Genomic DNA, 70900 nt, shown 5'->3' with positions numbered 1-70900 from the left:
ATAACGTGCTTATTTCTGATAGGTGGCACATCATTTGGTCTGCAAATTTTGTTCAAAATTTTAGTCTCTTTAGCATTACCATTTACCTTTTAAATTAAAAACCGGATTTCTTTTCTGATATAGATATATAACCGCTCGCTTCCCTATATATGTGTGAAATGACCAACTCGTAAACGTACATTATTCATTTGACCAAATCTAAATGGGTGTCTTTTATTTACGGGCAGTTAACACACGTATACGAAAGCGGATGCACAAACATACATAAATGTATACATTTGAACATTTGAGTAGAAGCGGATGTATAAACAAACCAATCCATAGTTTCCCTCTTCAAATAACAAAATCTACAGAAACCCACCATTCAAAATTCATGGACATTCAAAAACCGTAAACAAAACCGAAAAACCCAAATCTCCCTGAAGAAAAAGGAAAGATTCCAGGATTACACAAAACCCAAAATAACAGAAACAAATTGCAAAGTATTTCTCAAAAAGACATATTACAATCAAAGAAAGTGAAAACCCTAATAAATTACGTCAGAGAGAAGCCGATTTTTTGGGAGCAGTTTAGCCACGTACTGAGGAACAACACATGCCTGTACCAACATTGAAAATAAACAAAAAGTTTATCAAAATGCAAAAAGAACTTGAAAAATGAAGAAAAATCAAAAGAAAACGAAGAAGAAAGGGGCGCACCTGTACTCATAGATATCATCGTAGTACTTCTCAGAGTACTGGATCTGACCTTGCTATTTTACCCCAAACCATGATTTCAAGCAAAATCTCGAACAGGGTTTTTCAAATTTCTCAGTTCAATCTGCAAAATAAGGACGATTTTCAAGAAATACAAAGAGATTGAAGTTCTAGAGAGAGTAGAATTCAAATTGAAGAGAGAGAGTAAAATTCAAATTGAAAAGAGAGTGAGAGAAGAAGAAGGTGCTTTTACCTCAGAGAGCGTCGGACGACGAATCGAACAGCACAGAAATCCAACCTTTTCAATCAGTTTTATTAGGCATGGGATTTTGAATTGGAGAGATGGCACAAACGTAAATAATACAAAATTGAGGGCCTATTGCACAACAAAATTAAGGGATGGCACAAACGTAAGTAATTATTTGACCTGTTGTAAAATCATCAGAGTGTGTGCAATGGAATAAATAAAACAAGACACAATATTTACGAGGTTCCTCTATAGTTAATGTGACTGGAGTACGTTCTCAGGGCAGCAGTGGTTTTTTCATTCATTATGTGAAAAAATAAGAGTGCAAAGATAACTCTCTCTATTCTCTCTTATCTTATTCCTCTCTTTTCTTTCTTCCATCCGTATGTTGAGTGTGTGTGTACACTCTCTTTCTTCTCATCCATTTTATAGGCAAAGCTTTAGACAAAGTTGTAGTAGGATGAGTTGTAGAGTGGTAGTGGGATGAGTTGTAATGGATAAGTGGGATGAGTTGTAATAAATAAGTGGCCATCCATATTTTTATGAATCACAACACTCCCCCTTGGATAGCCATAAGTCTTCGATTGACTCGTTAAAATCTTGATCTATTTTGGATGCTCCCCCTGATTTCAAAATTGTTTAGGCTGATGTGTATCAACGCCATACTTGAACTTTTGTGGGCTCATCATTGATCCTTCTGCTTCAATCTCTTGCATAGCAGAAGTGATGCGCAACCTTTGCAATTGACTAATCCTTCAAAACACTGTTTTTCAGTGACTCATCTATGTTTGGCATCTTGAGTGTAAAGAGCCCACATCATATCAACCGTTCTGAGGTATTTGTTGAGGAAATCCGAGACATATCAACAATTGAAGATGACTACTCGAGAGTAATGCTAGGTCAGCAATCAAGGAAAGGTCCCAGGCAATCAGTTCCTGACTGGAATTTTGATTTCAAGTTTCAACTGATTGCTTTCTTTCTCATTGTCTTGCAAGTAAGAGCAAAGGCAAAGGAAAAGACAGGGAAAAAGCATGATACGATATACTTTTGCTCTTGAAGAAAACAGTATAAAATTTTGATACTGATGCAAAACTTCTGGATCAAAACTATTTTCTTGTTGAGGAAATTAGTTGACCATTTTGAGTGACTTGGTTGAAGAGGTATTCTTGGAGAGGCTTCGTTGAAAATGCATTCTCGGATAGGAGGAAGAGTCAGGCATTCTTGCAGATTTGTCTTCCCATGAAGGACGAAGGTTAACATATATAGGGATTTAAGCAAGTAGTGGTGTTGTTCCTTTACGCTTGTCAACAACAGTGATGTAATTGGAACTGCAAAATTCACTCGTTTCAACTTTGTCAGAGATCTTTGACAAAGTTGCCTGTGATATCCGAAAAGTTAAGATTGTGTCTGAAAAGTGTCAACGAACTTTATTTAAGAAAATCTGGCTTTTGAAATTTAGAGAGTGGTGCCTCTTCGATTTTTGAACAAGTGACCCTATTGCCTCTTCTTTTATAGAAACATCAACTGTGTTCAAAAGCACACTCAGAAAGTTGTTGCATGTAGAAATTTCCTTTTTATTGTATTTATGAGATTTCAATATATCTGACCTCTTTTTTCCTTCATCATTTCTGAAAATGGCTTGCCCTTCTGATTGTTGTTTCAATTTGAATGTTGTGGAAGATGCAAACATGTCTCCTCAAGACAATATATGACACCCATCATTCTTATCCTATAATGGTCCTCTTACGGTTGGGGACTCTGTGATGAAGAATGACATAACCGCTACAATGGTAGTTAGGAATCTTCTCACTCCTAAGGATAACAAGATACTTTCAAAACGGTCCGATGAATTGGTTGTTCAAGACTCTCTAGCTTTCAGTGTTCAGTGTGTGAGCTTTGTATCCAATATGGGCCAACGTTTACTTGCTCAAACTTACCAAGTCGAATCATTAATGGCTGAGTTAGCAAGCCTTAGACAAGAGATCATAGTACTCAAGCACGAGAATAGAGAGTTGCATATGCTTGCAAATAATTACTCAAAGAGCATGAAAATAAAGCTTGACTAGCTACAGGTCTCTGAAAGTCGGATTCAAAGTGATCATTAGATGTTTACGGCTCTATTATAAAGGCAACCATTCCTCCACCGTATAGAGTTCTACCATGTATCGAGGCTCTAAATAATCAACCTTCGGTGCGTCTTCCTTCTGGACTTCCGCCAAGTACTGAGGCTCCACATGATCTGTCTTTAGTGCCTCCTCCTTTTAGGGTTTTGCCAAGTACTTAAGGCTTTAGATGATCTGTCTCCAGTGCCTCCTCCTTCTGGGGTTTTGCCAAGTAATGTATGTATAAAAATTTCCTCCCTTATGCTTGAAAACCTTTATTCCAGCTTGTTAGATGTAGAAATCCATGGAAAATTTTGGTTCCATGATCAATAAATAGATTAGGAAACAATGAAATATTATAGTTCCAAGAATATAAATCAATGAACCTTTGAAATATTCTATCAACTCTTGCAAGAGATTTCAGTATGTTGCAACAATATCATAATGAAAGTACTCACTAAGGCAATTTATACCATTCATTCATATTAAGTACATAATTTATGATTTACCCTTCTAGGGCTTCAAGCAATTTGAATCTTTCATGGATTTTCTACACTTTATGACACATTACCCTTTTAGAACTTATACAAAGCAATTTACTCCCATGTATATAATTCTCCATTCATGTGAAATCATTTACATGAGTATAATTTCAGGTTTCAATTACTAACCTGGTGTCATATCATGTGAGTGTATTTCACTGTATTAGAAATTCCCATATGTAACCTCCTTGATTCAACATCTTTTGACTATTTGTATCATATACATATATATAGGTCCATTTTTCCACATTCTTACAAAATTGTAATGGAATTGCCTTTCTCCATTTTTGGTTGATAACTCTTCCTTTTGTCGATGAAAAAAAATGGGACTCAATATCAACACAGCTCAGTGATGAATTTAGTAGCTACTTGTAAAAATCAAAATTACCATTGGTTATCATCAATCCGTGATCCCACATTCTCATGTGCATGTGCATGCATAAAAGCTTTTCATTTCTTTGGATATCCATTACCTCTTCAAGGGCATTACACTATCTCTTTTAGGATAGTCACAGTTTATAGAATACCGATCATAACCTCTTCTTGAGCGTTATAGAGCTTGGATTTTAATCTTCACTTCCGGGAGTTGAGCCATTGGAACCTATACGTCTATCATGCTTGATGCATGAGACATCAAAATTCCCATGTCTGCGGATTGTCCTTCTGGGACGTGTATCCATGCAGCGACTATCATGTTTTCGGCATGCAACAATTATGCTTCGGGAATGCAATAGTTCAGTAGTGTCATATTCTTCTTATTTCGAAGGACTGAATCTTTTGAGTTTGAGGGTCTGGCATGCTTTTGGCATGCAACAGATAAATCATTTGCTGCCACATTATCTGCCATACTTCAAGCGTGCAACAAATAAATCATTTGCTGCCACATTATTTTGTCCAACAAGGACATCAATTCTTGTAGGCACATCTGCAACTAGTATATGCGATTTTGTCACTTTCGTTGCATCATTAAATACATTTGGTATTTGATTGGCACATTGTTGCATCATTCAATTATTCTCACTTCATTTTCACATTGATTGCTTCATGAATCAAAATAAGACAAAGTGAGTACATCCCACGATAATTCTCATCGTTCTTCTGGAATGGTCTTTTATTCTCGTCATTCTTTTGGAATTGTCTTTTCTCCCCCTAACGGTGGGAAAATTGTCTTATTAAAATGAAAGTTCACAAACCGTGCAATAGGCACATAGATAACATAACCAAAAACTCGTAAATGTGTAATGTTTGGCTGGTACCCAAACACGAGTTGTACTGAGAAGTATTGATGGTTGGCAATAGATCTCAGCCGAACTAATAATGCATCATGTAAAATGGCATGTCTCTATGTAGAAACTGGGAATTTCATTTTCATGAGCAGAGCGTGTGTAAACAATTTCATCCGCTTAATAAATGCTTATGCTAAACCATTTTGAGTATGGACATGAGGAACATTGTGTTCAACATCAATGCCCAGTGACATGCAATAATCATAAAAAACTTCGAGATGTAAACTCTAGCAAATATACATGGATTATAGCTTCACTTACATGAATCAAGAAACTTTTGGTCCTTATTTAATAGTTTGTGGACTGAGACTCTTATGGCCTTTATTGCAATTAAGTTGTGACACTGCGGCACTTCAAACTTGTGGTACTCATCAAGGAACTTCATGCCCGATCTTTTTACATGATGGAACTTCGGGTCCAATCATTTTATATGTTAAGGATCAAGAAACTGCAGGTTCTGATTTGATCAAGAAACTGCAAGTTCTGATCTAATCAAGGAACTTTGGATCCTGTATATACTCATCGTAAAAAAAAGAAGTACAATAAATAAGTTAAAGCAATAGGCGGTAATTTCAGCCATGGTAAATAAATTGCCTTTAAGTGGATAAAGCTTGTGACAAGGGCTTTAATTCAACATCATTCACATAAATAAATCAAAACTTAAAGCAAAAAGCAATAATTCCACTCACTGTAAATAGATTGCATTTAAGTAAATGGAACTTGTGAAAGGGCTTTAAACCAGCACTATTCACATAAATAAAGCAATAATAGAAAAGGGGCGATGATTAAGTTTCCATCATTTTTTTTCTTTTCCTTTTCTTTGTATGCCACTTCCTTTTGTTTCATCCCTTTTATTTTATTTCATTTTTACAACCCTTAAGTATTTATAGTTACGCAAGAAGTGAAGTAACAATAAGTCTCAATTGGTGTTCCTCCTCCAATAAGTTTCAAAAGGGTCAAAACGGTTCCCATAAGTTTTGGAGTCAAGAGTGGAGCCTGCAACTTATGGGAAGATCAAACAGTTAGATTTAGCTCAAATTTTAGTATGATATGGATAAGAGGATACCGAACAATGTTTGTGAAGAAACAATTTCGATCTGAGCTACTGAAAACAGAGTTTTGGTACTCATAAGGTGGCTGTCTAGTTTTCTGCGGAAATTGGAAACTGGGTTGGTGTTTCAGACATCTGCAACAATCTCACCGTAAAAATTTTCTGAAAATTTGATATGTTATAGAAACTGAGCGAACGAACAACTTTCAAGAAGAAAATATTTCAATCCGAGGTCAGTAAGTGAGAGTTCATAAGCTATTTACATGGATGTTAGATTTTCTGCCAATAATAATAATAATAGTTATATAACCAAACGAATATTTACTTTAAGAAAACTAGTCATACAGAGATATGAAATTGAAATGAAAAGATTTTCTTATCTGTGAGATTCCAGCCGATAGAGGTGAGAGGTATGTAGTGCTTTCCACTGACACGAGAGCTTCTCGTGCTAATAACTTGTTGTAAAATCGGCGGTGTGTGTGCAATGGAATAAATGAAACAAGACACAATATTTACAAGGTATCTCTACATTTAGTGTGACTAGAGTACGTCGTCGAATCTGCAGTGTTGCTTTCATTTATTATGTGAAATACTAGGAGTACAAAGATAACTCTCTTTATTCTCTCCTCTCTTCTTCCTCTCTTTTCTTTCCTCTTCCTTCCTATTTTCTTTGTCCCATCCCTATGTTTTGTGTGTGTGTGTGTGTGTGTGCTCTCCTCCTTCTCATCCATTTATAGGCAAAGCTTTAGATAAAGTTGTAGTGGGATGAGTTGTAGAGTGGTAGTGGGATGAGTTGTAATAGATGAGTGGCCATCCATATTTTTATGAAGGGTAAATTACACAAAACTACCTCAACTATGGGTCAAACGACACTATCATACCTCATCTTTTTAAATGACAATGTCATACCTCATCTTACGAATTTGTGACAATATCAGACCTCCGTCAGTTTCTCTGTTTATTTAAATGTTAAGTGCTGACGTGGCTAGAGATGGGGGCCACTCACTAATCCAATTGGATTAAAATATAATTAAATATATTTTTAATAATTAAATATTAAAAAATTAAAAATATATATATTTTTGGGTAAAGTACAAAAAACTACCTCAACTATTGGTGTCACGACACTTTCATACCTCATCTTTAGAATTTGGTTCAATGTTATACCTTTCGTTAATTGGCCGTTTACTTTTCAGTTAAATGCTAACGTGACTTGATTCGGGACCCACTTTCTATTAAAAAATCATTAAAATATTATTAAAAACTAAAAAAAAATTAAAAAAATAATAAAAAGTTAAAAAAAAAAAAAGAAGAAAATAACTCTCAGTTCGTCCCTCCCCTCCCCTCCCCCTCCTCTCTCTCTTTTCCCCATCTTCATCTTCATCTTCATCTTCTTCCCCCCATCTGCAAACCCCAAAAAAAAAACAAATATTTGAAAACCCATCAACCCCCCATACGGAAGAAGGAGAAGGAGAAGGAGAAGAAGAAGAAGAAGAAGAGGAAAAAAAAGGAGAAGGAGGAAGAAATTTTTTTTTTTGAAAACCCATCAACCCCCCTTACGGAAGAAGGAGAAGGAGAATGAGAAGGAGAATGAGGAAGTAGAAGAAGAAGAAGGAAAAAAGGAGAAAGAGGAAGGAAAAAAAAATAATTTTGAAAACCAATCAACCCCTCTACGGAAGACGGAGAAGGAGAAGGAGAAGGAGGAGGAAGAAAAAAAAAATTGAAAACCCATCAACCACCCCACCCGCACCCCCCCCCCACCCCTCGCCATGCGTGCGGAAGAAGAAGAAGGAGAAGGAGGAAGAAGAAGAGGAGGAAGAAAAGGAGAAAGAGGAAGAAAAAAAAATTCTGAAAACCCATCAACCCCCCTGTTGAAGAAGGAGGAAGAAGAAGAAAAAGAAGAAGAAGAAGAAGAAGAAAAGGAAAAAAAGGAGAAAGAGGAAGAAAAAAAAAAATTTGAAAACCATCAAACCCCCTGCAGAAGAAGAAGAATGAGAAGGAGAAGGAGAAGGAGGAAGAAGAAGAAGAGGAAGAAAAGGAGAAGGATGAAAATAAAAAATAAAAAATAAAATCCAACCCAACCTAGTTCCCCTCTCCCAACCCCCTGCAACCCAGAAAGAAGAAGAAGAAGAAGAAAGAAAAAAAACAAAACTCAACCCAACCCAGTTCGTGTACCTTCTACAACCCAGAAATAAGAAAGAGGAGAAAAAGAAAAATAAAATAAAAAATCCAAAGTGTCCCCTACCCCCTAACCCAACCCCCTGTCAACCCCAAATCCACCACTCTCATCCATTCTCCATATCCTCTTCTGCACCATCCTCCACCTTCTCTGCGCACTCATCTTCCTGCCGATGGGATCTGGGGCTTTTTTTTTTTTTTTTTTTTTTTTTTTAATTTCTGGGTTGCAGGAGGGAGAAGAGGGGGTGGGGAAGGGGAAACTGAGTGTGGGTGCGAGGGAAGACAAATTGGATTTTTTTTTTTTTTTTTTTTTTTTTTTTTTTGGGGTTTGCAGGTGGGGAAAAGAAGATGAAGATGGGGAGAAGAGAGAGGAGGGGGAGGGGGAGGGGGAAGGGGAAGGGGAGCAGAGGTACGAACTGAGGGTTAATTTTTTTTTTTTTTTTTTGTACTTTTTATTATTATTTTAATATTTAAAAATATTAAATAATTTTTTTTTAGTTTTTAATAATTTTTTAATAGAAAGTGGGCCCCAAATCAAGCAACGTTAACATTTAACTGAAAAGTAAATGGCCAAGTAACGGAAGGTATAACATTGGACCAAATTCTAAAGATGAGGTATGATATTGTCAATTTTAAAAGATAAGGTATGAAAGTGTCGTGACACCAATAGTTGAGGTAATTTTTTGTACTTTACCCATTATTTTTTTATATAAAATCCTTCCCACCCATCCCCCCCCCACCACCCTTTCCACTCTTTCTCTCTTTCTCTCTCTCTTTCGCCTCTCTCTCTCTTCTCTCTCCCTGCAACCTGCATTCCTAAAATCCTAAAACCTAGAAACCCTTCCCACCCGTCCCCCCCAACCTTCCTCCACCACCCACCCTATATTTCTCCTATCGCTCTCTCACCTCTCTCTTCTCTTTCTCTGGGCGACATGCATCCCCAAAATCCCAAAACCCATTACAAATCTCAAAACCCAAAATCTCATCAAACCTCCCAAATCTGAAGAAGGCAGTCTTGTTCGACTTTGACCTCACCCCAGATGGTGCAGGGATTAGAGAGAGAGATGAAGTGTCTCTAATTTAGGGCTAAGGATCAGAGAGAGAGGAGTTCCTCTGATTTGGGGGTGGGCTCAGGTGGGGAGAAGGGTGTGGGGAGAATGGGTGTGTTTGATTTGGGAGAGGGCTCGGGTGGGGAAGACAAACTTTTTTTTTTTTTTTTGTACATGAAGAAGAGTTACGGGTGAAGATCATTGGCCTTTTTGGGATTGAAGAAGGTAGGGGTGGAGGAAGGTTGGGGGTGGGGGACCGGTGGGAAGGGTTTCTGGGTTTTGGGATGTGGGCTCAGGTGGGTAAGACGAACTGGTTTTTTTATTTTTTTTGGGTACATGAACAGGTACCAGCTCAAGGACCTGCGGGTGAAGCCACCTCCTTGGGATCAAAGAGGGTGGGTGGTGGAGGAAGGTTGGGGGGACCGGGATGTGTGGGAAGGGTTTCTGGATTTTGGGATTTTAAGGATGTAGGTTGCAGGGGGAGAGAGAGAGAGAGAGGGGGGGGAGGGGACCGGTGGGAAGGATTTTATATAAAAAAATAAATTTTTTATAAATTTTTTAATATTTAATTATTAAAAATATATTTAATTATATTTTAATCCAGTTGGATTAGTGAGTGGCCCTTATCTCTAGCCACGTCAGCACTTAACAGATAAATTAACAGAAAAACTGACAGAGGTCTGACATTGTCACAAATTCGTAAGATGAGGTCTGACATTGTCACTTTTAAAAGATGAGATATGAAAGTGTCGTCATATCAATAGTTAAGGTCGTTTTTGTCATTTACCCTTTTATGAATTACAACATGTCCTTCCTTTTACATATTTGATATTTCCCCGTTGAATAGTTGAGGCTCAAAACTAAAATGCGGTATAAACATTATCAAAGAGAATACACTTGGATTATTAGATTCTTAAATATAATCAATTGAGAAACATCGACTGTAGAACAAAATGAAAGAATATATTAATTTATTTCTTTTGTTACATTCTTGCAATATTTGTTCTTAGCAGAACCTACCCATTTCATAATAAAATAATATTAATTGAACTTAAGAAATTTTAATGTGCTTATTTATCTTGAACAAATTTTTGTATACATTACTTGGTACAAAGATCTTTCAAGTTTGTAAATGGGAGCTGTTATTGACACTCCCAAAATCTCAATTCACACTCCTTCTATATTTCTGATTTATTTATTTTAATTCTTTTAACCTGATTTCCAATTTTACCCCTATATTACTTTTAATGTCTACAATCTTGAAAACCTCATCAAGTATGATGACATAAATATGGGTAAATATTTATAGGGAGTTGTAAAGACCTTATGTGCTCTAAAAGCAAGTAATCTTTTACTCTCGAGTCTGAGCATATATGCAAAAGACTCTAGCTCCATACAGAATCGGTGGCTGCTTTATGAAGTCCGCCATTTCTTCATCCTCAAACGTTTTTCCTCTTAGTCTCAGCAAAATTGTTCATTTTTTTTTTTGGGTAATTCATGGCTGAACAACCTTATATGGACCCGATACTACTGCAAAGTTTTGACGAAATTTACAATGGTGAAATGGAAGAAGTGTCAGACTTGAGTAATCTTTCTAACTCTCTTGAATCAAATTTTCATGGTATGTCTTCTCATGACTTTTTTTCCTTTTTATTTACTCATTTAATTATTTTTAGTGTTATAGGCGTTTCATTATGAGTTTGAACACATTTGTATTTCAATCTCAATAACATGAATTAGATATTCAATTTCATGGATTAGAATTGGGGTTTTCCAGTAGACAAATTTATTTATTGGTGCAATGCAATTTCATGAATAAGTTTTTTTGTTGCTGCCCTTTGAATATTTGTTTTTTTTACCCTGATTTACTTTTCATGTAATGAGTTCTACTCCCTTATCAATTGACTTCTCATTCGACCAACTTCTTTTGTTTTATTAACTAGTATGATAGCTTCCATTGTTAGTAAGTTACTGTATATTATGTTGAAATGAATGGTTCACATGCTATAAAACTAAGTTTATTTTTATCTAGGGAGTCAAGTAGAGATCAGTGAACACGACACAATGCTCTCTTTGACTGAAAAGAACTTCCAAAGTCGGGAAGACCTCCTTGGTATTGTTCGTGAAATTGCATTAAAGCAAGGGTATGCAACTGTGATTCGGAGATCGAAGGCTGATAAATATGTTATCATTGGTTGTGATAGAGGTGGTAATTATCAAAATACCAATCTTTCGTTAGAGGATAAGAAAAGGAAAACAGCATCTCGATTGATAAATTGTCCTTTTGAAATTTGGGGAAAGAAGAAACAAGAAGGATTTTGGAAGGTGGACATAAAAAATTTGTCACATAACCATGATTCTTCAGCTGACATGTCTGGGCATCCCTATTATCGTCGGTTTTCAGAAGACGAAATCTTGCACATTAAACAAATGACTATGGCTGGTATACCACCTCGCCAAATTCTTTCTTCTTCGTCAAAGTAATCCTAATCTTCAAGCAATTTCTCAAAGTGTCTATAATGAAAGGTATAAGATTTTGAAGCAGAGTTTAGGAGGACGTACAGTTGTTCAAGCCTTGTTGGATGAACTTGGTCAAGGTGGTTTCACTTATAACATTGAGTATGATCAGAATGGTCATTTGACTCATTTATTCTTTGCCCATTCCATTTCAATTGCATTGACTAAGAGCTACTCAAATGTTTTTGTGATGGATTGCACCTATAAGACTAATAAGTACAAGATGCCATTGTTGGATATCATTGGGGTCTCAAGTTTCAACAAATCATTTTATTCTTGTTTTGCCTTCATGCAAAAGGAGGAGGAAGAGGATTATGTATGGGCGCTGTCAATGTTTAGTAAACTCTTGGGAATTGATAATCATCTAGTGGCGATTATTTCAGATAGGGAATTGGCATTGATGAAAGCTATAGAAAGTGTCTTCCCTAGAACTACAAATATTTTATGTGTCTGGCATATTGAGAAAAAAATTCTTACAAATTGTAAGTCTCATTTTGAAAACAAAGATGATTAGGTTAATTTCATATCCACTTGGACTAGTTTAATACAGTCTCTTGATGAATCATCATTCAACGAAGCTTGGAGTTGTTTTGAAGTAAAATACAAGGACAAGTACAATAATTCTGTTCTTAAATATATTACAGCTACATGGCTACCTTTCAAAGAAAAATTTGTAAGTGCATGGACTGAGCAAGTTATGCACTTTGGTAATCGTGTTAGTTCAAGAGTAGAAGGTGCACATGCAATGTTAAAAAAGTATCTTCAAGTTTCAACTGGAGGCCTTCGTGAGGTGCAAGAAAAGATTTGTCTTGCTATTGAAAATCAATTTCAAGAAATCAAAGTTCGACTTTCAAGTGAGAAGATTTGTGTGTCACATAGAATTCGAATTCCCTTCTTTAAAGAACTTGTTACTCATGTATCTATGTTTGCACTGGATGAGTTAGATAAGCAATATGGATTAGCAAAATCCACTGATGTTTTATCACGGTGTAAAGGCCATTTTTTTAAAACAATGGGCCTTCCTTGTGCACACATGATTAGAGAAATGAGAACTGAATTGCAATTGAAGGACGTACATGAGCAATGGAGGATTGATACAAGATCGTTTAGTGATGTTTGTGATGTTAACTTGGATGGTGATAGAGATGAAATAAGTGATCTTCTGGTAGATTTTAAATCGAAGTACGAAAAAATGCCCATTTCTGAAAAAGAAGGTACCAAAAGGCAGCTATCCCAGTTTCTTTGTGCTTCTCTTCATTTAATTCTTGAGCCTACTATTCAAGCTCATAAAGGTTGTCCATCAAAGTCAAAGAAGAGAAAGGAATCTAACTCTACACAGCGTGAGCCTTCGTCTTTTGAGATAGTTGAGAACTCTCGAAAATGTAGGATTTGTAACATTGTTGGCCACAACCGTCGGACCTGCGAACTCAATGATAGAGCTGCATTACTTTAAATCATGTTCATCTTGGTTGGGACTTGAAATTAATTTGTGTTCCCTCAATTGAAATTTCTCTTGTATGTGGAACAACTAAAGTCTGCAAATAGACTACACCTTTAATCATTAGTATTTTAATGGGAGTTTGAATATATAGGACGTATTTATATATCTTTTCTAATTGTTTTGGTATATTTTATTATGATATACAGGTTTTGCACTTTGCTGGTACATATTTTTGTGCTTGATTGAGATGTGGAGGCAATTGAAGATTAGAGTTTGATTATCAAGGAAATGGAAACAGGCTTCAGACTTGGTTTGAGATGTGGAGGCAATTGCTGATATATATGTTTGGATGCTATGTTTAGAATTATTTAACCTTCCATTGACATGGTTAAAATTCTAGAAAAAGAACATGAGATTATTTCTCGTTATGATATTCAAGATATGAACTGTGATAACCACAACTATTATGTTGTATTTTAGAAGGATTACTTGTTGCCTTTAACAACAATTTTATTTTGTTGAAAAGAAGAAAGATGCTATTTGTAACATTTGCTATGCTATTTGTTTCATAGGAAATCTGGAAAGAAAACAAATCTACCAGAAATCCCTCCAATTTTTTTCGTCAGCAAAATCAATTCCAAATGAAAGATTAATGAGGCTTTCATCCACGAATTAACCAAAAAAGAATGAAGAATTTTGCTAAGACTAAGAGGAAAAAAGTCTAAGGTCGCAGAAATGGCTGACCTGATAAAACAACCACCGATTCTGTATGGAGCTAGACTCGAGAGTAAAAGATTACTTGCTTCTAGAGCACAAAAGGTCTTTACAACTCCCTATAAATATTTACCCATATTTATGTCATCATACTTAATGAGGTTTTCAAGATTGTAGACATTAAAAGTAATAAATAAATCAGAAATATAGAAGGAATGTGAATTGAGATTTTGGAAGTGCTAATAACAGTTCCCTTGTAAATATATATATATATATATATATGCAACTGTGCTCATTTACTTACTAATGTCTTATGTACAACCCACAACAGCAGCTATGTATATATGATTTTTCGCTAGTTTTTCTCAGATTTCTTCTTGTCCCTTCCTATAGTACTTTGAACATTTGGCAGATTCAGGCCTCCATGATTTTGAGAATGGGACGACGAACCGCATCTCGTGCCAGAATGACCTAGAGTACTCTGAACATTTGGCAGATTCAGGCCTCCATCATTTTGAGAATGGGACGACGAACCGCGTCTTGTGCCAGGATGAAGGACCGCTGGTGCATCGAATTGCTTTCTAAAAGACATAGTTATTAATGATCAACTTAATTAAACTTTTACACATAAGAAGGTATAAGAAGGATGAGATCAAGTTATGGCTTGTGCATTCAATGTTGGGTATTTATGTCTATAGGTTTCGTATTTAATACGCACACATTCCTCGAAAAGGAAAGCAAATCTTTGACGGTTGGTCGCATGCATACGTGATTGCTTGGAGCATTTGTCTTCGTGATTAATTAACACACACACATTCCTTGAAAAGGGGAAAACAAATCTTTGACTTGGCCGACATTGTTATACTAAGTTAATATATTAAGTGAGAAATGTTATCACTTAGTATTATGATATAATAGTATATTTTTTTTTATTTTATAAGTGAGAGGATTTAGGTTCAATTTTCGTCAAAGGCGAATTTGAACCACATTATTACTAACCCATTGTGAGGTTAAGCTCACCCCTATCCCTGTTAGTGTAAATAATAAAGTTTGTTCAAAAAACTGTTAGTGTAGATAATATTGTTTGTTAAAAAAAAAGTGAGCAATGTTAAGGAAACTCTCTCAAAAATGAGATTTTTCATGAACTCTTAGTTACTTTATGTTTTTTGCACAACTCCCCTGCCAATATTATAAAATATTGTATAAAAAACATGAGGTAGCAGAAAATCTATTGAAAGTTTCACTTTATGAGAGTCTCCTTAACATTTTTCACATTGATTTAATACATATGTGGAGATTTAAATTTGGGGAATATCTGTTAATATTTTCTCTTAGATTTCACAGAATTGTAATATTGTAATAATTATGTATGCATTATATATATGGTCTTAGATTTCATATAAGAGTAATGCTATTCACACAACGAATGTTCAAGGCCATCGATCCATGCAGAAAATAATCTTCCCCTATACACGCGGTTTAACGAATGTTTGAAGATGAACACCAATGTATATCTTAAGAGGTAGCGTGTAGTCTAATCTTTATATGTTGAATGTAAAATAACAAGGACTTTTGGAATGTGAAAATAAATGTGTCGTGAAATAACAGAGAATTACCATAAGGTGGAATGACCTAGAGAATGGGACGACGAACCGTATCTCGTGCCAGAATGACCTAGAGTACTCTAAACATTTGGCGGATTCAGGCCTCCATCATTTTGAGAATGGGACAACGAACCGCGTCTCGTGCCAGGATGAAGGACCGTTGGTCCATCGAATTGCTTACTAAAAGACATAGTTATTAATGATCAACTTAATTAAACTTTTACACATAAGAAGGTATAAGAAGGATGAGATCAAGTTATGGCTTGTGCATTCAATGTTGGGTATTTATGTCTATAGGTTTCGTATTTGATACACACACATTCCTCGAAAAGGAAAGCAAATCTTTGACGGTTGGTCGCATGCATACGTGATTGCCTGGCGCATTTGTCTTCGTGATTAATTAACACGCACACATTCCTCGAGAAGGGGAATACAAATCTTTGATTTAGGCCGACATTGTTATACTAAGTTAATATATTAAGTGAGAAATGTTGTCACTTAATATTATGATCTAGTAGTATTTTTTTTTTATGAGTTTAACCTCATAATGAGTTAGTAATAATGTCGTTCAAATTCGTCTTTAGATAGAATTGATGCATGAAGTTTCGCTATGCTTTCACTTGGAACTGTTGGGACCCATATATAACTCAGTTTTCAAATTGTAACGCATATTGCTTGAATTCAAATAGTGTTTTCTTAATTAGTAGTTGTTGGTTCATTTTTAATATTAAAATAATTATAATTGTCATTATATGATAAGAAACATAAAATTATTATCATTTTTTTCCATTATAATTGTCAATTTCAACCTAAGAATAAAAATATGAAGAAATGTGGAAAATATTACCAACAAAATAAAGGAAACTCAAGCTATGTGAGTAAGAACCAACAATCTTCTTCATCTTGTTATGTTTGTTGTAACTTGCAAGAGTGGAAATATAGCTCGGTTTTGCAGATATTTGAAACATGAGCTTAATCCTCAAGTTCATGTCACCGAAGAACCATTTGTTGCAATGATTACTGATGTGAACATGTTTACAAGTGATGAAGGATGGTGGGCAAATTCTAGAGCCAATAGACATGTTTGCTTTAACAAAGGTTGGTTCAAAAAATATACTCCTTATAAGGAGCTGCATGCATTTATGCTTGGTTACTCCTCAAGTGCTTAGAAGTGGCAAGATTGATTTCGAATTTACCTCTGCAAGGACTTTGATTTTGAAAAATGTACTTCATACTCCTTCTATGAGGAAAAATCTTATGTCGAGTTATCTTCTTAATAAGGATGGTTTTAAACAAACCATGAAATCTGATCAATATATAATCACCAAAAAGGATGTATTTGTGGGCAAGGGTTATGCTTGTGATAAGATGAATGTTGAGAATGGTAATAAAGCTTCTACTTCAGTTTATATGCTTTTTTCTTTATATTTTTTGCATGCACGTTTATTGTGATTTTGTAAGCAACTCGGCTTTGGGTTTTGGTTGCTTCCTAAGTGTCCCAATTTGGTATGCAAGAGATGGTGAAAGTTAGTCTATTCTCTTTTAGACTTACTCACGTGAAACCAAAAATTATGGGCTTGGTCTTTTAGTGCTCCCAAGCAGTCCAAAGTTTTTTATAACCTTGGCTTCACATAGGCCCAATAAATTTTCGTAACCATCCACACCACGATCCATTTGGCAAGCCTTGATATTTAGTTTGGGCCCACTTTAGCATATAGCATGATTGGCGTGATTTAGTTATAACATTAATGTCGTAACATGGCTTGGCATGATAAATGTCCATGAATTTGCATGGGCTTGGCGTGGTTATACAAACGTCCATTTTATAAATTATTATTTTATTATCATGGCGTTATCATAAAATCACGTACTCCTCGACTTCGTATCTTTGCATGTATTTAAGCTTGACTCATGGCATTTTTACGATGATCGAGCTTCAAGATGTAGTTAGACTTATACGTGAGATTTTTGGGTCCTAAGGCCATCTCCAACCGAGTGTTGCCCAGAGAACTTCGTTTTAACCCTCTGGTCCTCCAAGATATTATTATTTTAATGAACAGTACATGACCATATTTGCCTTCATCTCCAACCAAGGGCCAAAGGGCCACAAGGCCAAACACAATTTATTATTTATATTTTAAAAGTACAACAACTTAAATTTAAAAAGGGTCAAAATTATGTGAGAAATAGTGTAGGAATGACTTAGGTATTTATAGGAAAAAAAAAAGGGGAAAATTTTTAATTCATTAAAAAAAAAATTGGCCCAAAAAAAAAAAAAAAAAAAAAAAAAAAAAAGAATCCAACGGTAACTAGCTGTTGGATTCAAAATTTTCCCTTCTATTTGTGTCGATTATAACTGACACTACTTGATCGACAAGAAATCCGACCAAAAAATAAAAAATAAAAAATATTGGGCCAGCCCTTTGGCCCTTTCAGATTCTGTGGGACTCATGAGCCCTTTGGCCTAATCCTCGGTTAGAAACGATTTTTAGACTATTTTCGACCCTTTGGTCCCCTGGACCCTTCGATTAGAGATGGCCTAACAGACTGCTTGAATCTTCAAATTAGTTTACAGGCTGCGAGCCTCTGGGTAAGTTGCCTATTCCTACCAGTTGTCTTGGAATTCTGGATCATCTACCATTTGTACTAGTGTGTGGGAGCCTTTTTTCTTTTTTGGACATTGTTTTGCCCAATGCCTCTGTTTTTCACATTAGAAATATTTATTGGACTTAGAGAGAGGGCTTATTCTTTTTCTAAAGAACGTGTACATTCTTCTTTCTCCAAGGCTTATCTCTTTTCTTTGAACATCTGCAGGGGTTGCCGTTGTGGAGTTCAAATCATTCCCTCTCTTTCCAATGCATCATTCTTTCTTATTCTTCCTGTATAAATTAAAGTAGTAATATCGCTTATGTTTAGGGAAAAAAAAATAGTTTATAAACGATACGAGAACAAAAAGTTTCATATGGAGAATATAAACTTAGAAGTCCTATTGTGTGTCACCTTCCACATTTTACTAATCTTTCTGATCCATATATCGAAATGATGGATTTGTTGTAAGTTCTATTTTCAGTTAAATATCTTCCATGCACTAGTATACTGTTATCATAACATCTCATACTAATAACACAATCTTAAAAAAAAAAAAAAATCTACAAATTGTTATATTATTAGCATGAAATGATTTATCTAAAAAATTAACCAATACGTTCTACTACAAGTCTACAACTCCATTGTGTACTATTCGGAAGTTCCAATCCTTTTCGTTACACGTTTATTTCTTTAATACTACTTAACATTGAATAATACAAAAATGAAAAGTTAAGATTGAAAATAACAAATCTAAATAACTGTGTAAATTAAATCTAACGACTAAAACTCTTGTAAGTAAATAATACGTAACATTAAAGTCACACTAGCCTTTAAAATTTGATCATGCGGCAAAAAATTTCATGGCATTTTAAAAGGTACAATAGCGTTTGGCCGCATGATCAAAATTTAAAGGCTAGAATTATTTAATCCCTAGGCTCCTGAGACCATCTTCAATCCTTAAGTTAAAACCTAAAATTTTTAACCCGGAAAATTTAGGTTTTAACCTAGAAATAGTTTTTTTTCCTCCAACCTTTCTGGTTAATTTTTAGCCCGAGATTATTAAAGAATGAATTTAAGATAATGTTTATCTTAAAGTAACTTTAAAAAAAAAATTATGTAGACTATCCTAATTTAATTTTAGATACATTTTAACTTAAAAATATTTAGATTTCGATAAATATTGAAAAATCATTAAATCAGCACCATGAAACTTGTGGAACACTACAAAAGAATATGAAACACATAAAACATACTTTTTTTTTTAAATTACTTGAGCCGTTAGATTTGAATTTGGACCGTTAGATTTTTTTTTTTTTTTACTGTTAGATTTGATCAAATTAGATTTTAGCCGTTAAATTCCATAAATATATAAATATAAAACTAAAAAAAATGCACATATATGGTATGCCAACCCCACTAACTCAGGGGAAATTCTGGGCTAAATTTACTTCAAAAATGAGTTTAGGTTTTAACTCATATTTAGCCAAGGGTTGGACTCCAACCGTTGGATCTGAGGTGTAAGGTGTAAGTCCGGAGGATCTGCTTCCATAATATTTTACATCTCCAAATTGGAAACAGAATCCAAAGTTTGGCCACGATTGAGGGTGTCTAGGGTTAAAATTATATTGGCCCTGTATACGAAACCCAACCGACAGAGCCAAACTTCAATTATATTTCCGCGCAGCGCCAAGTTCGGATTCAAAGCTTCCCCAACTTCGCTTTTTACAGTAATCACCACACGCAGATTACTCTGTATCACTTGGTACTTCCCTCTCCAATTCTCTCTCTCTCTCTCTCTCTCTCTCTGCTGCATTTCTCTTTTATGTTTCTTGGCTGGATAATGCGACTTTCTGTTGAAATTCGATGCCTGTTGTGAATGTTGAGTTGGGTTTTGGATATTTCAAGTGGGTATTTGCAAACATTTCAAATTCTTGTTTTTTCTTTCACATTTTCTTAGTGATTGTGCTGAGCTAGATAAAGGAAGATCCGTTTTGTATAGTCAAATCTTAGATTCTGGTCCAGTGGAAGCATTAGTTTATGTTGGCAGAAGAATTAGCTCAGCTATGGTGGGGCATTTATGTGTTAGATGAAAAGGAATCCGAACAGGGGGTTAAATGAAAAGAAATCTGGATATTATATTAAGCTGGAAAAACTGTGTCCAACTTGAAGGTAGAAGATGGATTGCTCGATAAAGAAACTCATCCATTCCAATCCCCCTCAAAATTGTGGGGATTAGAAGAGATAAGTTTCCGTCCCCTCAAAGTAGGAAAATCATTCACTTCTACCTTCAGTGTACTTTTAATATGGTGGGTTATCCATTCAAATCCAATCGTAAAGACCAAACACAGCCTTATAGTATGATTCACTAAAGACATAGAACACACACACACACCCACATACATATATTTTGATTCCATGAGAGATATATATACTTTAATTCGTCTTTGTCAAATAGATTGCATTATATGCATTATTTTTTTTTTCTGACAAAGACGGTAAATTGTTTTGTAAAACCCTGTATTTTCGTTTGCTAAAATGTCATTGGTTCAAGTTCTATTTTTCAGGACCTATTAAGAGGGGTGGAGAGGATGTATTGTTGAATTTCGAATTTTGATTGTAGCTGTAGTCTCCATCCCATCTCTGTCGTTATATGTCATTTTATTGCAGGACGGTACTCACGTTGGTACATTTAGTTTGGTACTGGTATTGCTTTTGTCAAATTGGACTAGTCTCATTCCTTTTTATATCTTAATCATCTAAATAAATTCTTGGTCACTACTTTTTTATTAAGTCATTGTGTGGCCGTCCATACCCATGAATTCATAAAGCATTATAAATGTCTCCTTCCTCCAATTGTCTCTAACTTCCCCCCTTATATAATACTTTTGTTACTATTCTTTTTATTGTAATCTTTAATGTGTCCTCAGATAAGTTTAAACTTGCCAATATTTTTTCTTCTCTCATGGACAGCAATCTCGTTGTGACTTCAAGATTTTCATTTCTCGAATAATTGAACCACCTTCATAATCTTCATGATAATCATTCAAAACTCTCTTTTTCTTGTATCTAATGCTGCTGTTAATGCTATCACTGCTCCTTAATAAACGGTTTTCAAATTGATAACCCTTTGAGTTTGTTCTTATGAGCCCTGTTCATTTGGGAATCATAAGCTGCATCGCCTTTTGCCCATTCATTTATTTTCCTCCTTTCAACATGTGTTTACTTCTTCCCATGAATTCTTCTGGCTTCTGTGTCTTCTTCACAGTTGCCTTGCAAGCTTATTTAATTAGATACATAAGATGCCAAGGTCAAAGGAAAATGCTTCATCAGTTGCTAAACCAGTTGAACCTGAAAAGGCAATAGAATCCAATGAGAAGGTTGATCTTGATGGAGACAATGATCCTGATGAGGCAACAGATGAAGAGGTTGAGTATGAAGAAGTAGAGGAAGAGGTGGAGGAAGAAGAAGAGGTAGAGGAAGAAGATGAAGAGGGGGAGGAGGTGGAAGAAGAGGTGGAGGATGAAGATTCTAATAATCCCACTGGAACTGATATCGAGAAATCTCAGAGTAGGTCTGGAGATGAGGACGAGAAGAAAAAGCATGCTGAATTTCTTGCCCTTCCACCACATGGTTCTGAAGTTTATATTGGTGGCATTCCTCATGATGCTTCTCAAGAGGATTTAAAGGCTTTTTGTGAGGCTGTGGGAAAAGTAATAGAGGTTAGTTCATTTGCTTTTTAAGAAGTACATTTGTTTTTTTCCTTTTACGAAATAAATTTTTATATTGTACTGTTTTGTAATGACAGGTTCGGATTATGAGAGCCAAAGATTCAGATGAGAACAAGGGCTTTGCATTTGTTACATTCAAAAACATGGAAATGGCTTCTGATGCCATCGATGAGTTGAATAACACTGAATTTAAGGTAAAGTAACCTTTTTGTGCATGAGTAGATTAACTAGGACCGCACGTATAATACTCAAAAGCAGGGATTTACAATTTTAAAAAAATGATGATTTTTTCTATTTTCTCATATTAACATCTTTGTTTTGGTACACTTTGGGCTATTTTCTTTTCAATCCAAATATGCGAGTCTTCCGTTGTATTTACTCTCTCTCTCTCTCTCTCTCTCTCTCTCTCAGGGTAGAAGAATTAAATGTTCGACATCTAAAGCAAAGAACCGTTTATTCATTGGTAATGTTCCCAGGAGCTGGGGAGAAGATGATCTAAGGAAGGTTGTGCAGAAGATTGGGCCCGGAGTTAATGTTATAGAGCTGGTCAAGGTTTGTGCGATGATTACACAGTACTTTTGGTTTTGATAGCATGCTTATGTGTGTGTTATTGTATCCTCCGGCTGAACTCTTATCTTTCAAAAAGTCTGGTAATCATTATCAGTTGTTATGCTTATTCACTGGTTTATAGTTTCTTCAATTCACTGATGATTTAAACATTTGTCACAGGATATGAAGAACACAGGCAACAACCGAGGCTTTGCTTTTGTCGACTACTATAACCATGCATGTGCTGACTATTCAAGGCAGAAGATGACGGACCCAAAATTTAAGCTCGAAAATAATGCTCCCACAGTGAGTTGGGCTGACCCTAAAAATGCCGAGTCTTCTACTTCTCAGGTTCTTTCTGAGTAATTATATTCTTTTTATCTTCCTGTTTTCTTCACATGTTATATCTGAGGATCTATGTAGCTGGAATGTTGACGGAACTTTCAGTGTATGAGTTGGTGAAAATCTAAATAAACTATCACATAGTTTTGGTTTCAGAATTTTACTTGTTGAGATAAAGTCATTTACGTATTTATGATGGTGTGCATAGTAATGAAGATGCCATATTCTGAATTCTACTAGGTAAACTGTCGAATTAGTAGGAATTTGAAATGACAATTGCTTTCCAGATGCGCATAGATAGAGGGTGTAAATAAAGATGGCATGTGGTAAGTTGGACTTGACCAGTTTGCATGTCATGCCACTTCTATTTGGGATAGCTCAAACTCCAGATGATCTAATAATTATTTGATTGTGAGGTGCATATTCTTAATTTCACCTTTCTCATACAGGTGAAGGCAGTTTATGTGAAGAATTTACCTAAAAATGTGACCCAAGACCAGTTAAAGGAGCTATTTGAACACCATGGGAAAATCACAAAAGTTGTTCTGCCAGCTGCAAAATCCGGACAGGAAAATAGCAGAATTGGTTTTGTACATTTTGCAGAGAGGTCAAGTGCTATGAAAGCATTGAAGAACACTGAAAACTATGAACTTGATGGTATTCCTTTCTGCATTTGTTTTTTGTTGCTTTTTTCATTCTAAAGATGGTGAAAGTAGTTTGTAATGTTTGACGGGTCTCGCTATTTTCAGGCCAGCTGTTGGAGTGCTCTCTTGCAAGGCCACAGGCAGACCAGAAGTCTGGTGGATCAAATTCACAGAGGTCAGGGTTGCTTCCTAGTTATCCACCTCGTTTTGTTGGTATGGCTGGTGGTGCCTATGGTGGTATTGGTGCAGGGTATGGTGCGGCAGGTTTTCCACAGGTGAGATGTGTGCCAACGAATGGTGATCTCCTAGTTAGTTTACAGTGTCAAGTGAATATTGAATTTAACTTACATTTTTGCTCATGGAATTTGTTATTTATCCCTCAAATAAATTGCTCATGGACCATCATTACTTGGCATTAAACGGATTTCAATTGACTTTTACTATGAATTAGAACTTTTGTTGGGGCTGGTTTTGTGAACGTGATATTAGATTGTTCATCTCTGGTTTTCTTGTCTTCCTTTTGTGCTTTGTTAGCAGTTTGAGTTTCTTTACTTATACAGATTATTTTATTCACGGGGTTTTATCACAAGGGGTCCCTTATGTTTTAGGAATCAATAGTTTTCGTCCTTTATGTTTCAATTCAATCAATTAGGTCCTTCATGTTTGCTCCCACACATGAATTTGGTCCCCAACGTCCAAAACTTTGTTTGTGTTTGGCACACATGTGGGACCTAGAAATTCTCTTATTAATTGCCATGTGGATTAAACAATATTCAACTGTTAAAAAATGATATAAAGTTTTACAATGAAAAAACAATAATAAATAGAACACAATACCTTTAAGGCCATCCCCCCTCATGCCCTCACGGCCTCACCCTACCCCTCCTCCTCCTCCTCCTACTAAAGTCTCATCCATTCTACAGAGCAATAACCCCCATCCCCAAAAAACTGGAACAATGAAATGATTTAAACAATATTCAACTAGTAAAAGATGATTTAAAGTTTTACAAAAAAAAATAAAAAAATAAAAAAAATAATAATAATAATAAATAGAACACAATACCTTCAAGGCCATCCCCCCTCCTCCTCCTCTTCCTAAAGTCTCACTCATTCAACAGATCGGTAACCCCCATCCCCAAAAAACTGGAACAATGAAATGGAACTGGAGATGGAGACGGTGTCTTAACAGCCTCAAAGAGAGGAACAGAAGAGGATTTCATATATTTGTGTCTTCCACATATTCACATGGAAGACTCAAGACTTTTGGGAGGGGGTGTTAGGCAGTGGGGGAAATTTGTGTCTTCCACATATTCACAATGATGTGTGGGAGTAAACAGGAAGGACCAAATTAATTGAATTGAAACATAAAGGACGAAAGCCATTGATTCCTAAAACATAAGGGACCATTTGTGATAAAAACCCTTTCATTTACTCTTGGGTTCAGGCGATAAATAAATGAAACAGTTAGCCTAGGGGTGGTTCAACACCTCATTGAGCTCACCTAAACTACGCATGTGTTCATGTCTGATGAAGAAATCAAATTGTTTTGGGCTTAGACTTGGTAGTTGGTGCGGACAGATTCAGAGCACAGCACTTAAGAAAACAAGTGGTTTTTCAAAATTTCATGGCTGGGGTGAACATATAAGTCGACATTGGGCAAAAACAACTCTTGCTTCTGTGTCACCTTTTATGTTGTCTATGTGGAGAAAGGGAAAATAGCTGAGAGAGAACAGGAAGGGGGAAAAGTTGGCTGGGCATTAAGATTTAGGCATCGAGGTTCTTTTTCCTTTCATGACTCTATATTTTAAAAAGTTAGGGTTACCATGTGAATGCATTTGTTTCGGAATTATGAATCTGAGTTGTGATTTTGGTATATCGTCTTTCCTTCACGCACCAATGCATGTGTTGTAGATCTTCAAAAGTTCTGCATGCTTTGTTCAATGCACATGACATGCAAATAATTTGTTATCTAATGCTATTGGGTCCAACTCTTCTCTGCAATACTTTTTAGGTGCATGATTTCTAATGTTCTGAATTCTGATTGTAGCCTTTGATGTCTGGACCGGGACCAACTCCTGCTGGCATGGCAATGATGCCGATTCTTCTACCTGATGGACGTATTGGATACGTTATGTAAGCACAATACATCTTTTTCCTTGTATAGCTTTAATCCCTTCTACCTAAAATAAAGCTGGAGAGTGTATTTCTGCAGAAAGTCTTCAATTAAGCATGCAATTCAATTTTTCTGCTATAATGGGGTAAAGTTGAAAACTAGAGACTTGGACAAGTCGTATTTAAAAACCCACCTCTCGCGTTCATTCTTCTCGGCTCTAGTTTCCACTTTCCAGTTTTCTATTCAGGCAACCTGGATAGTAATTGGAAACATGTATCTGGTATGACCACAAATTGATCCATATAACTAGTTTAGTGATGGTTAGGATTTGACCTTTGGAAGTTATGTTTACAATGGCCCTAATCGAGGAGTCCTGTTGGGTTTTATGAAATTCCAGTTTATCTGTAAATTGTGTCCACTCTTCCATGGCATAATCAATCGCTTGGAGTGTTACATAGAGGCCATGAAATAACATTTTGACACTTCCTAAATTCATTTTTCCTCATTGCAGGCAACAACCGGGTGTGCAGCCACACCCCTTGCCGTCATATCAAAGTAGTGGCTGGGGTAATGGTGGGAGTGGTAACAGAAGTAGTGGAAGTTCGAATAAGGGTAGGCACGTCAATGATTCTGGGCATGGACGCAGGTATAACCCATATTGATTTGTTCCTGTAATGGTTAGAAGTTGGGATGCGACACGTTCAAGATTGTTACATACAGTTGTAACAGCAAGATTGTATATTGTAGACCCATATGCATACTGATTTCTTCATTCAATCACACCTATGTACCTTACCCTTATTGGTTAAATGAACACATTTTCGGTGTAAATGGATTTGTTAACTGAAGTGAAACCATTTGTATCATCACTCATGCAATGGATATGAAAAATTGTCGATAATCACTAACGTCGGATACAATCCCTCGCATTCTTTACTCGTTTGTTCATTCATCTTTCTAAATGGACAGTGCAAAATCTCACACCAGTTCATCTTTGGCTTGTACGTCAAAGTTTTCTAAAATACTACCACAAAGTTACTTATACAATGCAAGAACTGGAGGCTGTGAAGAGGGTGGTGGCTTTTTCTTTGCCAAGTAGCTTTCACAGAAGCATTTTTCATCTTAATTCGCATTCGAAGAGTAAAAATATGAAGATTCTGAAGGATAACCAAATTGCTGATTGTTCGAAAATAAAATGGGCAGTTATAGATTTTGATGGAGAAGCAAACAAAGAAGAAAACGAATAACACGAAAACTAGCAGAATATGTGTATTCTTTGCCTGCTTACTCATTCATCACCACTGCCATCCTCATCTTGGTTGTCCTCATCCTTTCCGCCTTGCTTCCGCGACGATGATTCTTCCAATTTCCTCTTCTTCTTCACTTCTTTTGTTTTTGACGTTCCCGCATTTTTTCCTGCATTCTTTCCTCCACTTCTTCCTGCATTCTTCGTCGCATTCTTTCCTTCATTCTTTCCTGCACCCTTCCCGGGATTCTTCGGCCTTAGGTCTGCACGCATCCAAATCAACCAAATTGAACGAATTTGCTTTCAAAAAACCAAAGAGCAATCAATCATATGCGCAATTCAGATCCATAGAAAAAACCAGCGAGTTAGGCATTTCATCAAACACCTCACGGGCACAACTTTTGACATATACCAATGAAAACCGAAAAGCGATTGACCTTCAAGAGGCTTGATGAACTCAGGAAACTCGATCTCTTCCAGCGCCTTCAACACGTCGTCGCCGCTGATCGTCTGCCTCTTCTTTTCCCTGCATATGTCATTTGCTCTGCACCCAAATCAAACATTTAACCTAATTAATCAGAATTACTGCGAATAATTAAAAGTAAAAGATATGGCAGAGAGAGACTAGAGAGAGAGAGAGAGGGGGTAGGTGCATACGTGGCGGAAAGGTAGTGGATGAAGATCCGGGAGCTTTCGGAGAATGCTAGGATCGCTTCTTTGTGAACGATTAGGTCGCCGTCGCCCTTGTGGCACTGGGAAAGCTTATCCTTCACCACCCGTCGCACGATAGCCTTCGGCAGCTCCTCCGCTTCCGCCACCACTTTCTCCATTTCTTGTTTCCTTTCCTTCTTTCTCCCTTCTATGATTCTTTCTGTCACACTTTGTCTCCAGTCGTCCAATCGGTGGTATCAAAAGGGGGCCGAGGTTATGATGGTAATTTCGGTGTTCATTCCCGCCATTCCTTAATCCTCACTCTTTTCCCTCCGTTTTTGTTTTTGTTTTCGTTTTTTTGTTTTTTGTTTTAATTTTAAATTGTTGTTAACAAACGAACCATTTATGTATTTGTTTTAGTTTATTGAACCAGAGTCCCTATGGGCGAGGATGTTGAAGGCTCGTTACTTCCCTCATTGTTCATTTTTGGATGCCAAGCAGGGAGGACGGGCTTCATCGGCATGGCCGAGGGCGTTAAGGGTGTAGAGATATTTTGCTTAAGGGGTCCCGCTAGCAGGTGATGAGTGGCCATCAGATTCGTATATGACGGGATCGTTAGTTGCCCTCACTTCCGAATGGTCACCCTATTCCTTCTAGGGAGGTGCAAGTTAACCGTAATACCATGATGGATTCCCTTATTAATCCAGCTACTGGGGATTGGAATATTGAGTTTATTCGATTGTTTATCTCGTTTGAAGAGGTTGCTGCTATTTTGGCAACTCCACTTGGTGATTCCATGATGAGGGATAGATTGGAATGGCCTCTTGTTCATAATGGGGTTTATTCAGTCAAGTTCAGATATCATTAGCATCGCTCTTATGTCACTCATATGCTCCCCCAAAGTTTCTCCTCGGCTATATCTATCGCAGCGTTATTATGGAAGTGGGCGTGGCAACTTAATACTCCCCCCGCCGCCAACACCCCCCCCCCCCCCCCCCAAAAAAAAAAAAAAAAACCTAAGGTGTTTTATGTGGAAGACTTTGCATCGTGCCCTGCCCATGATGGAAGCTCTTTATAACCGAAAATCAACACCTTCACCGCTTTTCCCTTTATGTCATGATCATGAGGAGTCGGTTGAACACTTGTTTCTCCTATGCCCGTGGGTGGAAGCTATTTGGTTTGGGGTTGCTTTAACATATCTGGTTAACAGGCGGGATGTTACATCGTGGGGAATTTGGCTTCAGGCTGTTATGCAGACTAATGCTCCCTCAAAGGCTGATTTGAAGCGGGTTTTGCCTCTCATTGCCTTCTCCCGTTGGCATATTTGGAAAGCAAGGTGTAGTTTCCTCTTCCACCATAAATCTATCAATTTGATCCAGGTACTATCTGCTATTTCCACAAGTGTTGCTACTTTCATTGATGCCATGCAAGCTTCCTCCATCCATACATTGCAGCCGCAATCCCATAGTGCGGGTCAGGTTCGTTGGATGCCGCCGAATATTCTCCTTGTCAAAATAAATGTTGATACAAGTTGGGATGTTGCCACGGGTGATGGATATGCAGGAGCAGTGGTTCAAGGTCCTTTTAACAATTTCCTTGCTGCTTGTAGGAAGAGGATTAGTGCGACTTGTGTTGCTAGTGTTGAAGCGTTGGCTTTGAAGTGTGGCTATGAGTTGGGTCTCTCGTTGGGGCTAACCTATGTTGTTGTTGAATCTGATTCTCATGCAACCATTTCATGTTTGTGGGGAACAATCTCTGATGGAAGATAGGAGGCTTTTCCTATTTTAGCAAAGTGTTTGAAGCTTGGGGAAGCCTTTCAGGACTGTCGCTGGTCTTGGATTCCAAGATCAGCCAATTTGACGATTGACCATTTGGCGTCGTGTAGATGTGTGGAGATGTGTGATGTGTCTTGGGTTGATCGACCCCCATCTTTGCTAGTGCATGTCTTGAATAATGATGGTTTACCTTACCCACCTTAATTTTGTGCTGAGGGTGCAAGGGGGGACACTTTGAGCTTGGCTTCAAGTGTCAGGTTTTCTACCCCCTTGTACTTCATGTATGTTTTTTGATTGTTTGCCCGTTGTTTGGCTTTCGTTGTACTCTTTGGCATCTCTTACCCTGGTTGATACATTTCCAATTTCCATAAAAAATTAAAAAAAAAAAAGAAAAAGAAAAAAGGGCTTAGTTTTAATTGATTTTTAACATAAATGATACTTGCAAAGTGATTATGGATTGGTTCGGGATTGTGGTACTTTAAAAAAAAATGAAAATCAGCTTATTAAAAAATCTAAAACATTAAATATGTTTGGTAAAACCAAAAAAAAAAAAAAATTATTTTTTAAAAAAACTGCTGTCAATGAAAGTATACAAACATAGAAAAGCAAAAATATGGTATACCATACTTCTAAAAAAAAAATGCTTTTTTTTTTTTTTTTTTTTTCAAAGTATAGTAACCAATGCTCATTTAATGAACTTTTCAAATGACAAGTATATCCCTATATGTTTTACAAAATTACAATAGTTGCCCCTACATTATTGTGTTTGATAATTATTATATCACATTAATACTATATCTTTTTTAGTCATTTAACATATGTAAAACAATTTATATAAAAGTATATCAAACACTTAGACACTGCATTTTTTTTTATTAAAAGAAATTTTACAGAAAAAGGTTTACCAAACACTTAACAACTTTATTTTACAATTATTTATTCTCACAGCACATCATAAGCAATTTTTTTTTTTTTTTTTTTGAAAAGCACAATAATACCAAACTAGGCCTATAATGACTGGTTCCGTTCATAAGCACGAAATTTTATGAGTCAAGCTTGAAGAGTTTTGTGTAGTAACTCCTACTCATCATTGAGCTGCAAAATACTATTGAAAACCAAATAAAAGTGACTGTTTAGGCCATTGCACTAGTCCAAACTTTTTTAGTAAATTCTAACTATGGTCTTGAATAAAAGAGCAACTTACATGACACATGTACATCATTACCGTGACGTCATATACTAATGAAAGAAATGCTAGAAACATTCTCATTTCATTCTTCTCATACCACGTGTACTTCACTAGCACTTAAAACTAAACTTTTAATTATACTAAATCCCACTATTTATTTTCTCCTTTATTACTATTAGGGTTGGGAAAAAATCCCGAAATACTCGAATACGGAAAAAGGAAAAAAAAAACCCAAAATCTTAACACCCAAAACCAAATTATACTGAAAACCGAAATATCAAAACAGAAAACTATCGAAATATTCGATATGGTATTTGGTTTCCAATAATCGTTTGTTCGATAAACCCGAAACAAACCGAAAAAGTTTTTAATATAATGTTATATTTAATTAAATTGATATTAGCCGTTGGCTTTGATTGAGATTGAATCTCAACTGTTCGTTTAAACTCAACTCTCTCTCTCGACCTCACCTCAATTACTCACTCCCTCTCTCTTGACTCAGACGCCCCTTCTCTCAATCACTTTTTCACTTTCTTTTCCGACTATCAAAATGCTGGCCACACCAAACCACAATGATGACTAACCACACCACGCCCTTAATCGCACCGCAATCACGAAAAATCTCAAACCCATACCTCCCTCTCCTCTTCACAATCTAATTACAAAATGTGAAATTATAGTTTTTTATTTCAAATTGATAATGAATTTTAGGATTTATGTTTTAATTTGGGATACATTACTAGGGCATGAGATGAAATTCAAGATTTAAGAATTTGTGAATGAGAATTAGAGTTTTGATTTTGATTTGAGGATGAATTTCAGAACTTAGGCTTTTAATTTGGGATAAATTATTTAGAGCATTGTTTGAAGTTTAGGGTTTAAGAATTTGGTGGTTGCAGTTGTTTCTTGTTTAGAGCACTTGGTTGTTGCTAAAATTTGAATCCTCCTGCAATTTCTCCTTCTTTCTTCTTTTTCGATTACTGAACTAACTCGAAATACCGAATTATGTAAAACCAAAAATTACGAACTTGTCGAGTCAAGTTTTCAGTTTGCGTTTTCGGTTCGATTACCAAACTAAAACCATCCCTAATTAGGATAATGAAATTTTAGTTGGTCAACCAAATAATAATTATTTTTTTAGTTTTACGTGCTAGTGGAATACTCATGGCATGAGTAGAAGTGAGAGAATTGCTAGCACTCTCCAATGTCATCTGAAAACAAAATAAAATAAAAATGCATATCTTTGTGTCATTGAGATAAAACGCTACAATTACGATGTAACAGTACCCTATACCTAGCTTCTTTGTCAGGGTTTGGACTAATGTTTCCCTCTCAAGCTTCCCTTATTGGTTTTGGAAAACAGGTTCCCTTCTTGGTTCTCGCAGGTCTTAAGTTGATGGGAAATCGCAGTCATTTAACCAAAACTGACCTTCGACTTACACAGATCCTAACATCAATTAATCATCAACTCTACTCAAATTTACATACATGCTAGTCTTTTGTCAATTGACTCTTTTTTATTGTTTTACCTTTTTGTTTTTCTTAGATATTATTTTTAATTAAGGTAGCATGATGTTGTATTACGCATGTTGGACACATTGTGAATATACATGTACTTGTTTATCGAACAAAGTTCAATGACCACTAACCACCCAAGAAACTTAAACGTATGGATATTTACCACAAGTCAAACATTACAAATCTTCAGGATGATGTATGAAAATAGTTCTCATCATCGGATATCTTATGCTTATAATATGAACTTTGACTTCACCTTAAAGTTATCATTACTTTGCAGGGCTTGATAGTGTGTTTCATGGTTCATGTGTATGAGTACGGAGACATACAAATGTGCAATAAAGAATTTATCGCCCTCTAGTAATCGTTCAATAAAATGAGATATCCCTTGAAGTCACTTGAAGACCCATCTCAAAAATCTCTAGCCAGAGTAACTATTAATCAAGCTGTGTTTGTAAGAACTGCTTCAACATAAGATTCATTACGGTGAACATAGATATCTATATGTGATTTGACATAATTTCATATCACATAAATCTTGATCAGAATATGAATGATAAGAACCGAATTGCATTGTAACTCCAGGTTCGAAAAAATATCACAATTACATCATGTCTACTTCTACTTAATCCGGGTAATCATAATATGCTGATAGGTGTCATTTATGACTTATGATATTTAATTAATTTATTAATTAATTTCACTGCTGGTTTTGGTTATAACCCAAGGGGTCACACACCTACGATAGCATTAATGAAGTTACGTGTACGATAATAATATATAATTAAATGTTAATTATATTGAATTAATTATTTCAACCTACTAGACATGTTTCAATTAAAATAAGCATTGAGCTTATTTAATTGAAAGGAGTCCAATTCACAAAGCCTAAGTGGGCTAGTGGAGTGGACTTAACGCAAAAGAGTGAAGCTCTTGGCATCAAGCCCAATGGTAGGATGTGGCTTGGGTTATTATATTGGGAACTTTAACGAAAGATTTTAGTACTGTTTACTTTAACGAAAAATTATATTTTTACACTAAAAAGTCAATCCTGGTACTATTCATTTTACCCTTTATTTTGTCCTTATTGTTAAAACTCAAAGTTTTCAAGCATTTTTTATTAGTTTTTCATATTATATATAACCCATATTTGTTCTCTCATAACTCCCGCATGATCTTGATTTGTCCCTCAGAGAAAAGAAAGAAAATCCTAGTCGAAAATCTCTACAATGTGTCGCCAAAAATACTATTCGAAGAAGTGAGTCATCTTGCTAGCACAATCGAATCCCTCACTTCATCATCTGTCGTTGGTGTATACTCTTTGAAGCTTAACATTTGAGGGATTTCTTGTAATCAATTACGAAGAGAAAGAACAAAAACACAAGGATGGTAGTACAAAGCGGTGCACACATGGCTAATGATTCATGTAAGTTAAGCTTGTCGCCAAAATTTCCCTGGTTGGTTGGAAGTCAAACACTTGAATTTGTAAACAAACACCGGACGCAAACCGCCCGACCGCAATTCGTCGAAACAAACCCACCACACGCTTGCTTGCGTCGGTTCGCGGCGCTACAACGGTCGCAGGTAAATAACTTGCATTAATTATAAAACGCAGCGTTTCCTCCCTCGCAACCTAAAAAAGAAACCCGCAAAATCTGTGTAATTTCAGCAACCCAGAAACAAATTGCTTCAATGGCTTCCAATGGGAAATACGGCTCTCACCCTTACGCGCCCTCTGCGCCATCCCTGCCCGAGTCCTACGGGCAGCAACACACCCAATACCCCCATGGTTACGGGCGGCCCCAACAGCAGCATAATTCGTCGTCTTCTTCTCCCCAGTACTCCCATGGTTACGGGCAGCCGCAGCATCAGCCATATGGGTCGTCTTTTTCTTCTTCTTCTTCTTCTTCATATGGGCAGTCGGGTTTTCCCGCAGGGACCGACCCGGCCGTGATTAGAAGCTTTGAGATGGTGGATAGGGACAGGAGTGGGTACATCGACGAGCACGAGCTGCAGCAAGCTCTGTCTTCTGGGTACCAGAGGTTTAGCCTTAGGACCATTCGCCTGCTCATTTTTCTCTTCAAAAGTCCCACGGATTCTCTCAGAGTCGGTGAGTTTTTTACCTTTCAATCTATACCTTCTTTGTTCTTCGAATTTAATTAATTAGAAATTAGAACAAAAATAGGGAATTTCAAACCTTATTTGTTAGGTTTGAAAAGGGTTTTTTTTTTTAGAATTTCAGATAGCATTTTATAAATATGGATTCTGTCTCAATTGAATTTATGGGTTGCTTATTTCTGGTGTTTTAGGATCCATTTCAATTGCCAAATCTTAACTAAAATTAATATATTTCTGTTAAATAACGCCAACTTGAACTTTGGCTGGGAATTTTAATGTATTTCTGACTATGTACGCATCAATGGTTTTTGACTTCTTCATTGAATCAGAATTCTGTATTGTTTGACCTGATAGAAATGGATAGCCCCTTTCAGCTAGTAGATTGTTTTTCGTTCCCTTGTATTACTTTAACTCTTCTTACTTTATTAATTTGTCATAAATTTTCTGATATAGGGCCGAAGGAGTTTGCTGCACTCTGGATTTGTCTTGGACAATGGCGAGTAAGTATCATCCATTACTTTCTTTTGTGATATGTCTCTGTTCTTGAGATAGTTAATGGTTGCTTCTGATTAGGGTTTAGGGTGCTTTCGGTTCCCATTTATTCTGCTTGAAGAATGCTTTGGTTTTTGTTAATATATCTCATGCAGTAGGTACTATTGTAAGGATTGTGGCGTACTCATTTGATGGTTCAACTCTTAATTTATATAAACTACTATAGAACTATTTAAATTGTAACGATCGCCTAGTGATGAAGTTCTCTGTGCCGATTTGTTTCAATAACTGCTAAATATGTTTCATATGGTTGTTGATAATTTCGTTTGTGGAACCCAATCAAATCTTGTCATACACTGCCAATCTGCAATGCCATTTTTACGAGTCAGAGAAGGCTGCCTGACTCTACTTGTGACTCTCTACTTGTTAAAAGAACATGCTTTAGATTTTATAAATCCATTCCATGTCATCTTTGCTATAAATTGTCACACTGAATTATCGTTTAAACCTGAAATTGCAGTCCATATTCGAGAGGTATGACAAAGATAGGAGTGGAAAGATTGATTCGATGGAACTGAGAGATGCACTCTACGGTCTAGGCCTTGCCATGCCACCTTCTGTTCTTCAACTTTTGATTTCCAAATATGACGATGGAAGCGGGCGCAGGGTTGAACTCAACTTTGACAGTTTCGTCGAGTAAGTCTTCTAATATTATGTAGTGGAAGCTTTCTTTTGCTAGTATGTGAATTAGGACCACTGCTCAGGTAAAAATCATGTCTAAACGGAAGACGTCTGGCATAACCCCTAGATAGTTTCACATGAATTGTTCAGTTCTTCCTAAGAATCATTTTGTGGCTATGCTTCTTCTGACATAGCGTTTTGTTTGATATGCAGATGCGGGATGATTGTGAGGGTAAGCAAATTGCTAGTTTGATGCAATTCTTTAAGCAGATAATGCAGTGTGCTGTTAGACAGAGAAGCAGTTATCTTTCATTCTGAATTTTTTGCCGGAATTTGCTAATTACATGGTAATATTGTTATTATTTTGATTTCAGGGTTTGACCGATAGGTTCAAAGAGAAAGATCGGCGGTATACTGGTTCGGCAACTTTTGGTTACGACGAATTTATGTCTATGGTCATCCCATTTCTTGTGTCGTATAATTGATTTGGCCTTCCTCTCTGTAAGTATTTAGTTTGTTAAGTATTTCGTTGCTAGTGAGGAATTTGTACTGTACATTAGGCAAGCTTTATGCTTTGAATTGTAAAAGTTGTTCGCATTGTATATTTGATTGTTGATTTTGAACCTTTGTCGATAAGATGTAAAAGGAGAAAACAAGCCCGATAAAGGGGGTGTATTCGATTGAGATCATTCGTTTGAAATAAGATTCTACCGATTCCAACTTTTTTGTAATTAACGCCTATTTCCGTTTCTTTTTCCTAATCTTCTTGTTACATTTGCCCTCATTTGTTTGAAACAGGAGTCATCCTACTGATCCTTTATATGAAAAAATTGTGCTTGTTTTTCAATGGACATCACTTGGAGTTCACGGTTAATCGGTTTGGAGTTAATGTTAAAAGGAAGCCTTTTAAGGGAATGGGTCTACATCACATTGAACTTTAACGATTTGAACCGTTTATTTTTTAAGTTGCAACTTATATATTATCTTTGTAAAATATTAACCAAATCGAAAATATTTGAGGCATTTAATTGAGTTCAAAGAAATTGACGAACATTTTGTTCTCTAAGAAACAATGAAATTTCAACTTGATAATTAAATAGGCAAATGGTTTCGGATTAAATTGATTTTTTTTTCAAAGATGATCTATGAATTGAGACTTACAAAATAGATTGTTCGGATCGTTGAATTTGACGTGGAGTGATTCTTACAACTAGTTTCTATTTTTACCCGACAAAGTATTTGTTTGTTTCATGTTTCTTGTTCCTGCTGCATGCTTGCTTTGATTTTGTCTGATTATTTTATATGCTCTTTGGTGCATCTTCTTCTCTTTCTTTCAAAAGCTTTAACTTTTTAATTTCGATAATTATCGTTCGTTTTGTTTCGTCTAACGACACTCAATCTTTACAGTTTTTTATGTTTGTGATTAGAAATTAGAAATTTTCATTTGCAGATGATTTTCCACGAGAAGAGATCCTTTATGGATCTCTTCTATCAATGCTACCAAATTAAATGATCCGGACCTTTGAAATTTCATCCAACAACAAAAAATTATTATAACTTCTAAATGATCAAAACAGATGGACCGTTGGATTAAATTTCAAATGTCCAGATCACTTGATCTGGTACCCTTAGTGGAAGAAATCTGGAGATGACTCTTCTCATTTTCCACATTCATTTCGTGTACAACGTTGTAACGGGCCCCACACGGCTGTAAAGTGAAAAAAATTCTGATTGAAATTACACACATGGGGGCGGCTGCTTAGCCAACCGGTAGTAACACCAACACATGGGGGTGGCTGCTTAGCCAACCGGTAGTAACACCAACACGTTTGTAAATTGTAGTTGAAAAGGTCGTCACGGTGTTGCAGTATTCCACATGAGAAAGGATGGATCTAGTCTTGGGCGGCTGGAGTAATAATTTTAAGCACGTGTATCATTTCCTTGCGAATATGGAGCAATATGATTCCATCCTAGGAGAAGAGACGTTCTTGAGTGCTCTGCAGTATCTAATATTCTAAATTATTTAGTTGTTAAGTTTTTGTTTAAAAAAATAAAATCAAGATTTAACAATTAAAACAATCAAAATACCAAGTACTCCGGAGGGGTTTTTGTTTTTTTCATAAGAAACTATGAATACAATTAAACGTTCACTAATAAAATGCAGACTATGCAGTGGACCACCTAGACAAGAATTGGTTCAATGCTTTTCAAGTAATTTGGCCTAGGATAGTGATCCACGTATTTATTTTTACTTATCACACATTCTTTTTAATTTCATGTCGTTGGATCGAATGAATTAAAGATAATCAATGCCTAAAAAATAACAAGGGTGTATGGAAAGTAAAAAGGGTGTGTAAGAAACATTATGGTATGTGTGTGTGTATATATATAGATGTAGGAAGCCTTTTAGAGAAGGAATTTCCATTTTTTTTTAATGAGGATTAGTTGTGGGGTTCATACCGCATTGAAATTTAACGATCCGAACTATCTGTTTTTAAATTGCACTCATAGATCATCCTTGCAAAATATTAGCCAAATCGGAAATATTTTAGGCATCTAATTGAGTTCGAAGAAATTGACGAACACTTTGTTCTCTAAGAAACATTGATTTCATCGTGATAATTAAATAGGCAAACGGTTTTGGATTGAATTAAATTTTTGCAAGGATGATTTATGAATTGAGACTTATTAAACAGACATTTTGAATCGTTGAAGTTTAATGTGAAGTAATTCCCATTTTTTTCAAAACATTTCTTACCCTTTTTTTTTTTTTTTTTTTTTTTTGGTAAATGAAAACATTTCTTACCTTTTGATAGAGGTGTTCATCTTTCGCCGGCTCGAATTTGTTAATATTTTGCCGATCCGCGTTAGGTTGGTGTTCATCTGTTTCAAAACTGATAATATTCAACCAATTTATATTCGATCCAGTTTAGATTGAATTACAGACTTTACAAACCAATTCCATTTGATAATCGGTTAGGATATGTTGAAAATATTTTTTTATTAATATGTAAGGATACTATTATTGTAACGACCCGTCCCCAATTATTACGAATTTTATAATTTTAACCGTGAATTTACGAAAATGCCCTTCAAGGCAAAGTGTTGACTTTGTTGACTGCTATGTTGTGTCATGTAAGGTTCAATTTCATGGCGTATCCTCGTAGTACTTGTTGCCACAAACATGTGGGTGCAAACGGATCGTGATTTGGAATTATAACGAAGGAGTTATTAACGTTTAAAGTCAAGAGAAAAATTGTAAAATTATTAATTTTTGGAATACTCCAGATTTTTGGAGTAAAATCTGGTGGAGCCACGCGTGTGGCCCAGATTTAAAGAAGACAAGATGGACGGTGGAGATAGGCTATAAAGGAGAGAAATGAGGGGGATGTGAAGCCAACCGGGAAAAGAAAGAGATGGTGAGTGACCAATGGAGAAAGAAGAAAGGAGGGGAAAGGAGAAGGGTGAGAAGCATGGGATCATGGATTCCTACCGGTTCTCTACAACCCGACCCACGGAAACTGTGAAACCCGATAGGTTTCGATAGTTTTCTGGCCAATTTTCGACGATTTACGTCGAGTTATCACCTGGGAACTTCTCACCAACATTCTCTCTTCGATTTTCCATACAAATTAGACAAGATTTGGTTTGGTTTCGTGAGAATGGCACCGGCGGCATCATGGCGTTCTTGGTGGCAATTCGCCAATTTTTTAGGCAAAGTCCTTCAATATCTACCACCATTAGACTTTCCTTGAACCCAGAAATAATGCCCAATCATTGGTTGGAGCGTCAGAGTCGATTTGAGGACGAATCAAGAATCACCCTTTATAGGATTTCCGACAGATCGAAGGGAATTTGAGGTATTTCCCGGCCAAATTGACCGTAGTCATAGCTATGAAACTTGTTCTACTCGTTGAGACCTTCATTCCTGTAAAATTTGGTAATTTTTAGAAGTAGTTGAATTTTCCAGCAAGTCGGGGTGGCCAACCACCACTTGCGACGGCGCGTGGGCCGAGACGTCCCCTGACCTTTCTAGGTTAAATTTGAATACTCTGATTCCATTGGTGAAGTCCAATTGACGAATTTCCGTCATTTGCATGTAGTTCCATGAAAGTCCGCTGCTTAATTATTATAGCAATCGACGATCTGACCGTTGGATCGTTACCAAACTTTGATATGTTATAATATGTAATATTTGATGATATTAGAAACTTACGGATTGATAATCCGACATACGGATCTTCCTAATTAGGACATGTAAATTATACGTTCTATTGATAAGAATTTTAAGACATGATTTGATAATTGTTCTAGGTGGCAATCGTTCGTGATGCCTTGATATTTATGCTAGGGAGTTGTAGCGTGGACTCCAGGTAAGTGGGCTTTTTGGTTTTCTATATATACGTATATATTTTTCCCATTTTTCCCAGAAATGGTTTTAAGTGGAATTTCATTTAAAATGCCATGCCATGGTTACTTTACATTTTATCTTATGCATTAGTATAGCTTTGCATAATGTTGCATGATGCTGCGGAGCCTAGGTAAGCTACAGGTGAGTACATTATGATATTAGTGGTTGTGATGTATATGGTTATGCCTGGATGCATTTGGTACTCATTATCCTACACCCCGGTGTTAGTGCTTCGCCCGAGGTAAGGGCCAGGCCTTCACATGATCGTTCACCTCCCGCACCGTACGCTCACCTTGGATCCAAGGCAGGTGCCAGCTTGTAGTACATACCACATTAGGTGGTTCCGACTCGTAGGTGACTTTCGATACTTCGCACAGCCTTCATGTGATCGTAGCACTTGAGCTTATTTATTTACACCCAACCTATCATACAAACCACATTAGGTGGTTCCAACTTGTGTGCAGGTTTAGAGCCGTACAAGTCACGTTAGGTGACTCCGGCTGGCATATCATTTTACATTGATTTATTTCACTTGGCTTACTTATTTCATTGCTGAGATACTTGACATGGCATATACTTGGTTTTCACTACTCTCGAGCATGATTTCTATATACGGATGTATTATTATTTTTTGGGGAATTATACGGGTTTTACGGTGAGGGGTTATAATGTTTTCAAAAGGTTTTTATTAAAAACTTTATTTTCAGGCCCACTCACCCTTGTATTTGCACCCCTCCAAGTTTTAATTGTTGGATGTTCGTATCGACGAGGATTTGTGGCGAATCTCAGTATAGGTGGCTACCTTTGAGGGTATGATCCTTACCCACACTACTATACTTTACTTATGCTCTGATGTTGCACCCATGATAGGAGAATATTCATGCGACTTAATTAGCTTGTTCTCGTGCATTTATGTTGTGTTTATTTAGTTATTTTAGTGTTTAAGGCCACTTTTGTGTATTTTCACATTATAAGGCCAAAGTGTGCAAGAAGATGCAAATTGGAGTCTTTTGGAGCGAAAGAGGAATGAATGAGTTGAAGACTTGAAGAAATGACGAATTCCTACTCCAACGATGAATTCTTACCAAACGAGGAATCCTACTCAAACAAGGTTTCCTATTTGAAGTAGGAAAGTTAACCCTAAGTTTCCCGTTTTGGTAACCTTTCCTAATCTAAACGTCCGTATTTTCTAGCCACTTTGTAGGCCTTGTATGCACTTTAGGACACAAAACAATGGCCCTAGGTCACTTTAAACCATTGCCGTGCCTTTGTATCTTCCCCCCTTCCCTTGCCGTGCAAGGGAGGGCAATTTTGTCCCCTTTTATGCACAAAACCCTAACCCTAAACCCTAGCCGACCTAAGTCATTGCATGCATTCATATTTTTAAACCATTCAGCTACCATATTCCTATTATTCTAATCAGCCGCAACTTTTGATTCCATTCCTCATTCACCCTAAATTACAACATTCAGCCATTGCAGCCAATTCCCTTTCTAAGCTGTGGACCCCATTAATCATTGACCCTTATAAACCAAAAATAAATCTAAGTCGCACCTAATTTTTCACCGTAGATAAAATTCAGCCATTCAATCCCAAAAACAAATCCTGCCGCAGCCACCCTTCCACATTTTTGCCCTGCAATCCGTGACTTCCCATTGATTCTAACCAGCCACATTCTCTCCAATTTACTCCCTAAGCCGTGACTTCATTCAGCACCTAAAAAACCTAAATCACAACCTTCTACCGCAGCCACCATATTTCCTATTATTGTCGTGCCTTCCACCAATTCCAGCAGCCTCCCTTTTCTGCCGCAGCATCACCATCCATTCCCCCTCCATTCCACACCTTCCACCACCATTGCCGCACCACCAAACTTCCCTAAATCCATCCCTAGCCCAGAAAACCATCCAAAAACACCATTTAACCTCACTGCCGCAGCAAGGAGAAGAGGAAAGAGGACTTAGACGCGCAGAAATTCAAGTGGATTCGTTGGGCGTTCTAGGTGTAATCAATCCTTTGTTCTTTATGTTTAAATTCAATTGTATTTCTCTTTTTGCGAGCATGAGAGGCTAAACCCCTATTTAGCTAGGGGGTGATTCGAAACCATGTTTATGCTTGCAATATGATTTGATTACTTTTGGTTGGAATTTCATGTATTGTGAATTCAATTTGTTTAACTGCTTGATCGATAACTTATTTGTGTATGTTTGTTGAGAGTGCACACTTAATTTTCATGCATGAATATGACGCTAGAATATAAGTGAATTTCACCTAATAGTTATGAACTTATATTTACAAGTAGTGGAGGTTGCTTATAAACAATCGCGTTAAATGAATTCTTGGCACTAGTTTCATGCTCATCATAGTAACGAATGCCTCGTCAACACTTATAGTTTTCATGATGCTTAATGATCTTTGATTGTATCTTTATTGTGCTTTTCACGTAAAGGACTTTTGGAGAATGTTTTGAATTGCGTTGCGCTAACCCATCCAATTCATTAACTTAAGGAAAACTTGACGGTTAATTTAAGCGGACCTAATTAATCCGGGGTGTTGAGTTTCATAATTTATCGAAAGACCAACTGAAAATCAAATTGTATGCAAGTGTGACATGTGTGGAGAAGAACCTTCTAGCTAGCATTCCATCCATATTTTCATCCAATTCATATTTACATTCTGCCTTTAAATTACAATCTGTGCATTTAGTTTACTTTCGTCAAAACCTCAATCCCCCTTAATTTAGTGTCTAATTTAGTTAGAAAGTGTCTTAGTTTGTGTTTATAAGTGTTTTGCATTCTTTGAGTCGTTTGATTTGTTTTAGTGTTTTATTGTTTAGTTTTGCATTCTTTGAGTCTAGTTTAGTGTTTTTAACGTTTGTTTTACGTTTTTGAGTCAGTTTCCAAGTGATTTAGTAATCCCTCCTAATCCCCGGTCTAGAACGATCCCTACTTGCATCTTTACTACAATTGTCAAAAGAGGGTTTTAATTTGTGTGCTTAATTAGTTAGCATCAAATTTTTGGCGCCGTTGCCGGGGATTAGCAACTTTGCTAATCCCTTGGATTGTTACTTTCTGTTTAATTTAGTTTTTGTTAAGAATTCTGACCTTGTTTTGTTTTCCTTGTTTTAGGTACTAGTGCATGACTCGGAGTTCTCAACCGATTCGTGAGCATATTTCGGATTTTGACAGCGATTTTGAGAGGACTTTGAGACGGAAGAGGAAGCCACACGAACCAAGTCCACGACGTCTGGAATCTGACCTTGAAGAAGAAGAGGCCACGGCAGGTGTATTTGAGGAACCCACGACAAGGGTATTTGAAGAACCACAAGTCATGGTCGTGGATACCCAGACACTCAAGGAGTTTTCGGCATCGGGATTGGATAATGCCGTACCCTTGTGTATCCAATATCCCCCACCTGCCGAAGGGAAGATCGACGAGTTCGAGTTGAAGTCCAGCTTGCTTCACCATATTCCGAAGTACCATGGGTTGTCCATGGAGGATCCGAACAAGCACCTGAAGGAATTCGAGGTGGTATGTTCAAGCATGACTCCCATCAATGTCGATGGAAGCATATTGAAGATGAAGGCTTTCCCATTTTCTTTGATGGACAAAGCCAAGGATTGGTTGTACGACTTAGCTCCCGGAACCGTCACATCATGGGAGAGCATGAAGAGGGCTTTTCTGGATAAGTTTTTCCCAACTTCTCGAATCATCCTTTTACGAAAAAGGATAAGTGGAATCCAACAAGAAGAAGGTGAGTCATTTCCTACGTATTATGAACGTTTTAAATCTCTTGTTGCTTCGTGTCCACAGCATCAGATGAAGGAGGGGTTGCTTTTACAATACTTCTACCAGGGGCTCCTACCCATCGAACGTCAAATGCTCGATGCCTCAGCGGGTGGAGCATTGGTGGACAAGACACCCAGGGATGCCAAGGTCTTGATTGCTAACCGAGCGTTGAACGCTCAACAATACGAAGGAGTAGGCCAAAGAGGACCCCCACGGCAGCAAGTGCATGAGGTAAGTTTTACACCCGACATTCATTCACAATTAGCTAATCTTACTTCCATTGTGTCTCAGATGGCCGAAGGAATGAGGGTGCAAGGACCAATTGTGTGCGGAGTGTGTTCTATTCAAGGACATGCTTCTGAGAAGTGCCCGCAACTCATTGAAAATGGTGGATGGGAAAGCACTAATGCCATTGGATTTCAAGGCCAAAACCAACCAAGGAACGATCCGTATTCTAACACTTTTAATCCAGGTTGGAGAGACCACCCGAACTTCAAATGGAGGGAGCCCCAACAACCACCACAACAAGGAGGCTTTAGGCAACAACCCCCGGGTTTCTTCACTAAGCCATTTGCACCCACACATGCTCCACAACAATCTGCCCCAAATGCTTCATGTACATCCCTAGACAATGATACACTTCTTAAGTTACTAACTAATTTGTCTCAGGGGCAAGAGAATCAAGCCAAGGCAATGCAAAATCAAGAAAAAAGGGTGGATCAATTGGAGAAACAAATTGGGCAGATTGCAGATTTTGTAGGAAAGTTTCGTGAGCAAGGCCAACTCCCAAGCTCAACCATTCCAAACCCAAAAGGAGGGTTCGAAACGGCCAATGCAATCACCTTGAGAAGTGGAAAAGAAGTTGGCATTACATCCAAACCATCACCATCAAGCCCCGAAGAGGATGAAAAACGGAGAATTGAAGAGGAGGAAGCAAGACAACCCACGGCAAAGGTGGACATATCTTTGCCGCAAGCTTCTAAAGATCCCAACTTGTCCAAGTTGTCCAAAAAGGGTAAGAATGTGTCAAATTCGGTTCCTATTAATGTTTTTCCTTTGAATGTGCCTTTTCCTAGTAGGTTCATGCAAACAAAGAAAGAGGAAGCCGAGAAGGACATTCTTGAGACGTTTAGGAAGGTCCAAGTAAACATTCCTTTACTTGATGCCATAAAGCAAGTCCCAAGGTATGCAAAGTTTTTAAAAGAGTTATGCACAACTAGGAAAAGAATTCCAAACAAAGAAGTTGTGAAAGTGAGTGAAAATGTATCGGCGGTTTTGCAACGAAAGTTGCCTCCAAAATGTAAGGATCCAGGGAGCTTTACCATCCCATGCACAATTGGAAACACTAGATTTAAACAATGCATGTTAGATTTAGGTGCTTCTATTAATGTCATGCCATATTCCATTTATGCATCTATGAACCTGGGTGAGTTAAAACAAGATGGCGTTATAATTCAATTGGCCGATCGTTCTAATGTTTATCCCAAGGGAGTCCTTAAGGATGTTTTAGTGCAAGTCAATCATCTCATCTTTCCTGCAGATTTTTATGTCCTAGAAATGGAGGATTCGAGCGATGCTCCATCATTGCCACTCTTGCTAAGCCGTCCGTTCATGAAAACGGCCCAAACCAAGATTGATGTGGCCAAAGGAGCACTAACAATGGAGTTTGGTGGTGACGTAATTAAATTTAATGTTTATGACTCTGTTAAGAATCCTAACGATAGTCATTCTTGTTTTGTCGTAGATGTGCATAAGGATAAAGGGCCGAAAGGATCCACACTTACCACGAAGGATGTGTCAAGCACCACCATGGGAAAAGAACTTGGAGTGATTGCCCTACAACCACCCAATATGGCCGAAACTTCAAATGGGGACATTGTTGATAGGGCTGCCGATTTTGAGCCTTCAATACAATATGTTTGTAAGTCACCAAGCCCAATTCCAATTCCCATTTCAACTAATAGGTTGTTACCTTCTTTGGTGCAGGTACCCAATCAATTTCAAGGTAGTGGGAGCATTTATATGGATTTTAGGAACCCAACCACCAAAATCAGGGAGGATCACCCATTCATCGAGCCATACTACGAGAAATTCAAGGAGCATGTTGTGGAGGAGATCCCATGGCATGCCGTGGGTCCTAAGTGAGAAAAGAAGGACTCGTCCGGCTGGAAGACGTTAAAGCAAGCGCTACTTGGGAGGCAACCCATGCAATCAACAAAGGAAAAACTTGGGAATCGCTCCACACTCAGATTTGCGTCCCTAAACCCTTTCCTTTGTTGCTTACTTTATGTTATGTGTATTGTGTTCAATTGTGTCTAAAACATTGAGGACAATGTTTAGTTTAAGTGTGGGGGGGGGGGGGGGCTAACATTCTGTTTTGAGATATTTTTGCATGAAATTCGTAGGGTATTACCACCTAACATGTCTAAACTTGTTTCCCACTGTTTTTAAGTGTTTTTAAGCTATTTTAGAGTGTTTTAGAGTGTGTTGACTTAAAAATCCGAAAATACCATAAAAATTTGAAAAATTGTTTTGAAAAACCCAAAAAGAGTTGTTTTTGTGTGTTTGTTTGTGTCGTAGGTCACCTTCCAATACAATGATGAGGATTTGGTTTTTAATTGCATGATGGTTAAAGAAAGTTACAAACTTGGATGGATGTTTGATATACTCTTTGGTTTATGCTTGTTTGTAGTTATAGTTTACGAATTCACATGTAATCACAAAAGGAAAAAATTAGTTTTTGTAACATGCTTGAAGGAAGGAACTTAACAAACGCTACATCCCTGTGAGACTTGAGCCTAAACGTTATTTGGAGAGTTAAAATCTGTGCATTATTGTTTTCTAAAATCGTTGCATGATCTCATTATTCTTTGCTTGGTTACTACTTAGAAGGCGTTTCATCACTTAGTTCCAAATGCTAGAACTTATGCCCATTTCATTCAAAGCATGTTATTGAATTGCATACCACATATTCAAGATGAAGTTGTGTAGTGACCACCATCAAAGCCAAATAGCCGTGTGCCCTTCACTCATTTTGTGTTTAAGTTTAACCCCATTGAGCCGTGTTAGCCATGTTCTTTGTTAACCCATATCATCCTCACCTAGCCTAGATTAGGACCATCCGTACCCTTGTTCTTGAAGCATAGTAAGCATGAAAGAATTCCTTTTGATTAATATGTTGCAGGAAATAAGTGTGGGAGAAGGATTATTGATGTGAGTTATGTGCCATAAGCATGGGAAAAAAAAAAAAAAAAAGAGAAAAAAAGTGAAAAAGAGTTGAAAAGTATTGTTTGTTGAAGTAAGGGCCCAAAACAATGAATTAGGCCCTAAGAGTTGTTTGAATCTCCCCTATTTGTCTAAATGTTGATTTCTGCACTCTAAGTGAATTCTAAGTCTCAATTTCAATACTTTGCTACTATTGCTTAAAGAACTTTTGTTTATCCCTATCTTTCCTTGTTAGCCAATAACCCAAGCCCCGTTACAACCCTTGACTTCTATCTTGAGTGTTGTGCATTTCAATTGTGGAGTTTGAATTTGGTATGAGCATATGGTGTCACTGGTTCTCGCATCTAAGTAGTAGCATTCCATTCCTGAGATCATATCTAAACATGTTTAATTTCTCCAAAAATTGCATTCTTTGTTATAACATATGTGAGTACTAGTTTTTCATGTTTACATTAATCTTCTCACATATAACTAGTGTAGGGTGTGTAGTCAGAAAATCTGAGTGAAAATTGAGTGCATAACTAGTGAGGAATTGAGGGAATTCTCTAAGGCATGTTACTACATTCAAAATGTGTTTTAATTGATTAAATGCGAGCTAGTGAATGGTGACTATGATTAAGTATGTGCCCGAGGGGAAGGAAGACTAAAAGCTATGTGAGTAATGATCTTGGACATGTCATGTTTCATTGGAAATCCCTGAGGCAAACGTTGGAAGGTTTAGGTTATGTTTTGTTTGTTTTGTTTCGTTTTGTTTAGTTTAGTTGTTTTGTTTTGCTCGAGGACTAGCAAAAGTTAAGTGTGGGGGAATTTGATAGGAGCATATTCATGCGACTTAATTAGATTGTTCTCGTGCATTTATGTTGTGTTTATTTAGTTATTTTAGTGTTTAAGGCCACTTTTGTGTATTTTCAGATTATAAGGCCAAAGTGTGCAAGAATATGCAAATTGGAGTCTTTTGGAGCGAAAGAGGAATGAATGAGTTGAAGACTTGAAGAAACGACGAATTCCTACTCCAACGATGAATTCTTACCAAACGAGGAATCCTACTCACACAAGGTTTCCTATTTGAAGTAGGAAAGTTAACCCTAAGTTTCCCGTTTTGGTAACCTTTCCTAATCTAAACGTCCGTATTTTCTAGCCACTTTGTAGGCCTTGTATGCACTTTAGGACACAAAACAATGGCCCTAGGTCACTTTAAACCATTGCCGTGCCTTTGTATCTTCCCCCCTTCCCTTGCCGTGCAAGGGAGGGCAATTTTGTCCCCTTTTATGCACAAAACCCTAACCCTAAACCCTAGCCGACCTAAGTCATTGCATGCATTCATATTTTTAAACCATTCAGCCACCATATTCCTATTATTCTAATCAGCCGCAACTTTTGATTCCATTCCTCATTCACCCTAAATTACAACATTCAGCCATTGCAGCCAATTCCCTTTCTAAGCCGTGGACCCCATTAATCATTGACCCTTATAAACCAAAAATAAATCTAAGCCGCACCTAATTTTTCACCGTAGATAAAATTCAGCCATTCAATCCCAAAAACAAATCCTGTCGCAGCCACCCTTCCACATTTTTGCCCTGCAATCCGTGACTTCCCATTGATTCTAACCAGCCACATTCTCTCCAATTTACTCCCTAAGCCGTGACTTCATTCAGCACCTAAAAAACCTAAATCACAACCTTCTATCGCAGCCACCATATTTCCTATTATTGTCGTGCCTTCCACCAATTCCAGCAGCCTCCCTTTTCTGCCGCAGCATCACCATCCATTCCCCCTCCATTCCACACCTTCCACCACCATTGCCGCACCACCAAACTTCCCTAAATCCATCCCTAGCCCAGAAAACCATCCAAAAACACCATTTAACGTCACTGCCGCAGCAAGGAGAAGAGGAAAGAGGACTTAGACGCACAGAAATTCAAGTGGATTCGTTGGGCGTTCTAGGTGTAATCAATCCTTTGTTCTTTATGTTTAAATTCAATTGTATTTCTCTTTTTGCGAGCATGAGAGGCTAAACCCCTATTTAGCTAGGGGGTGATTCGAAACCATGTTTATGCTTGCAATATGATTTGATTACTTTTGGTTGGAATTTCATGTATTGTGAATTCAATTTGTTTAACTGCTTGATCGATAACTTATTTGTGTATGTTTGTTGAGAGTGCACGCTTAATTTTCATGCATGAATATGACGCTAGAATATAAGTGAATTTCACCTACTAGTTATGAACTTATATTTACAAATAGTGGAGGTTGCTTATAAACAATCGCGTTAAATGAATTTTTGGCACTAGTTTCATGCTCATCATAGTAACGAATGCCTCGTCAACACTTATAGTTTTCATGATGCTTAATGATCTTTGATTGTATCTTTATTGTGCTTTTCACGTAAAGGACTTTTGGAGAATGTTTTGAATTGCGTTGCGCTAACCCATCCAATTCATTAACTTAAGGAAAACTTGACGGTTAATTTAAGCGGACCTAATTAACCCGGGGTGTTGAGTTTCATAATTTATCGAAAGACCAACTGAAAATCAAATTGTATGCAAGTGTGACATGTGTGGAGAAGAACCTTCTAGCTAGCATTCCATCCATATTTTCATCCAATTCATATTTACATTCTGCCTTTAAATTACAATCTGTGCATTTAGTTTACTTTCGTCAAAACCTCAATCCCCCTTTACTTTAGTGTCTAATTTAGTTAGAAAGTGTCTTAGTTTGTGTTTATAAGTGTTTTGCATTCTTTGAGTCGTTTGATTTGTTTTAGTGTTTTATTGTTTAGTTTTGCATTCTTTGAGTCTAGTTTAGTGTTTTTAACGTTTGTTTTACGTTTTTGAGTCAGTTTCCAAGTGATTTAGTAATCCCTCCTAATCCCCGGTCTAGAACGATCCCTACTTGCATCTTTACTACAATTGTCAAAAGAGGGTTTTAATTTGTGTGCTTAATTAGTTAGCATCAACCCACACTACTGTATTTTACTTATGCTCTGACGTTGCGTGTGAAACGGGCTCGTTCCCGCTTGCAGTGCACTCTGGTCCTTAGGCACTTTTAGGGCTAAATTTATTCACATTTTCCATATCACTATACTTTATGGCTTCGTCACCTTCCATGTGTTGGCCAGCACAGCTCGATTCGAAGTCCTAGTGGACATTTCGGGTCGAGGTGTGTCAATTATAAATAAAATTAGGGCACTAACCCTTTATAAATAGGATATTTTGTAACCTTGTAAAATGTCTTTTATAAATAGAACATTTTGTAACTTTGTAAAATGTAAGTCTGACAAGATGCAGTCTCCTCGAGTTGTATAGCCTTCTCGATGACTATTATATTTATTTCTTTTCAATTAATAAAGTAAAATTTATAATGTCATATTATGTTCATTCGTCTGTTATGGATAACTTTGACTTTCAACTTGATGCATCCATTCTAGTCCAACCTTTATCCAATTGATGTTGGATTGGATTGGAACACAAGACTAGTTTTTGAATAACAAATGTAATTAAATCAACATTAAGCTCTTTTAATATCATGATTTATTGACATTTCTGTTTACTTGTAAGTGAGAAGTCTTCAACTTAACTTCCATAAATGTCGAAGTTACTATGGTTGAGTCAACCAGGTTGACACAATGTGTATTTAATCCAAATCTCCTTCTCTTGGAGAAAATTTTCCAGGTTCCGGTCACGTATGACACCTGGTATTCCAACGAATGAAAATTAGACACGTGGCTTTTCCATGTTTCAATTAAATTGCATTCTTAAAAAACTAAAGAGAAAAGAAAGTCTGCCAAAACTTCTGCTACCATCAATAGCATTTAAACGAACCCTTACTCTAGTTCTTGTCCTTACTCTTTAGTTCTGATGGCCTTCCCTGCCCTCATATTTAGTTTCAGATTTAGTTTATCAACTATCGCTTCAGATTTAGTTTCAGATAGTTTCTTTGAGTTGTACTGTCATTTTTCTTGGTTGTGTTATTTTGGCCTTTCTATGAAATTAGATAAAAACCTCATTTTACAAAAAAAATGAGAGTATGAAAGCCAAATCATTCAATACTCCTTGTTTGATTTCATGAAAATCAGAGTATGAAAGCCAGAAGAAGAAAAATAAATACCCATAAAAGACTAAGAAATTACTCAAAGAAGCTATACAAAACTGAGAAATTAGCAATGGAGGAGGAGGCAGAGATAAAGATAGAGTTTGATGGAGTTTAACGAAGTTTCTATTTTCTAGTTTGTGGGGCCCACTATCTCAAAAATTATCATACTGCAATTTAATTGAAACATGGAAGAGCCACGTGTCTAATTTTCATTCCTTAGAACACCAGGGGTCGTATGTGACCAGAACCTAGAAAAATTTCTCCTTCTCTTGTACCATTGCTTAAAGGAAAAAAGAACTCTAGTTAGATCTCATTGGCCTTCTTAAGAGCATCTCCAATGGTTTGGCCATGTTTAGCCACCATTCTTAAATATAGCGCACTAAAAATATAATCTTTAAGGAATAATGCAGGGTTATAATTTTTCATGTTGAATGGTACATGCATTGTTCTCAAAATTGACTTAGGCGGTGGAGGATCGATGCGATTAAGGTCAAAATGTAGAGGAAAATCAAGTAGGGGTAGGCAACTGCTTAGGCGGGTTAGATGGGCTAGAAGGGATAGGTGACCTAAGCTAATCAGGCGGCCTAGGCGGTGGCTAGGCTATTCTGAGTTTAGGATTCCATTATTTTTTTAATTTTTTATTAAAAAGAACCCATATTATTTCTCTCACCGTTTCGTGTTTCTCTTCATTCTGTCTCTTCACACAGACGCATTCTCTCTCTCTTTCTCCCTCTCTGCACATACAAGTGTGATGATGCCAATGCCAAAATGGCTTAAGTTTTAACTTATCCCAATTTCTCACTACAAGTATAATCTTTTTTAAAGTGTAAGTAGGCTGTAATTTATATATATTTATATATATATATATATATAATAAATTGAATTAAATCTGCATGGTCCGCCTAGCCACTTAGTCACTAGGTCTTAACCTACCGTCCAACTACCGGTTAGTGTCTTTTAGAACATTGGGTACATGGGCTATTTTTTATTTCTCTCAATATTTTATTACTTTTTAATTAGCATATTGAAAAATATGATGGTACAACACTCACACATCAACTACTATGTGTTGTTTAAATTAATTAAAACATTATCTGTACCTATCTAAATATAATATTTTGAACAAATTATTTTTTTAAGAAGATGTATACCGAATATATCTATCTTTGGAGAGAAGTGTTTAGAGTATAACAGGTGTAAGAATGAGAACCGATATTTTCCCGAATAAAAAATAAAAAATAAAAAATAAAGGATGAGAACCGATTAGCAAGATTTCACATAATTTTAATTTAAAATTTGTTTTCACGTTAAAAAAAAATTGTAACGGCTAGAGATCTGGGCCTGCATAAACAGTTTGTCAGTTTGTGTGTAAAAAGTTGCGGGTGCATGATAAAACATGCAACCAGAAGCACACAATTACTGCTATGATGTCCCAGATAGTCTTTTTCTCTTTATGGGGCCATGAACAGTGATGACTCATTCTTACCAAATGGGGCAAATGTTGTTAAAATTAAAGTGGTTTTCCTAGAATGACTTCCTACATACCCAACAACTTATATTAATTCCTTAATTATGGGTGTCTTGGGAACCCGCATGTTTTCATGGTGCAGAGGCACTCTTATATGTTTTGGTTTTCTTTCCAGACAATAGCTTTTAATTGCATTGATAACTAGCTGCTGCTTATCTTTTTTAGTTTAGTTTTTCATCTTTCTTGTTGGTTGCATTGTTCATGCTCTTGGTGAGAGTGTTGTAACTTGTAAGCTTATTTCCTTGTTAGTGAAAGTTGATTCATCTTCGTTGAGTTCCATTCTTTCTCTTTACTGTTGGTTGTAAGTCTTGGGCTAGTGTGGAGTCTGCACTAACTGAGAAGCAATACTCTGGAGTTTGGAATATTGTCTTTCTTTACAAGCAAGCCCTCAGGAATTGGCGCCTACATCCTTTAGGGTAGATTCTTTATAACCCTCCATTGAAGATGGGTTTTGAGAAAAGGGGCTAAGTTGGGGATTTGGCCCTCAATTGAGATGGCCTTAGGTTCTCGTTTGATCAACCATGAAGCCCTCACTAGAATTTCTTACCATCTGCTGAATATGAGATTTTTAAGTGTGTTGAATATATGGTCTGGTACATTAAGTGTAATATTATAATTTGTTGGACATTTGAATTTTTTTTTTAACCAATTGTATTATGACATTTGGTGTATTGAGTCGTGTTCCCACCATATTGAAAATTATTATAGTACAACAATCACACATCAACTCCTATGTGTTGTTTAAATTAATTAAACTACTATTTGTACCTATTTAAATTAATTAAACTACTATTTGTACTTATTGAGTCGTGTTGCAGAGTGATGCCTCGTGGGTTTCTTTGGCCCTCCTTGTTATCTTGAATCCCCCTCTAAAGTTCTTGACCCATGTTTGTAGTTGAATGATTCCTTCCCAAGGAATATCTAGTTATGGCTTGTTTCTTTTTCCCTTTACTCCCTAGTTCTTCTGCTACCCTCTATTTCGGTGCAAGATGGCTAGGTGCTACCAACCTGTCAAACCTGCATCATGCTTCCTTCGCAAGGTGTTGCTTTCCTGGGTCAGCTTTCCACAAGCACTACTTTTGGTAGCGCACCTCATGGCTTTCGCACGTTGAACTTCTGAGTGAGCTGGGAAGGGAAAGTCAGCCTCTCTTTATTAAATGCATGTTTTGCTAGGGGTTTCACATGATCTTAGAGATAGGACTTGATTCCTTTCTAATTAGATTGGTTAGCTTGCTAGGAAATGGGTAAATTAAGTATGTTCTCTCTCAATGCTTGCCTATGTGGGATACAAGAGTTATGGGCTTGGATCTTTGGCCCCAAGCAGCCTAAAATCCTCCATAATCTTGACTCAACATAGGCCCAATAAACTCATGTAACCATCTACACGATAATTTACTTGACAAACACCGAGCATGTGACTTGGGCTTACTTTAGCGTGACAAATAGGCATGGACATGGTGTGATTTATATAAATATTTGGCTTAATTAATGTAGTGTGACATGGTTGTGAATATATTCTTTCCTCAATCCCGCACCTTTGCATGTATTCGCGCTTGACTTGGGGCTCTCGTGACAATTGGGCCTGCTCTTTATGTTTTTGGGCCTCAACAACATGCAACATCTAACTCCGAGGGGTTGCTTCCTTAGCCGTAATTGTTTGAAGAAGTTAAGGGAAAAAAAAAAAAAAATTGAAGTACACACTTCGCCTATTCGACCGCGTATTGGCATGTCCACAATCATCCAAGACCAGAAAATGTGAGGCTAACAATTTAATTAGGAGAATTGTATTAAATGTGGTATTCTGTTTCCTTAAAACCAATGAAATGAAACCTCTTATAATTTGACATCATTAATTAATAAACCAAATGGTTGGATCAAGCTGTCTGAAAATCCAGTTGGTTGTCAACTGCCAACCCAACATCACATATCTTGCTTGATCCACGCCTCATCAACTGGGTTCCTCGAATTAGTTCAACGTCTAAGTTGAAAAATAAATGGTTTATATCGTTGAAGTTCGATGTGTTGTAGGCTCAATGTGTATATATATGTATCTGTCAAAGCTTATCCTACTTGGGTTTGGGGGGCCAGGCTGCAGCTGAATTGCTGATGAGAATCCTACAATGCAAAAGAATGAAAGCGACCCGCACTATATATTGCTTTTCTTGATCTTGTTTACATTCGTAAAACAAAATTATAACACTAATTATTTTTTTTCACCCACCAAATAATTAATGAACAATCTTGATCGCTAAGTTTAATTTATCTACAATATTATATTCGCTGCGCCTGCTTTTTTGGCGAAAATCTTTGCACATAAGTACTGAAGAAAAATGCCTCTATTTTTATCATATAATTATATTATTACATTTGTACCAAGTCTTCTAACCGTCGTTATCACATAATTAAGGATTAGAAATATTACAGGCGGCAGAGAATACTAATGTCAGGTATGGACAAATTAGCAGGGTGATCAAGCGGAGAAAACTATCTTGTAATCAATGAAGCCACATGACAAATATTTATTGAACGAGTTATACTGTTAAACAAATGACAATCATCGATTGCAAATCTACAAACCAATACATTTGTTACAATAGAGAGTTTCTCTCAATTCTCAAGCAAGTAAAAATGAATAGCACTGGATGCAAATAACAATGGCAAGTTGAACTTAAGTTAGTTGAAGGTCTAAACTGGATATGATAAAAAATAATAATATCCAAAGTTTGAAGAATAATAATTATTATGTGGTCAAAGTTTGACTCAAGCTTGACAGGATATATAAAATCAAGCAAAAACTTCGTCACCCTAATGCATGTAAGTTCAAAAACTTAGATTTCAATAACTCGAAAGGCCGCAAATAGAGGAAAACAAAATGCAGAGCCGTGTTAAAGACAAAGAGCTCTTGCCACTTTTGAGTTAACAGTTCACACGCCAAAGGTTAAGTTGATAAGGATTTCTGAATTCTCATTTAATTTTGGTGACCATACGAAAGATTTCATGGACGTTAAGCCGCATTATGAGTCAATAACAATATCATTGATATTATTTTAATTAAACTACGTATTATTAATTGTTGAATTTTATCACAACAAATCTCGAGAGTTTTGAAAATAAACTTTTCATATACAAATTTATGAACGGAACCAATAAAGGCCTACAGGAGGCAGATGTCCACACTCAAGTAATTCATTAATTAAGCTGCACACTGTAATTATATATATACGTGTTATCTTTGAAGAAAATATATGTCTAATATTAAGCATACCTTCATACTACATCTACCCTATATCAAACATAATATGATAAAAAATGCTCTTGTTTTGTCATTGAAACCGATAAATCCCTCATCCGCCTCTTTTGTGTTAATATTTTTCTCATCAACTTGTCACTTTCCACTACTACATTAAAGTTTTTATAATATTAGAATTGTGATACGTCGTCATTTGAAATTCCTAAACCCTAATAAGGTTTCCTTGGTTGTTTTTCAAGTTGTCCCCAAAAAAAATTTTTAGTTCCATCCCTGTACAAATTTATATATTATTTTGTTTTATTTATGATATGGACTATATTTTATAATTCAGATAGCTCTAAAATTAAAATTTGAAAAATAAGGCAACGCTTTGGAAGAGTCAAAAGCCAATTCGGACTTTTGTGAAGCAGAAGCCATACAGAATTTTATACAGAAAGATTCGCATGCATGATTACAAGTGGAATGATAAGGAAGGATAGGGATGCGTTACCATTTGCTTCCGCTCATATAAACAAACAATTTATGTGGCATTGTACTCATAAAATTTGATATTTTTGTGTGTCAAAAGTCTACTTGGTGCACGTATGAAGTGGACAGAACCTGACAGCCTTTACCTCACAGATGCCATTTGATTTCCCACCGTACAACACCATCAACAACGAAGTCGTATTTCACTCAATAGTGTTGGTTATATAAATCGTAAAATGTTACTGCATTCGATTTTGTATTAGATCTTATATTAGATCAAAGTAGTCCATGCATATCACAATTTTTTTTCTCCTTGATATAATCGATTGTAGAAAAATGAAAATTGAACATAAAACACCAGACACATACTGAATATCTTCTTTTTTTTCGATAGAAGTGAGAAAAAAAATTGAACATAAGACGTCAAAAGCAAAGTAGTGAATCTCGATAAAAATACAATGAGAACGACAATATTGTGTAAAATTGAGCTGCTATGGAAGATTATTGGCTAGCTCACTAGTGTAGAAGATCAATGAAACTAAATGTGTACAGTATAAGAAGAACTAAAGCTATTAATATAACCTATTAGAATTCCTTTTGCTTTTGAAAAAATCTTCTGGAATTCATGTTTGCTCCTCTGTCTGCATGTCTTCCTCCCCAAAAAGTTGTTCATAAAATACATGAGCTCTAATAAGCACATAATAATAAGTACACAATGAGAAGGATCAGAAAATTGAAGATGGACATGGCCTGAAAAAAACAAAGAAAAATATAGCATTAGACATCATTGTTCAGAAATTTAAGAAAATTACGGTACAGTAGTAATTTTCTCCGCTTAGATATCAAATTAATATAAATATATCGCTGTATTCAAAATTCAAGAAAATTAATTCCAACCCAAGATCATAGAAAGAATAATTAACAAAAGGTAATGTTTACGTACATTTACATTCGAGTCTGCAGAAAAAGTTAGCTGAGGAAGACCCCGGACTCCCGGAGGATTACCCTGGACTCCAGGAGGATTACCCTGGAATCCGATATCATAAACCGGAGTACCATCCGGATAATATAGTCCGTAGTTCCTCTCCGACGTAGGACCGGGCTTCAAATCCTCGTTAAAAAGTGCAAAAACGTAAATGTCGACCGGAACTTTAGGCATCGCCGGCGTCCCTTGATTCTCTTCAATTTTCCTCAACAGATTAGCATTGTAAATACCAGCATTTTCCGGCGTGGCGCCGGCCTCGTTTGCATCCCCTTTCGAAGGCCAGCCGGTCTCGGATATTCGGACCTCGATGTCTGAATACCCCATCGCCTTGATGGCAGAATAAACGGCATCAATCTGGGCATCCAGCATGTTGTCGTAGTGGAGATTCGTGACTGAATCGTCCATGCCGGGATTAGGCTGGAACAGCGCGTACTCCAAAGAAACTTCACTTGGACTGGCCTTGTAAGCAAAGTAGGGATAAGCATTTATCAAAAAGGGCGAATTAACTTGCGAGTGGAAGCTGAGGATCGGCTGGATATACTGAGTAAGATCTTGTCGGAAACTCCCCGCCGACGGTGGGTAGGAGTTTCCTAAAATAGTTAGCGAGTGCGCGGTTGTGACAGCTACTTGTTTGGAAAGGCCGAGGGCGACGAGGGCGCGGTAGACGGATTGCATTGCCGGGAGGAGGTACGACCAGAGCTGGGTGTCGTTGCCGCCGAGGACTTCGTTTCCGACATTGATGCACGTGATTTTGGTCTGGGGGAGATAGGGCTGCACGTTCTGCTGAATCCAGGACTGGGCTGTGAGAGTGTCGGTGGACATGCTCTGCAAGTACTCGTTGCCGAGGCCGATGATGAAGTCGACGTCGGAGTTGGAGAAGGCTTGGAGGACGTTGGGATCGGCGTCGTAGAGTTTGACGCGGCTGACATTGAGGGACTGGAGGAGGACGGCCACTCGCGACGGAGATGGGAGGTTGTTGGCTATTTGTCCATAGTTGATTCCGAAGCTCAGGCTCTGGACTTGGAGTGTTGAATCTGAAAGCAGATACTAAATTCAGATCCTAAATTCGATGAAAATACGTTGTCAAATGTCTAATACCGAATTTTAGAAAGGAAAAAAAAAAAACCATCGTAGATTAGTGAGTGGTTAATATAAATTGTTCACAAAACAGATTTTGGATTATGTTTGGTTGGTGAGAAAACAGAGGAAACTAGACGGGAGGAAAAAGAAAATTTTCAAATTTTCAGTTACTTTTTTCTTTCACGAAAGCCAACAAGGAAATATATAAAGACCCAATTGAGAAAATTTTCTTTTAAGAGGACCCAGAAAGAAAATCTGAGATTTAGCTCAAAATTTCCATCCGTTTCTTCTCTGTGTTTACTTTATTTTCCTGCACTTTCTTGGGAACCAAACAGGTGGAGGTGGAAGAAAGTAGGAGGACGAACCCGAGAGACCGAGGAAGAGCAGAATAATTGTGAATAGGACAGTGGAGGTTGCCATTACTGATCGGATCTTGTGCTTCACCTCCAACAAGGCAACTCTGCCACCTCCCCCACTAGCCCCTGCGGCCTGTATCCCAAGAACTACGTGCAACTTTTACCACCTAGCAATGCCCAATATCCTTTAATATACATAGGCGTGCGCTTTGCCTTCCAAGAAAAGGTTTTTAGGTCAAAGAATAAAAGATTTTGTTTTGACACACATATTTTACAAAAATTTATACACAACGTGAAATCATATAATTAAGCATTAAACTCATTATGGGAACAAAATTTTAGATATTCTACTTATAACTTATAAGCAGGGGCGAATCAATATAGGGACTAGGGTGGTTGTAGAATTTATAGAGGTCGGAAAATAAATGTAAAGTCCTTTGAATTTATGGTATGTGCCTTTTTTGTACCCACTAAGTACTTGATGAAATGTATACTCAAAGTATCTTGACAGGAGGCCTCGATAACATTAGGTAGAGGATCTCGACAAACTCGATTGACATACAGCCAACATGGCTCAACAGATGACGACATGCCCACAAACTGCTCGACGAATTGCCTCACTAAAAAAACTTGGACGTTTTACAGAGAGACTCCCCCTAAAGTTAAAATTATGAACATGCCATTGCTTTCAAGTAGAAAGATATGTCACCCAATAGTAGGGGCTAATGACAAAGAAAAAATATTTGTTCAGAAAAAACAAGTTGTGTATGATTGATTGAGTAACGCAACTCCCACACAGATTTCTTGTTTCAACACTTTTATCTGTTTTGATATCAAATAAATCGACAATTCAATTAAGAATTCTAATTAGCATAGTAAATTTTGCTATCCACTTGAAACATATAGGTCACTAAACAACCTTCAATTTGATTGAATTTAAGCCAAAATGAACTTTAAGTGACATTCAATCACAATTGAGCAAAAAGAAAAAAGGATCTAGTGTACACCAAAGTAAAGCTTTGTTTCTGGGGTACACACTGATTCGTTTATATCATGGTGGAGGAGTTTCCAACTTTTGCACCAATATTTATTTGGATTTTATATTTTGTTTGTTTTATGCGGGCTTTTGATTTAGCGATTTTTAAAAGCCAATTGTTTGCTTTGACGTATTAAATTCAGCTTAGTCTCTGTTGGATATGGTGACTTACCCGCACGGTAAATTTGTTTGTTCATTATTAATTTATTACTAATTCATTATGAGATTGAACTTATTCTCTTTTTCTTAATGTAGATAATATCGTTTGTTTAAAAAAAAAAAAAAAAAAAAAAAAAAAACAACTTGTGACAAGTCACAATTATTCACCTATTCCGCCCCTGAATAGGCTAAGGGGAATTTCACTCTATCCGTGACCACTATCAAGTAGACTCATCAACTCGGAGTATCGAAACCGGGACCTCCTACATTTTTTTGTTTATTGGGGAACCGCAATCTGCGCCCTTACCACTAGGCTAGGTTACGTATGGAAAGTCAAAGTGATTTTTCCTATATTTTCTGTTTCTTTTGCCATCTTTGGGCAGTTTGATTTGCAAATTCCTTTTTAACCAACAATATTTATCAACATTAAGGAATAAAGAGTGTGCTTAGCTTCACAATTAGTTAACAATAATATGATTCAAATTTGTATTTGGCGAGAATTGAACATAAAACTTCCTACTTACAAGTGAAGAGTAATACACTATATCGTAGTATTAAGTGATAGTTAGGTTTCGATTTAGATAATGAAGGAGCTGAGATGAGATTATAGGCAACTGTCCATATCATTAATTACCATTGAATTATCAAATGCAAAAGGAGAACGGAACTCTTTGGGTCAGTTTTTTTGCTGGTTTGACTTCTAACCTTGTTGTATGAGTTCATGAATCCTCTAACTAACACTTTACTTAATTCATTGTATACATATCAGATCTTGACTTATTTTTGGTTCAATCAATAGAAACATAACATGAATTTAGTTCTATTCAGGAAAGTAACAGCTTTTTGAATTCATTAAATCCCTACCATTTGAAAAGAAAACGAATACATTTACAAGGAAACATAAGCAAATTGTAGACGACTCCTTCGACTTGATCAAACTTAATAAATCGTGATGCAAACAGAACGTGTGACATATTTTCAAAAATATTTTCTATTCAAAATAAAAAATTCACTGTTTAGTCTATCCAGACTAATCTCGGCAATGCGAATTTAAACTCAGAACATAATGAGTTGAAAAAAACCTTGACCACTGAAGCAATTCACCGCTTACAATAAACTCTCTTAACTAATAGACTGCATTATGGTTTAGCATTGTCGATAGCAGGATCTGAAAGTTGAATAAATATCTTCTTTTTGTCGTGTAGAACGATGTGTAAGTGCAGGGGAAAACGATTCAACGAAGTCTTATCATATGACGCAATCAAGTTTGGTATCATGTGCTTCGCTATCAGCGTGCTGGCCCTTTTACCAAGCTTTTTCAATTAATCAACATCCGATAAATACAGAGATCCACCATGCCAAGCAAGTTGAAGAAAACTTATGCAAAACAAAAACCGTCATTTATGAAAGCGATCTTTTGCATCTCATAAAATATAGTGTTATTTTAATGTGAAAAAAGTATGTATTGAATACACATCAGCAAAAAAATTATTATGTTCATATTCGTTCATACGTGTGTGAATGATTAGTATTTATATTTCCAAACGAGCATCGTGACAGTTCTTATACTACAACTAATAAAATTCAAGAATGTAAATTATAAGATTGAGTTTAGCAGTTGAAATTTAGTTTACTAGTGTCACAAAAATATAATATATGTAGTTAAAAATGGAATATAAATGTTACTTTTTTAATTTTGAAAAAAAAAAATTAAAATTAAGTAAAATAATACATGAGTGTATAATTTGCATACACAGTTTATGATGGTGAGAAAATAGAGAATCTATGAATGGGTTATGAAAGGGGAAAAGGTGTGAGCTGAAAGGTCACCTTTTATTCCAAATGTCCAAAGTGATGACATTGATATAAGCCAACACTAGGAGAGCAGGTATACTCAGACTGGTGCTGTTCTGTGTCAATTACAAAATAATATAGAATATTATTAAAAAAATTAAATATATAAATTAAATAACGTATCACTAATAAAAAAAATATGAACGTTTATGGATACTTAACTAATAATCTAATTATATACAACAACATTATTTGTTTGTAAATTTAATTTAAAATAAATTATGTGATCTCCTAGCATTAGCCAAAAATAATGTAGAGAGATTCTATTTCTAACAGCATACGATACAAAAAGGTAAATTTATCATGATTAATTTTTTATTTTTTTCTAACTAATTATGGTGCTTTTAATAAAAGGTGTGTTTTGCTGATCAAAGGTGTTTTTAATAAAAGGTCTGTCTAGCACCGCTTTGGGGCGGCTTCTTCGCGCGTTCAACAGAAAGGTGCGGCTTCTTCGCGCGTTCAACAGAAAGGTCGGTTGACAGCTCAGCAATGGCACGTGTCATGATTCTTTTCCGGGTATGCGGCCTTTGTTTTAGTTTTTTTTTTTATAATTATTATATTGAAATGCATATCTTTTATTTGTTTATTTGTCAGATTTCTCTATGCATGATCACGCCCTTTTATACTAAAAAAAACATATTTTAAAATAATCAAAAAGAAGGGCATGATTAACGGACGGAGCGTATGATCCAAAAATACATGTTTTTCATAACTTGAAAGTGGCATCTATTACGTGTCACTACCACTACCATCATCAATTCCACCATCACATTCTCCACCACCATTGCCCTCCACTATGACCACCACCGTCCTAGCATGCCACATCCCAACCACCATTTTTGTTTTTGTAATTTACAAGTTTACGAATGTGAGTTGCAGAGTACAAATATGTGATTATAGGAAACCGCATATCGTCCAATTGTAGGTTAGCATAAATCACGTGTTTATGAGTTGTGCGGCTATGCTTCAACGCAAATTCATAAATATTCAAAGTCAAAGATCAATGAAATGTTAGCTGTCGATGCAAATTTCCGTCGTCTTTAGTCTCGACGAAAATGCACATGTAAAACAATCAACACCTTTGATCATAGACCTAAGCCTCACACACCCATGAGGTGGGGCGGGGGGGGGGGGGGGGGGGGGGTTTAGGTCAACGGATCTCCGATGCCTAAGTTAGTTTTTGTGAGAGAGTAGAATGTTTAGGGCTTTTTTAGGGTTGCCAAAGCTTTGAAAATTTGGTAGAATATGGGGTATTTATTGGGCTAGGGCCGTCCATATATTGTTTAATGGAGATATATTCTCTAAATATTCCCAAGATATTTAATAGGAAATAATATCTTGAGATAATGGAGTAATTATCCCTAATTGATTTAAATTAGGATTACTTACTTGATTGGAGTCAATCTCCAATTAGGAATGTATTAAAGATAGAATTTGGGTAATCAATCCTTATCTTTAATTCCTTGCCAAGGGCAGGTGAGCTGTGGGCAGTCGTATTCAGCTGCTGAGACCTCCAGGGGTGTGAGCTGCACGTGGGAGCATCCGATGAGCTTGCCCATTTATTGAGGGCAATCTTGTCTTCTTTGAATAAAAGCCACGTGTTGCCTCTAGATTTTTTGGGATTATTTTAGGCTCCACAAATGCCCCCACACCTACTGTGCTGCACGCAGGAAAATGATTGTAGGTGCAGGAATCCCAAGCTACTTAGGCTTGTGACGTTGTTTCCCAATTTGAACTTGATCTTCTTTCTTGATTTAGAGATAGCCTTCTTCTAGGAAAAGGAAAATAATTACCCCCAATTCCTATTTAATTTTGCCTTAAGCAGGGGATTAAATAAGTTTGAAGAGCAATCTTTATTCCAACAAGGAAGAGAAGCCACATGAAATTTTTACTCCCTCTCCCCTAGCGTCTTGACCTTGCTAAGAGTCGTCTCTCATTGTAGTTCTTCTTCTCCGTGCCACACCAAGGTAAGAAAAAATTGAATTTTCTTTTTCTTGATTTTTTTTAGAGTCTTGGGACTTGAAAAAATTGGCTTGACAGGGCTGTGGGTGTGAGTGACACATGACAAGGAGCCACGAGGCTGCTTGGTGGCGCCGCACGGGTTGGCTGTAGTGCAAGGGCGCTGGGCTGGGCGAGCCGTAGGGCTCTAGCCCCTCTAAGTGAGCTTGGCACAGACTAAGCTTAGTGGAGCACACTCGGGTCTGCTGTAGTAGGTGATAAAGAGCGAGAGAGGTTGGGCCGAGAGAGAGAGAGAGGTTAGGCCTTGCTGGGTTGTAGAAGAGAGGGAGAGAGGCGCGGGGCACTCGCCTCTTCTCTGTTGAATTGGGCCGTGGGCCTTAGGGCCTATTTGGAGTGCTTGGCGCGTGAAGAAGAGGAAAGGGAGAAGGCACGGGCCTCCTCTTTCGCTGGGCCGAGAGGCTTGGGCCGCGTGGGTAAGGACCTGGGGCCCTCAGGTTGTGCGGTTCTCTTTATATATATGCACACACACACATATTATTATTATTTGAATTCTCTTCTCGCGAGCTGCCCTCTGAATATTTTTCTTTGTGCTTTTTGCAGAGACTTTGAGATGTCTTTCTTCGATCGCAAAAGTGACGAATATCCTCCACCTTTGTACCGTCAAGGTGGTTCTTCCGGCAAGGTGGGCTACTTCAAGGCTGCACATGTCAAGATTAATTCCGATGAGCTGTTTCGAGATTTTCTTGAGGCGTACAAGCATGCGATTCTGCCTGGAGTTCGCATCAAGCAGGTGAAAGATGATAGCAGTCATGAACCATGCATCGATGGTGCCTCTGCTAGGAAGAGAGCTATCAAATTCCATCTATATTATTTTGTGCTTGGATTCACTTTTCCCATGCCACGTCTTTTCCAGGAGGTGATCTGCTCCATAAAGTGTGCGCCTGCTCAATGCTCCCCAAATGCAGTTCGTGCAAAGGTGGGGTTCTCGAACTTGAGCAGGTTCTATGATCTTGGTTTGACCATAAATGAATTCTGGTACTTCTCTGAGATCGGCCACAAGGAAGGTGTGGGGCAGCTGAGGTCTCGCCATAAGTTGCTTGATGCTATTAGCAAAGGTGATCATGAGTAGGCGAAAGACACCTTGAAGGTGAGCGGAGAGTGGGAGTCAGACTCTTCTCTTGAGCTACATGTCCTAACTATCTTTATCAGTGGTAAGTGAACTGCTGCATTCTTATCCTGCTTGAGTTTTTTGTTGAGCTGCTACATGACTTTAATTTATTGATGTCTTTCTTACTTTGTGTAGATTCGGAGTTTGGCTCAACTCCAAGGACTTCGGCAGATATGAAGAAGGAGCACGTCCCCTTGGCCATTCCTAATGAGTACCGTGAGTGGCGTTGGTTGCTCAGCCCTCTTCGTCAGGAGAAAAGTGGCCTGCCTCCAAAGGAAGAGATAAAGCGGATAAAGGACGAAGCGTTGGCTCACCTGATCACTGTTGTAAAACGTGCTACCAATGAGGGTGGAAAGAAAAGATCTTCCTCACCTGCTTGTGAGTCTTCAACCGAGAAGAAACAGATGCCTTTTTATGCTGCTCGTAGGAGCTCGTCTGCTGCCGAGAAGCTTGTCATTGATCTAACTTTCCCCAAGGGGACGAAGATGACCGTTGAGCCTGAGCTTGTGAAACCTACTGCTCCGAAGGTAAGCACATCCATTGCTGAGAGACTTACCTAGCGAAAGAGTTTGGTGACGCATCTGGTATCCAGGTTTATATTGAAGTGTTCGTTAGGAGCTAAGTCTGGTTTTGCTTCTAAAAGGCTCACTGCTATAAAGAGTAGGAAGGTGGATTCTGCTGCTATGGTGGTGTCTAGGTCTACTCCTCATTCTGCCATGACTGACTCATCTACTGAGAAGGGGAAATCTGCTCGCATGGGCAATTATGAGAGATCCACCGAGTCTGAGGCTATTGAGTTTCCCGAGGTTTGTGCACTGCTGAAGGCTGACCTACTTGTGGATGTTGATGCATACACCAAGTTTGTCGACAATGTTGGGAAAGTTGTCATCCGTTCAGATTCCTTTGCGAAACGTTTTGCATACTCGATGAGGTCTCTCCTGATTGCTACAATGCATAAGACTTTGATCTTAGCAGCTGAGTCTATGTGCGTTGATCATGATGTTGTCAAGTATGCTAAGGAGGCCGAAGTGGCATTGATAGCTCAGCTTCGCTCGGCTATTGAAAATATTGAGAAGCTCAAATCTGAACTCACTATTTTGAAGGGGTTTAATGTCTTTGCCCCCACTTCTTTGCAGCTGGAGATCGCTCTTGAGGAGGTCCCCCATTTGAATGTTAGGCTTAGTGTAACTTAGGCGATGTTGAAAGCTGCAAAAAAGGAAGTCAGTTGTGTTTCTCCGGTGGTCGAGAAACTTGAGCTTGTCAATTTGGAGGTACGATCTACTTGTTTTGCCAAGGGTGATGAGTTTATGTTCATGCATGCTGAAGTGTCTCGTTTCAAGGAGGTTATCGGTAAGCTTGAGTCTAAGGAAGTGAATTAGCAAGGTGCATTGTCTGCTAGCGAAAACCTAAAAACGGAACTGAATGAGCTACAGGGTGCTCACACTAGGCTTGTCGAGGAGAATATGCAATTGAAGAATGAGAAAGCTGGTCACGAAGTGGCGCTTGCTTCCTGTCAGGCCGATTTCTACAAGCTTGGTTATGTAAACCATCTACAAGCTTGGTTATGAGTTTTCAGGGAAGGACTTCGAGACTTTTTCCGTTTCTTCAGTTGATCTGCTTGATTTCTCATTTGAGGCTGCCTTTGGTGGAGCAGTTGAGGGTTAGCCAGTCCAGGTAGGGGTAGCTGAGGATAAGCTGATGGAAGCTTTAGTTGTTAAGAGCGATGCGGTTATTGAAGGCATGGCAGTCGAGGAATCTGTGGTTGCACAGGCTGCCAAGAAGTAGTCTTTTTGCTTAGACTTAGGAGTTTTCTTTTTTTTCCTTTTTGTTCTGCTTTGCTTGAACTTTGTTGGCCTTCAAGCTGGTTTATTAATTTGTTAGAAATTTAATAAACAGCTTTCCTTGTTTTTACTTAATCCTTCTATTTTGCCATGTCTTTTGCAAAACTTTACTGTAGGACGGGCGACTGGGTAAGCTGCTTCAATGAAGCAGTTAATCCCATGTCATTACTTAGGTTTTAGTTTCGACTTTGAGGCTTTTGGGGCCTTGCCTGCTTGAAGAGACTTGCAAAACTTTACCGTGAGACGGGCGGTTGAGCTGGCTACTTCAATGGAGCAGTTGACACACATGGTCACTTTAGGCTTTAGTTTTGGCTTTGGTGCTCATAAAGCTTTACCTACAAGAGGAAAAATGCAAAATTTTTAGCATATAGAGCCTACGGCCGAACTCGTTGTTTCCGTAGGAAGCAGGCGAGTTCACGTAGCTACTATAGCTGTGAATCTTAGCTTTAGGTAGCTTCGTGAGCTTTAGCCCTTCTGGGGCATATTGCAAAATTTTTAACCTATAGGGCCAGCGATTAAACATGTGGTTCGCGTAGAAAGCAGAAGAGTTCTTGTGGCCACTATGGTTGTATTTCGGCTTTTGAGTGGCTTTTGAAGCCTTGGCCCTCTTAGGGCGTATTGTGAAGTGTTTAACTTATAGAGTCATCAGCTAGACTCATGTTTCTCGTAAGAAGCAAATGAGGTTTACGTATCCACTATAGTGGTACCTCGGCTTTGTTCCAACAAAACTTAAGCCGTAGACTGTCGGCTGGAAGTGCTGCTTTTAAGTAAGTGGGCAAGTTCGCGTAGTCATAGTAGGCATAAGTCTCAGCTTATGGATTGCCTTGGGTTGCCAACCGTTGGGTCGTCGGCCAGGCGTCTTACTTATAGAAGCAGGCGACTCACGTAACCACTTCAGGCATTATCCCTGGCTCTCAGAGGCATTTTAGGCGTGAGGTGTAGGCGGAATCGTGCCTCAGATGCCATATCCTTCTGAGCTATAGCTTGATTCCGCAGGTTACGTAACTAGTATTGCAACACTTTAAGACCAAGCCACGTTCATGAAGACTTGCACGTTGAGGATGGAGCATCTAGTCACGTGAACTATTTCATGGGCAGAGGTCCTGCACTTAGCGTCTCTTTCGGTCAAAGACCTGGCATTCTGCAGAATTGAAGTCGGCTAAGTCTATCCTAAGGGAAGAACTATCGTGGCCAATTCTGGGAGTCGTCCAGCCCAGGTGGTTGCTGTATTCAAAGGAAACTGAGTAGTCATACCACTCATCCATGTCTGGATATTCCATATTAGTTTACCTTCTCGCATTAGAAAGCAAACCCATGTGGGTGTTGGGGAATTAGTTTACCTTCTCACGTTGAATAACTTACCCATGTGGGTGTCGAGGAATTAGTCCTGAATTAGTTTACCCTCACGCTGAAAAACTTACCCATGTGGATGTCAGGGAATTAGTTTACCCTCTCGCGCTAGAGAGCTTACCCATATGGGTGTTGGGGAATTAGTTTACGCGGAGAGCTAACCCATGTGGATGTTGGGGAATTAGTTTACCCTTTCACACTGGAGTTTATGCTATGTCTGCGGGGCAGCGGGCGTCTTTTGCTTGTCACATGGTAGGTCAATTTATTTATGCATTTGGCCTAGGCTTATGAATAAATCCTTCAATCTTAATTGAAAATAGAGGCTTTTATTAACTTTGCTCGTAGGCAGTAATGACATAACATCTAATAATTCTCAGCATGTGAGGTCTTGTTCGTTGAGCTGCTTAAGTCTTCAAACTTTTTTGTCTTGAATGGGGTCCAATAACTAGTAGGAGATCACACGTAGTACTTCCTCAGGTTGTAAGCATTCCACTGTTTGTCGATCTCTTTGTCGCTTATAGTAGTGAGGGTGTAGTTGTCCTTTCTGCCTACTCGACTAATTTTGTACGGACCTTCCCAGATAGGAGCTATCTTTTTGGAACTTTCCCGTCGAGCGGTGATGAAGGCTTTTTTGAGGACTAAGTTTCCTGGCTGGAACTGTCGGATTTTTGCCCCCTTGTTGTAGCTGGAGATGAGCTGCTGCTGATAGGCCACAATGCGGGTGATAACCTTCTTGTGCTATTCCTCTGCCAGGTCAAAGTTGGTGGACATTTCCTTTTCGTTTTGCTCGAAATTCGGCAGTACAGTGTTGATGCTTGGCACCACGACGTTGGGAGGAATAATCGCCTCAGAACCATACTTCAGGGAGAATGGAGTTTCGCCAGTTACTTGTCTTTTAGTGGTGCGAAATGCCCATAGAACACGGGGGAGCTTGTCTAGCCACTAGCCAATTTTGTTAGAGAGGTATTCTTAAGGCAATTGAGGATGGTCTTGTTGGACGCCTTAGCCTGCCCGTTGCCCTGCGGGTATCGAGGCGTGGACATGTGTTGCTTGAAGCCATATTTTTTGAAAAATCTTGCCAAGTCTTTGCCCACGAACTGCGAACCATTGTCGATGACGATGAAGTGTGGGATGCCGAAACGGTAGTTCTTCCATATGAAGTGTTCTATGTCCATCTGGGTAGTTGTAGTTATGGGTTTGGCTTTGACCCATTTTGTGAAGTAGTCGGTCGTTTCGATCATCATGCCTCTACCTCTAATAGAAGGTGGCATTGGTCTTACCAGGTCAATTGCCCACTACATGAATGACTAATCGCTTGTCTGTGGGTAGAGTTCACTGGCAGGTAATGCGGACACGGGGTTGAAGTGTTAGCAGCTATCGCACCTTTGTACATACCCTTTGGTGTCTTATGCATGGTTGACCAGTAATAACCAACGTTAAGAGCTTTTTACGCCATGGAACGGCCTCCAGATTGGTTTCCGCATAGGCCTTCGTGGATCGAGCTAAGAATCTTCAGGTCATCAAGAGGCGATAGGCAGCGGAGATGTGGTCCTGAGAAGGATCTTCGAACGAATATGTCGTTCCATATGTAGTAAAGCGTTACCTTCATTTAAAGCTTTCTAGACTCTAGTCTGTCTGGGGGAAGTGTTTTATTGACTATGTAGTAGATGATAGGATTTTGCCAACTCGGGGTTGTGCTGATCTGTGCCACCTCAACTGCTGGTTCTTCATCTATGCTTGACTTTTCCAAGTACTCGACTTGGATGGAGCGCCTAAGCTGATGGTTTAGCGCAGAACCTAGGCTTGTTAATGCGTCTGCGTAGGCATTTTCTGCTTGTGGAACCTAAGTGAGTTTGTAAACCTACAACGTCGCTAGCTGCTCTTATACATTTTCTAGGTATCGGGCCATCATTGGATGTTTTGCTGCATACTCCCCTAAGGTTTAGTTGGTGATTAGCTGGGAATTGGAATAGATCACGAGCTTTTTCACCACTAAGTCTTTTGCCAATCGGAGACCTGCTAATAGGGCTTCATACTCTGCTTTGTTGTTTGACGCCTTGAAGCTTAGAGTGATTGCCTGCTAGAGCATTGAGCCATCTGGAGTAGTGATAACTACGCATGCCCTCGATCGTTGGTGGTTGGATGATCCATCAACTCGCAAACGCCAAAAATCTCCATTAAGAAAGGTTGTATGGCTATGACGTGCTCGACTGCCTCCAAGGCGTTTTCGGGCTGTGTTGCTGCATCCTTCAGGCTTGGGGTGAATTCTGCTATGAAATCCGCTAACACCTTGGCTTTTATCACTGTGCAGGGCTAGTATACTAAGTTGTATTGGCCCAGTTCTAACGCTCACTTCATGACTCGTTGGGAAGTGTCTGGACTATGCAGAACTGATCGTAGTGGGTATTGGGTCATGACGATGACCGAATGCCTTTGAAAGTAAGGTCTGAGCTTTTGAGCTGCAACAACTAGCGCTAAAATTAGTTTTTCAATCTTCGGGTATTTGGTTTCCGCATTGAGGAGAACTTTGGATGTGTAAAATATAGGCAGTTGGACCCTCAACTCTTCTCATATAAGGGCATAGCTTACTGCTACTTCTGATATCGCCAGATAGATGTATAAGTTCTCTGCTGCTTCCAACTTAGATAGTAGTGGAGATGATGTTAGGTACTGCTTCAACTCCTGAAATGCTTTCTCGCACTCATCGTCCCACTTGTCCTTCTGCGCCTTTTTTTATTGCCTTGAAGAATGGCTTACATTGGTCGGTGGATCGCAAGAGGAAATGATTGAGTGTGGCTGCTTGTCCGATCAGACCTTGGATTTGCTTCAGATTCGTGGGTGATTTCATGTCCAGGATCGCTCGAATCTGCCTTGGATGAGCCTCGATTGCTCGTTGGGTTACAAGGTACCCTAAGAATTGCCTGAGAAGACGCCAAAAGTGCACTTGGTTGGGTTAAGCTTGTAGTAGTATATGCCTCGCTCAATCATGAATGTGGTCTTTTCTTTGTCAGGCTTGTGCATGGCAATCTGATTGTAGCCTGAGTACGCGTCCAAAAAGCTGAGCAGCTGGTTCCAGGATGTTGAGTCAACAAGCAGGTCGATTTGGGGAACCGGGTAATTGTCTTTAGGGTATGCCTTATTGAGATCGGTGTAATCCATGTATACTTTCCATTTGCCATTTTTTTTTCATCACTAGCACGACGTTGGCCAGCTATGATGAGTGTACTACTTCCTCAATGAATCCGGCCTCTAGTAACTTGTTGATTTCCGCCTCAATAATTGTCA

At 37.7% G+C, this 70900-nt stretch overlaps 4 protein-coding genes and 1 pseudogene across 5 annotated transcripts; 3 read left to right on the top strand and 2 right to left on the bottom strand.

Moving 5' to 3' along the window:
• The first annotated feature begins 11214 nt into the window (after positions 1-11214).
• LOC137743006 (PKS-NRPS hybrid synthetase cheA-like) lies at positions 11215-13120 on the top strand (annotated as a pseudogene).
• A 6454-nt stretch (positions 13121-19574) lies between these two features.
• LOC137742276 (heterogeneous nuclear ribonucleoprotein Q) lies at positions 19575-26292 on the top strand. Of its 2 annotated transcripts, none has more exons than XM_068482099.2 (9): positions 19575-19777; positions 21281-21734; positions 21821-21937; positions 22155-22295; positions 22473-22643; positions 23084-23291; positions 23384-23553; positions 25326-25411; positions 25903-26292. In XM_068482099.2, exons 2-9 carry the CDS (start codon positions 21315-21317, stop codon positions 26051-26053), a joined length of 1464 nt encoding a protein of 487 aa, XP_068338200.2. In that variant the 5' UTR covers positions 19575-19777; positions 21281-21314; the 3' UTR covers positions 26054-26292. The 2 variants fall into 2 exon arrangements, with proteins under 2 accessions (XP_068338200.2, XP_068338201.2); XM_068482100.2 differs by having other exon boundaries at positions 19586-19777; positions 20986-21734.
• Positions 26293-26472: 180 nt separating this feature from the next.
• On the bottom strand, positions 26473-27608 carry NF-YB11 (nuclear factor Y, subunit B11). The gene is made up of 3 exons (XM_068482102.2): positions 27295-27608; positions 27075-27181; positions 26473-26900 (listed from the first exon to the last, which is right to left on the bottom strand). Exons 1-3 carry the CDS (start codon positions 27465-27467, stop codon positions 26680-26682), a joined length of 501 nt encoding a protein of 166 aa, XP_068338203.1. The 5' UTR covers positions 27468-27608; the 3' UTR covers positions 26473-26679.
• Positions 27609-33213: 5605 nt separating this feature from the next.
• Positions 33214-35792, top strand: LOC137742765 (Calcium-binding EF-hand family protein). The gene is made up of 6 exons (XM_068482712.2): positions 33214-33354; positions 33440-33880; positions 34342-34388; positions 34901-35076; positions 35275-35293; positions 35436-35792. The coding sequence occupies exons 2-6, from the start codon at positions 33463-33465 to the stop codon at positions 35544-35546; spliced, it is 771 nt and encodes a 256-aa protein (XP_068338813.2). The 5' UTR covers positions 33214-33354; positions 33440-33462; the 3' UTR covers positions 35547-35792.
• A 20458-nt stretch (positions 35793-56250) lies between these two features.
• Positions 56251-58429, bottom strand: LOC137743419 (glucan endo-1,3-beta-glucosidase 14). The gene is made up of 3 exons (XM_068483306.2): positions 58258-58429; positions 56771-57846; positions 56251-56577 (listed from the first exon to the last, which is right to left on the bottom strand). Exons 1-3 carry the CDS (start codon positions 58310-58312, stop codon positions 56515-56517), a joined length of 1194 nt encoding a protein of 397 aa, XP_068339407.2. The 5' UTR covers positions 58313-58429; the 3' UTR covers positions 56251-56514.
• Between the last annotated feature and the right edge of the window lie 12471 nt (positions 58430-70900).

Source organism: Pyrus communis, chromosome 11 (assembly GCF_041283825.1).
Source record: "Pyrus communis isolate YQ-2024b chromosome 11, ASM4128382v1, whole genome shotgun sequence".
In the NCBI taxonomy this organism is placed as follows: domain Eukaryota; kingdom Viridiplantae; phylum Streptophyta; class Magnoliopsida; order Rosales; family Rosaceae; genus Pyrus; species Pyrus communis.
The sequence above is the reverse complement of the archived record's forward strand: the minus strand, read 5'-3'. Positions and strand labels throughout refer to the sequence as shown.

Bases quoted from the DNA above. Each gene is read 5' to 3' on its own strand.
- LOC137742276 (XM_068482099.2), top strand. From the start codon at position 21,315: ATGCCAAGGTCAAAGGAAAATGCTTCATCAGTTGCTAAACCAGTTGAA. The intron at 22,644-23,083 runs GTTCTTTCTGAG...TTTCTCATACAG, and splicing joins CCGAGTCTTCTACTTCTCAG to GTGAAGGCAGTTTATGTGAA. The intron at 23,554-25,325 runs GTGAGATGTGTG...TTCTGATTGTAG, and splicing joins GTGCGGCAGGTTTTCCACAG to CCTTTGATGTCTGGACCGGG.
- NF-YB11 (XM_068482102.2), bottom strand. From the start codon at position 27,467: ATGGAGAAAGTGGTGGCGGAAGCGGAGGAGCTGCCGAAGGCTATCGTG. The intron at 27,182-27,294 runs GTATGCACCTAC...ATTTGGGTGCAG, and splicing joins ATCCACTACCTTTCCGCCAC to AGCAAATGACATATGCAGGG. The intron at 26,901-27,074 runs GTCAATCGCTTT...GGATGCGTGCAG, and splicing joins GTTCATCAAGCCTCTTGAAG to ACCTAAGGCCGAAGAATCCC.
- LOC137742765 (XM_068482712.2), top strand. From the start codon at position 33,463: ATGGCTTCCAATGGGAAATACGGCTCTCACCCTTACGCGCCCTCTGCG. The intron at 33,881-34,341 runs GTGAGTTTTTTA...TTTCTGATATAG, and splicing joins CACGGATTCTCTCAGAGTCG to GGCCGAAGGAGTTTGCTGCA. The intron at 34,389-34,900 runs GTAAGTATCATC...CTGAAATTGCAG, and splicing joins TTTGTCTTGGACAATGGCGA to TCCATATTCGAGAGGTATGA.
- LOC137743419 (XM_068483306.2), bottom strand. From the start codon at position 58,312: ATGGCAACCTCCACTGTCCTATTCACAATTATTCTGCTCTTCCTCGGT. The intron at 57,847-58,257 runs GTTCGTCCTCCT...ATCTGCTTTCAG, and splicing joins GCTCTTCCTCGGTCTCTCGG to ATTCAACACTCCAAGTCCAG. The intron at 56,578-56,770 runs GTACGTAAACAT...TGTTTTTTTCAG, and splicing joins CTGCAGACTCGAATGTAAAT to GCCATGTCCATCTTCAATTT.